Here is a 72,089-nt window from a genome sequence, read left to right on the forward strand (position 1 = left end):
TATTTCTCTAAGTAAAAATAAAGTGGAACTAAAATCCAAACAGAGAAGAAAATAAATAAAGAAAAGAGAACACAAAAACAGAAAACAAAAGAATTAAAACAGAAACCCCTCCCCCCATGGGCCAGTCGGCCCAGCTGTTAGCCAGGCCGGCCCAACCGGCATTGCCCACTCCCTTATCCCCTCTCGCCCGAAACCCTAACCCCCCCATGACTCCCACTCGCCCCCACTCCCTCCCCCTCATCCCACTCCTCCTCTACCCCCGATCTGGATCGAGGGAAACGTCGCCCCGACCCCATTGCCGCGACCCTTCACCGTCCTCGTCGTCGATCGCCGCCGCCCGAGGACCGCCCTCGCCGCCTCGACCTCGTCTCCTCCACGCCGGCCTGCCTCCCCTGCGTCGCCTCGTCTCTGTACCTCCCCAACCCCCCCCCCCCCCCCCCCCCCCGCGCGCCCCCGTGAGCGCCCCTCTCCTTCCCTCTTCACCCGCGCTCGCGTCGCCCCGCTCACACGCGCCCGTCCACCTGTAACGCACGCTCGCGGCGACCGCGCCCCGCCTGCGCCTCGCTGTAGTCGTCCGCGCCCCCGTACGCGCACGCTGCATCCGCGTCTTCGCGCGCCCCGGCCTCCTCGCGGTGCTGCACATGGCCCCGCTCGCGCCCAACACCACCCTGCTCACGCCCGCGCTGTGCTCCCCTTGCCCACTCCGGCCGCCTCCTCCCGCAACCATCACGCCCACAGCCGCGCACTTCCCTGTCCCTACCTGCCGCTCCCCCCCCCATGCTCGGTGCTGCTGCTTCTCCTGCGCGCACGCCTGCTGCTTTGGCCGCCCCGCTCGTGTGCTGCCCCGCGTCCGAGCCGGCATGCTCTCCCGCCCGCTCGCGCCCCACTTACCCCCGACGCCGGCCGCCCCGTGGCCTCGCCATCCCTCGCGGCACCACGCGCGCGAGCCCCTAGCTCGCGACCGCTGCCTCTCGCGCACGTGCGCCCTGCTGCTGCTGCTCGCCGCAGCTGCCCTGCTCCGCCACCTCCCCCCATGTCCCGATTCGCCTACAGCCGCCGCTTGCGCCGGCCCGCCCTGCCCCACGCACCCCTGCTCCTCTGCGCCACGACGTCCGCCGTCGCCGGCCACCGTGAGCCCACTCCCCCTCGCCGTGCGCTCCTCCCTGTGGCATCCTATCGGGCGCCAGCAACTCCCGCATGCCCCGGCGCCCATAACTACACCGCCCGGGGCCCGCTAAGGCCATATGGGCCTATGGCAAACGAGCCCCACCCAGAACGTTTATATAAAAAAGGAATTTTAAAAATAATAATAAATAAAAATGTTAATTAATTAATTAAATATGTTTAATTAGTTTAATTAACTTAATCTAATTAATCTGTTAATTAAACTAATTAACATGGTTAGTTAGTTAGGAGTGTAGGACAAGTGGGGTCCATCCCCAGAACGTTAAAAAGAAATATATAAATAAAATTAAATATTAATTAATTAATTAACTAAATAATTAACTTAATTAATTCTTTCTGAAATTAACTAATTAAGATTAATTAACCTAATAACTATTTAACCTAATCAATTAGCTAAACTAATCAAACCTGTTTAGTTAGCCTGGGTCTATGACAGGTGGGTCCCACTGGACCCACAGGCCAGGTTTGACTCTGGTCAGCTGGGTTTGACCTGCTGACATCATGGTGATGTCATGCTGACATCACCTTTCACTGTTCTGGATAATGTTCTATTAAAATAATTAATTAAATGCTAAAAATGATTTAAATATTTTAAAGTCAATATAAAATAAACCGTAGCTCGGATGGAAAAACTTTGTACATGAAAGTTGCTCAGAACGACGAGACGAATCTGGATACGCAGCCCGTTCGTCCGCCACACATCCCTAGCATAGCGAACACGCAACTTTCCCCCTCCGGTTCATCTGTCCGAAAACGCGAAACATCGTGGATATTTTCCCGGATGTTCCCCCCCTTCACCGGACCACCACATACCGCGTTAGAGCACCCCTAGCACCGCTACTTGTCATGTCATGCATCACTATGCATCTGTTTGCTTAATATTTATTGTTTCTCCCTCCTATTCTCTCGCTAGACACCGAGACCGACGCTGCTGCTACCCAGTACGACTACGGTGTTGACGACCCCTCTCTCTTTCCAGAGCAACCAGGCAAGCCCCCCTTCACCACCAGATATCGCCTATTCTTCTCTACTGCTTGCATTAGAGTAGTGTAGCATGTTACTGCTTTCTGTTAATCCTATTCTGATGCATAGCCTGTCATTGTTGCTCCAGCTATTGATACCTTACCTACAATCCTAATGCTTAGTATAGGATGCTAGTTTATCATCAGTGGCCCTACATTCTTGTCCATCTGCCATGCTATACTATCGGGTCATGATCACTCGGGAGGTGATCACGAGTATATACTATATACTTTATACATGATACATGTGATGACTAAAGTCGGGTTGGCTCAAGGAGTACCCGCGGTTGATTCACGAATTGGGGGCTGGAAGGACATACTTTCCCGGCGGCCCTCTGTGTTGATCTTTGTGGCGAAGCGACAGGGCAGGTTGAGACCACCTAGGAGAGAGGTGGGCCTGGCCCTGGTCGGCGTTTGCGGTTATTTCAAGATAACACGTTTTACGAAATCTTGGTATTTGATCTGAGTCTGGCCACTGGCCTATACGCACTAACCATCTACGAGGGGACAGTTATGGGCACTCGACGTCGTGGTATCAGCCGAAGCCTTCGTGACGTCAGCGACTGAGCGGCGCGCGCCGGATTGGACCGTAAGCCTGCTCTTGTATTAAGGGGGCTAGTTCTGCTTCCGGCAGCGTTTCCAACGTGTAGGTGTGCAAAGGGCGATGGGCCCAGACCCCTGTGCCATAGGATTTAGACCGGCGTGCTGACCTCTCTGTTGTGCCTAGGTAGGGCTGTGATGTGTTGATCTTCCGAGGCCGGGCATGACCCAGAAAAGTGTGTCCGGACAAAGGGGATCGAGCGTGTTGGGAAATGTGGTGCACCCGTGCAGGGAAGTTAATCTATTCGAATAGCCGTGATCTTCGGTAACAGGACGACTTGGAGTTGTACCTTGACCTTATGACAACTAGAACCAGTTACTTAATAAAACACACATTTTCAAGTGCCAGATACAACCCGGTGATCGCTCTCTAACAGGGCGACGAGGAGAGGATCGCCGGGTATGATTATGCTACACGATGCTGCTTGGTGAACTTACCATCTACTCTCCTCTACATGCTGCAAGATGGAGGTGGCCAAAAGCGTAGTATTCGACAGGACTAGCTATCCCCCTCTTATTCCGGCATTCTGTAGTTCAGTCCACATATGATACCCTTATTCCATTTGATACCAATGCATACATATGTAGTGTAGCTCCTTGCTTGCGAGTACTTTGGATGAGTACTCACGCTTGCTTTGCTCCATCTTTTCCCCCTTTCTATACCCGATTGCTGCGACCATAAGTTGGAGTCCAGGAGCCAGACGCCTCTGTTGATGATGACTGCTATTACTCGGGACGTGCCTACTACTACGTGCAGCCCGCTCACGACGACCAGGAGTAGTTTAGGAGGATCCCAGGCAGGAGGCTTGCGCCTCTTTTGATCTGTATCCCAGTTTGTGCTAGCCTTCTTAAGGCAAACTTGTTTAACTTATGTCTGTACTCAGATATTGTTGCTTCCGCTGACTCGTCTATGATCGAGCTCTTGTATTCGAGCCCTCGAGGCCCTTGCCTTGTAATATGATGCTTGTATGACTTATTTTATTTGTAGAGTTGTATTGTGATATCTTCCCATGAGTCCCTGATCTTGGTCGTACACGTTTGCGTGTATGATTAGTATACGGTCAAATTGGGGGCGTCACACCATGATAACTCCATCACACCCTATAGTTTCAATCATCATCAAGCCCTTCTACATCGCTATAGCCTCTGATGTGTTTGCATCATGGACATTGTTCAGTAGCCAAGACCCACCGGTGACTGGCTCTCCCAAGTGGTTGCGGAGAACTGCAGCTACTGCACCCGATCCATCTTGGAAGTAAGATGCATCCACATTCATCTTGTAGCTACCAGCTGGTGGTTTTTCCCATGATATCTTTTGTGGCTGCACGGTACCCTCCGCTGCTTTGAAGTTTGAGGTGATAGCATAGATCGCAAACGCAGTTCTTGCCGGTGGTGCAACAGAATTTCCTTTCACAAATTCTCTCCTCTGCCACCATATGTACCATGCTCCTACCACTATCGATTCTGCAACACCGAGGTTTGATAAGGTCGGTCTTACTCTCACATTATTGCGGACGATTTCATCCAGGACTACACTGCCCGACCGATCTACTGACAATGCTTCGTCTATGATCTCTGATATGTCTCCGTCGTATCTACTTTTCCAAACACTTTTGTCCTTGTTTTGGACTCTAACTTGCGTGATTTGAATGGAACTAACCCGGGCTGATGCTGTTTCCAGCAGAATTGCCATGGTGTTATTTTTGTGCAGAAATAAAAGTTCTCGGAATGACCTGAAAATCAACGGAGAATTATTTTGAAATATATAAAAAATACTGGAAGGAAGATCCACGTCAGGGGGGCCTCCACCTCTCCACGAGGGTGGGGGCGCGCCCCCTGCCTTGTGGGCCCCCTGACGCTCCACCGACCTCAACCCTGACTCCATATATTCACTTTCGGGGAGAAAAAATACCAGAGAGAAAGATTCATTGCGTTTTATAAAATGGAGCCGCCGCCAAGCCCTAAACTCTCTCGAGAGGGCTGATCTGGAGTCCGTTCGGGGCTCCAGAGAGGGTAATCCGTCGCCATCGTCATCATCAACCATCCTCCATCACCAATTCCATGATGCTCACCGCCGTGCGTGAGTAATTCCATCATAGGCTTGCTGGACGGTGACGGGTTGGATGAGATTTATCATGTAATCGAGTTAGTTTTGTTAGGGTTTGACCCCTAGTATCCACTATGTTCTGAGATTGATGTTGCTATGACTTTGCTATGCTTAATGCTTGTCACTAGGGCCCGAGTGCCATGATTTCAGATCTGAACCTATTATGTTTTCATGAATATATGTGAGTTCTTGATCCTATCTTGCAAGTCTATAGTCACCTACTATGTGTTATGATCCGGCAATGCCGAAGTGACAATAATTGGGACCACTCCCGGTGATGACCGTAGTTTGAGGAGTTCATGTATTCACTATGTGTTAATGCTTTGGTCCGGTACTCTATTAAAAGGAGGCCTTAATATCCCTTAGTTTCCAATAGGACCCCGCTGCCACGGGAGGGTAGGACAAAAGATGTCATGCAAGTTCTTTTCCTTAAGAACATATGACTATATTCGGAATACATGCCTACATTACATTGATGAACTGGAGCTAGTTCTGTGTCACCCTAGGTTATGGCGTTACGTGATCGATCGCATCCCGCATAATTCTCTAACACCGATCCATTGCCTACGAGCTTTCCATATATTGTTCTTCGCTTATTTAGTTTTCTGTTGCTATTGTTACAATCACTATAAAACACCAAAAATATTACTTTTGCTATCGTTACCACTGCTATCGTATTACTTTGCTACTAAATACCTTGCTGCAGATATTAAGTTTTTAGGTGTGGTTGAATTGACAATCCAGCTGCTAACACTTGAGAATATTCTTTGGCTCCCCTTGTGTCGAATCAATAAATTTGGGTTGAATACTCTACCTCGAAAACTGTTGCAATCCCCTATACTTGTGGGTTATCAAGACTATTTTCTGGCGCCGTTGCCGGGGAGCATAGCTCTATTCTTTGAGTCACTTGGGATTTATATCTGCTTATCATTATGAAGAACTTAAAAGATCCAAGAACCAAGATTTATCCCTCAACTACGAGGGGAGGTAAGGAACTACCATCTAGCTCTGCACTTGATTCACCTTCTATTTTGAGTAAGCTTGCGACAACTAGACCTGCTTCTGCTATTAATTCTGATATGTCACATGTTATTGATGATGCCACTTCTGCTATGCATGATACTTATGATGAAACTACTTCTATGCTTGATACTACTATGCCACTTGGTGAATTTCTTGATGAACAACTTGCTAGGGCTAAAGAGAATGAAATTATTAAAACTGATAATATTGATGAAAATGATGATGAAGATTCTCCCCCTAGATATGAATTACCTGTTGTGCTTGAGGGCTATGTTATGGATGAAGTAACTGCTAGAGATTTTCTTGCTTGCAATGATATGAGTGATCTTAAGAAACTATTAGCTAAGCTGAAACAAAAAACTTTGAATGCTAGGATGAAATATGATCCTGCTTATGCTACTTCACCTATCTTTGTTAGTGATAAGGATTATGATTTCTCTGTTGATCCTGAGATAATTACTTTAGTTGAATCTGATCCTTTCTATGGCTATGAATCTGAAACTGTTGTAGCATATCTTACTAAATTAAATGATATAGCCACCCTGTTCACTAATGATGAGAAAACTCGCTATTATTATATCCTTCAATAATTCCGTTCTCATTAAAGGGTGATGCTAAGACATGGTTTAATTCTCTTGATCCTGGTTGTGTGTGTAGTCCCCACGATATGACTTATTACTTCTCTGCTAAATATTTCCCCGCTCATAAGAAACAAGCTGCTTTAAGGGAAATATATAATTTTGTGCAAATTGAAGAAGAGAGTCTCCCACAAGCTTGGGGGAGGCTTCTCCGATTACTTAATGCTTTGCCTGATCATCCTCTCAAGAAAAATGAAATACTTGATATCTTTTATAATGGACTAACCGATGCTTCCAGAGACCACCTGGATAGTTGTGCTGGTTGTGTTTTCAGGGAAAGAACACCAGATGAAGCTGAAATTCTATTGAATAATATGTTGACTAATGAAAATAATTGGACACTTCCTGATCCAATCCCTGATCCAACTCCGAAGAAAAGTGGTATTCTATTTCTCAGCCTTGAAGATATGCAAGAGGCAAAGAAATCTATGAAAGAAAAGGTATTAAAGCTGAAGATGTTAAGAATTTACCTCCTGTTAAAGAAATACATGGTATTGATCCATCTCCTATTAAAGAAACACATGGTCTTGATAACCCAACACAGGTAAATTCTCTCTATAGATATGATAAAGCTGAAATCCCTCCTACTAAGTTTGCTAGCCAATGCTTAGATGAGTTTGATAACTTTATGGTTAAGCAAGAAGATTTTAATACTTATGTTGGTAGACAATTGAAACATAATTCTTATATGATTGAACACTTGAGTGATTATATGGCTAATGTTAAAGGTGAACTTAAACTCATTTGCAAACATGCTTCTATGGTTACCACTCAAGTAGAACAAGTACTTAAAGCTCAGAATGATTTTCTCAATAATTGAATAGTAAAAATAATGATTTTGCTGTTAGAGTGGCTACTAGAACTGGTAAAAAGACTCAGGAACCTTTGTATCCTGAAGGCCATCCTGAGAGAATTGAGTAGGATTCTCAGAGAAATAATGTAGATGCACCTAGTCCTTCTAAGAAGAAGAAAAAGAAAAATGATAGGACTTTGCATGCTTCTAGTGAACCTGTTGTAGACACACCTGAGAATCCCAATGATATTTCTATTTCTGATGCTAAAACACAATCTGGTAATGAACATGAACCTAGTGATAATGTTAATGATGATGTTCATGTCGATGCTCAACCTAGCAATGATAATGATGTAGAAAATGAACCTATTGTTGATCTTGATAACCCAGAATCAAAGAATCGGCGTCATGATAAGAGAGACTTTGTTGCTAGGAAGCACGGTAAAGAAAGAAAACCATGGGTTCAGAAACCCATGCCTTTTCCTCCCAAACCATCCAAGAAAAAGGATGATGAGGATTTTGAGCGCTTTGCTGAAATGATTAGACCTATCTTTTTGCGTATGCGATTAACTGATATGCTTAAAATGAATCCTTATGCTAAGTACATGAAAGATATTGTTACTAATAAAAGAAAGATACCGGAAGCTGAAATTTCCACCATGCTTGCTAATTATACTTTTAAGGGTGGAATACCTAAGAAACTAGGAGATCCCAGAGTACAAACTATACCATGCTCCATTAAAAGAAACTATGTTAAAACTGCTTTATGTGATCTTGGAGCCGGTGTTAGTGTTATGCCTCTCTATTTATATCATAGACTTGATTTGAATAAGTTGACACCTACTGAAATATCTTTGCAAATGGCTGACAAATCAACTGCTATACCTGTCGGTATTTGTGAGGATGTGCCTGTTGTGGTTGCAAACGTTACTATTTTAACAGACTTTGTTATTCTTGATATTCCCGAGGACGATAATATGTCTATTATTCTTGGAAGACCCTTTTTGAATACTGCAGGGGATGTTATTGATTGCACCAAAGGCAATGTCACTTTTCATGTTAATGGTAATGAGCATACAATACACTTTCTGAGGAAACAACCTCAAGTCCACAGTATCAACTCTATTGGAAAAATTCCATCGATTATTTTTGGAGGTTTTGAATTTCCTCTTCCTACTGTCAAGAAGAAATATGATATTCTTGTTGTTGGGGATGTGCATATCCCCGTTGAGGTAACCTAGTGTTATTCGAAAATCCTCCGGTTCCATGTTACTCGGAATGAGTTTGTTAACAAGACCTGATCAACCTTGTTAGTGGATTCCTTTTGATGAGCATGAGATTGATGAATTTAGAAAACACAACTCTCTGTGCCCTCTTTTTACTTTCTGTTATTTATATTAAATGAAGCAAATATAGTAATTTTTGTCTATTTTCTGAATTATCCATGCAATAAAAATACCCTGAAAATAAAAGTTCTCCAAATGCCCTGAAATTTAAATATGATTTTTTTCTGGAATATTTGAGAATATATGGCACTGAAAACACAGCAGGGGGAGCAAGCACCTGGCCACGAGGGTGGAGGGCGCGCCCTACCCCCCTGGGCGCGCCCCCTGCCTTGTGGGCCCATGGTGGCCCCCTCCACTTATTCTAGCTATCACACACTCCTTCTTCCTCCCACAAAAATCACCAACTAGCTCAAACCCGACTCCAAGCTCATTTTGCTGCCATTTTCGATCTCCTTGCTCAAAGCTCCATTCAAAAAACTCCTTTGAGGGATTGTTCCTTGGTATGTGACTCCTCCAATGGTCCAATTAGTTTTTGTTCTAGTGTTTTATTCATTGCATATTTTTGCTGCTTAGGTGACCCTGTTCTTGAACTTGCATGTCAAATTTATATGGTCAAAAGTAGTTTTGGTGCATGACATTGCCTCTAGGCACTTGTAGGAGTAGTTGCTATCAATTTTGTTAAGTTTGGTTCACTTTTATTTTGAAGTTACTAAAAATTTCAGATATTTTCAGAAAAAGATGAAGATATTTTTAGGGGCTCATCGAGCCGAAGCTCAAAGGATAAGCAAAGTGAGGAGCATAAGAGGCCCAAATATAATCTTACTCACACCGCAGAGGTTCGGCCATGTGAATGGCCTTGTGATGATTTCTTGAGAGCAGCCGGGATTTATAATGATTTCTATGAATTGGCTGAGAATGCAGGCCTCACCGCCTTCCTCCACGACCAACACGGACAGTATCTCTTACTCACCAATATCTTTGTGCAACACTTTCATTTCCATGCTAGGAGCTCACCACCTACGGTGGAATTTTATTTATATGATGAGCATAAGGAGATGTCACTTCGTGATTTTTGTCGGGTTTGTTTGATAGCTTTTGAGGGCAGTGTAGAGGAACCACATCGTGACGATGTGGATGGGTTTATTGATACCATTGCCATAGGGGAAACGAGGAAGGTTTCCGACACACGAATTACTAGCATACATTTTCCTATTTTATGTTACTTCACAATATTTGCTAGTAGATGCTTAATTGGTTGCGGAAACTGTGGCAACCTTAGTGCCCCTGATATTGTTATTTTGTGCCATGCCTTTTTCCATGATGACACATTCATTTATTATGGGCTCTATTGTTGCAAAGCGGTTAAATCTTAACCGTACTAAGGGCCCCGTCCTTGGAGGGATCTTCGCCTCGCACCTCGCTGCACACTTTAGCATACCTATTAGGCATTATGAGAAGGAAGAGAAGTTGCTGCCTCCTGTTTTTCTAGATTATAAGAGTATGGTAGCACATGATTTTATTGTTAAGAATAGGGAAAAGGCGCTTAAGTACAAATTAATATTTGTGAAAAATCATCCTGAGACTATTAGCTTGCCTGCTCCTTCTTTCTTTGATTTATCTGCAGGCAAGTACCTTGTTCCATTGGAGGCCATTCACGCCTACCGGAACCCTACATCAGCTACGGAGCCAGAGCCGAAACCACAATTTGATCCTCCACGACAGTCTGATTACCAGTGGGATCCAGAGGTGATTGCCAACCAGTGGAAATCCAAGGCTTCCTCGGAGTATGACCCCAACTATTACTTTGGATATCCGTCAGGCCAGCCGTGGCCATAGACCAACTTAGGCCAAAAGCCTAGGCTTGGGGGAGTACGTATTTCTCACCGACATTACATTTATGTTCACACACTCATTGCTAGTTGTCGGTGCTCATACCTTTTTCATTGTATCATCCATGCTAGTATATTTTCCTTTTTATGCTTTCTTCTTGTGTGTTTAATAAACCTTAAGAAAAACAAAAAAAATTAGTTGTAAGCTTTTAATTAGTTTACTTCCCATGCTTGTAGTAGTAATTAAAAAGAAAACCCAAAAAGATTTCTCGTTCTTCTTTTGCTTGTTGGGAGTTTTCCCGTGTAAATAGCTTTATTTCTTTTTTTTCTTTGGGGGTCGATAGGAGAAGACCATAATGAAAATGTTGAGTGGCTCTCAAATGCATTATTGTTGATCTAACAAAGAGCCCATATTACCTTGTCTTCTCTCTTGAATTGAATGCTTGCAGATTCCAGCTTAGTCCAATGCACGTGCACTATTATTACTATTCACACTATTTGGTCGTGCAAGTGAAAGGCAATAATGATGATTATATGATGAACTTATTGAGATGAGAAAATCTGGTATGAACTCGACCTCTCTTGTTTTTGTAAATATGATTAGTCCATCGTTCCTGATTCAGCCTATTATGAATAAACATGTTTGCAATGATAATTAGAGATTATAGTTGCTTATGCCATGCTTAATTAGCTAGGAGCTTATAATGGTTTACCTTGCGTGCCAACATGCTATTAAAATGGTTGTGATGTGGTATGATAGGGTGGTACCCTCTTTTGAACGATTCGAGTGGCTTGACTTGGCACATGTTCACGCATGTAGTTGAAACAAAATCAACATAGCCTCTACGATATTTATGTTCATGGTGCATTATATCCTACTCATGCTTGCATTCGGTGTTGATTAATTTTAATGCATGTTCATGACTATTGTCGCTCTCTAACTGGTCGATTCCCACTTTTTTGCTAGTCTTCACTTGTACTAAGCGGAAATACTGCTTGTGCATCCAATTCCATAAACCCCAAAGTTGTTCCATATGAGTCCACCATAGCTACCTATATACGGTATCTACCTGCCGTTCCAAGTAAATTCGTATGTGCCAAACTCTAAACCTTCAAATAAACATTCTGTTTTGTATGCTCGAATAGCTCATGTATCAACTAGGGTTGTCCGTATCTTCCATGTTAGGCGGGTTATTCTTAAGAGGAGTGGACTCCGCTCCTCACTCACGAGAAAATGGCTGGTCACCGGGATGGCCAGTCCCATGCTTTAAGCAAATCAAATCAAAATAATTGCAAACAAAACTCCCCCGGGACTGTTGTTAGTTGGAGGCACTCGTTGTTTCGAGCAAGCCATGGATTGATGCTTGTTGGTGGAGGGGGAGTATAAACTTTAACATTCTGTTTGGGAACCGCCTATAATGTGTGTAGCATGGAATATATCGCCATCTCTCGGTTGTTATGTTGACAATGAAAGTATACCGCTCAAAATATTATTAATCTCTGTTTCAAAACCGAGCTCTGGAATCTCTACAAATCCCTGCTTCCCTTTGCGAAGGGCCTATCCATTTACTTTTATGTTGAGTCATCACCCTCTTATTAAAGAGCACCAGTTAGAGAGCACCACTATCATTTGCACTCAAAATATTATTCATCTCTGTTTCAAAACCGAGCTTTGGCACCTCTACAAATCTCTGCTTCCCTTTGCGAAGGGCCTATCCATTTACTTTTATGTTGAATCATCACCCTCTTATTAAAGAGCACCAGTTGGAGAGCACCACTGTCATTTGCATCCATTACTGTTAGTTTACATTGAGTATGACTTGACAGGATCTCTTTTACCATGAATTACAATGTCTAGTCGGTCCTTGATCTTTAAAGGTGCTCTGCATTTATGTTTTGCGGTCTCAGAAAAGGCTAGCGAGATACCATCTTGATATCTCGTATCATGATTGTTTTGAGAAAGTGTTGTCATCTGAGATTTATTATTATTGCTCGCTAGTTGATTATGTCATTGATATGAGTAAACATGATACCTAAATGTTATCGTGAATATGGTTAGTTCATAATATTTGCCGAAAACTTGAATGTTGGCTTTACATATTTACAACAACAAGAGCAAACAAAGTTTGTAAAAGTTTTTCTTTATCACTTTCAGTTTATCAACTAAATTGCTTGAGGACAAGCAAAGGTTTAAGCTTGGGGGAGTTGATACGTCTCCGTCGTATCTACTTTTTCAAACACTTTTGCCCTTGTTTTGGACTCTAACTTGCATGATTTGAATGGAACTAACCCGGACTGACGCTGTATTCAACAGAATTGCCATGGTGTTATTTTTGTGCAGAAATAAAAGTTCTCGGAATGACCTGAAAATCAACAGAGAATTATTTTGAAATATATAAAAAATACTGGAAGGAAGATCCATGTCAGGGGGGGCCTCCACCTGTCCACGAGGGTGGGGGCGTGCCCCCTGCCTCGTGAGCCCCCTGACGCTCCACCGACCTCAACCCTGACTCCATATATTCACTTTCGGGGAGAAAAAAACCAGAGAGAAAGATTCATCGTGTTTTACGATACTGAGCCGCCGCCAAGCCCTAAACTCTCTCAGGAGGGCTGATCTGGAGTCTGTTCTGGGCTCCGGAGAGGGGAATCCGTCGCCATCATCATCATCAACCATCCTCCATCACCAATTTCACGATTCTCACCGCGGTGCGTGAGTAATTGCATCGTAGGCTTGCTGAACGGTGATGGGTTGGATGAGATTTATCATGTAATTGAGTTAGTTTTGTTAGGGTTTGATCCCTAGTATCCACTATATTCTGAGATTGATGTTGCTATGACTTTGCTATGCTTAATGCTTGTCACTAGGTCCCAAGTGCCATGATTTCAGATCTGAACCTATTATGTTTTCATGAATATATGTGAGTTCTTGATCCTATCTTGCAAGTCTATAGTCACCTACTACGTGTTATGATCCGACAACCCCGAAGTGACAATAATCGGGACCACTCCCGGTGATGACCGTAGTTTGAGGAGTTCATGTATTCACTATGTGTTAATGCTTTGGTCCGGTACTCTATTAAAAGGAGGCCTTAATATCCCTTAGTTTCCAATAGGACCCCGCTGCCACGGGAGGGTAGGACAAAAGATGTCATGCAAGTTTTTTCCATATGCACGTATGACTATATTCGGAATACATGCCTACATTACATTGATGAACTGGAGCTAGTTTTGTGTCACCCTAGGTAATGACTGTTACATGATCGACAGCATCCCGCATAATTCTCTATCACCGATCCATTGCCTACGAGCTTTCCATATATTGTTCTTCGCTTATTTACTTTTCTGTTGCTATTGTTACAATCACTATAAAACACCAAAAATATTACTTTTGCTATCGTTGCCACTGCTATCATATTACTTTGCTACTAAATACCTTGCTGCAGATATTAAGTTACCAGGTGTGGTTGAATTGAGAACTCAGCTGCTAATACTTGAGAATATTCTTTGGCTCCCCTTGTGTCGAATCAATAAATTTGGGTTGAATACTCTACCCTCGAAAACTGTTGCGATCCCCTATACTCGTGGGTTATCAATCTCCGTCAGACCCATTGCTCGCCATACTTAGCACATTGGCAAGTGAAAATGAAGTGTCGAATATCCTCTGCCCCGTCCGGGCATAGCGGGCAGTTAGGGGACACCTTTATGTGTCTGTTCGCTAGGACAGAGCGAGTCGCGACTGTGCCATGCAATACCTTCCAAGCAAAAATCTTAACCTTTGATGGTACTCTTAATTTCGAGAGAGTTTCCCATACTAGATTAATCATTGAGCTGCCCTGCCCATCGGACCTTCTGATTTGTGTGTTCTGTTTGTGGTGCCACTCAACATAATATGCTGACCGAACTGTAAATGAATATGATTTCGTGAAGTTCCATGCCACAAAGTTCTCCATCAGCTGGACATTCAAAGGAATCCGCAAGATCCTGTCAACATCTACCGGAGAGAAAATGCTTCTGATAAGAGCTTCGTCCCGCTCCCCTGAGTATGGGTCGATTAATTTTTCCATTCTAGAAAGTAGGCAGGTACCTTTCGGGGTCAGGATCTTCCTGTTTGGGCTGTTCAGCACCCAGCAATCGGTCCAAATGTTGATGTTTGAGCCTGTACCGACACGCCAAATATGACCTCTCATGAATGTTTGTATACCCGAAACAATAGATTGCCATGTAAATGAGGAGCCTCTCTTATTTCCAGCCTTCAGGATATTGCCATCAGGGTAATATTTTGCACGAAGAACTCTTGCACATAAAGTATTAGGTTTGGAAATCAGTCTCCAACACTGTTTTGCAAGTAATGCCAAGTTGAAAGCATGGAGATCACGAAATCCCATTCCACCCTCATTTTTTGGAAAGCACATGTGCCACCATACCCACCAGTGCATCCTCCTTTGATCATCCTCATCACCCCACCAAAAGCTTGCAATGGCATCGTGATTTCCTTACACACTTTTTTCGGAATCTTAAAGACACCCGTAGCAAAAACAGGGAGGGATTGAATAACTGCTTTGAGAAACAACATAGTCATTGTTGTTGCAGTGACACTGTCCCAAAACTTCGACTTCATCGCATCATGGTGAGAAACAACATAGACACACTGAAACAACTGCTTGAAAGGATAAGTCCCGACCTAGCACTGCTCACAAGCCTTGTCGTTGCCACACATCACAACGTCACAAACACGAACAAAACCGCCATCCACTGGTTTCTTCAGCCTGCCAGCTTCAAAGACAAAGTCTTCAAGGAGGGGAACGACACAAGAGACATCGCCATCTTCTGTTCTAGGAGTATGGATCTGAGGTTTCCCTTGGAGCACACATGGGAGGCGAGGCACACAAACACAACAACGCCTTCATGAATGACACAACATCTGTAGATGTTGTTGTTGCCGGCTTCTGTCATGGACCAGACGCAATGAGGCATGGCTCTCTCCTGTTGGTGCGCACTCCACCGCCCGGAACTGGCTAACCACCGAGCCTCCACCAATGTGTTGTGATCAATCGCTAAGTATGTTGTGAAGCCACTGGAGACCCAGTCTGCCACCACAGGGGGCCATCCCCACCTCGCCACATGCCAGTCACCGACGCCGCCGAACAAGGAACCACCAAACGCGGAACTACCGGCCAAGACTAGCTCTGCCATCATGTTCAAGTCCCCACAAGGAACACCCCCACCTCCGTCATAGTGCTGCAAGCCTCACCGTCATAGCTGCCAGACACGAAAGGTCGGATCCCGCCATCTCCCACCCCTTGCCACCGCTGCAGGGATCATGGCTTGGGTTGCCGAGCCTTCTACACTGTGTGCTAAATCTTTCGCAGAGTGTTTGCATGTTGCTACACCTTAAATCGTCAAATCAAAAATATAATACCATGCCGCACTTTTCTAGGCCAAAAGTGTGGCGGACAATTTGTGTGTCACACTTGTGGCAAGTCGTAGCTTAGCCATCCAGTCATACACGCACACGCACACACACACGCGCGTGCCCCCGGCACACACAGGAGCAATTTTAGCAAAGCCATCTGAACCGTAAAAAAATATGAAGCTTCCTTTATGTCGACCCTCTCAATCGTCATATTTGACGTCTCGGAGCTGCCTTTTGAAGCGCCTTTCATAAACTTCAGGTGGCTCCCCATCTCACGTGGGATCACGGGGAGGTTGTAGAAAAATAGATGTTTCATCATTGAGTGGATCCCACAATTATGAAGATGACACATATAGAGACTCGGAGTTTGAGTGCTGCCTCTCCAGACTCTATGATATTTTGAAGTGCACTCCGTAATAATAATTATGAAGACCGTCCTTTTGACAACTCCGCTGGAATTATTCTTAGTTCCACACACACACACACACACACACACACACACACACACACACACACCACACACACACACACACACACACACACACACGAATGCCTTGTCTTTGAGGGCGAACGTTTCCTGTGCGATTCCAGCTAATAACTGTATTCACCCGAACCCGCAAGGCCGGTGGACGGTGGTGCTCGACCTCCCTCCATCGACTTTGCCTCCCAGCAGCCTGCAGGCATCGCCATCTGAGCAAAGACAAGCGAAACAAACAATGCCCAAAACGAATATAATACTCCAGCTTACTACAGAATTGCAAAAACGTTACAAAGATTTCAGACAAAATGTAAGTGAACCTGCAGAGGTAGTTTTTGTGTGCGGGGGTAACTGACAAGAAACGTATTGATTAACTCGCATTGGGTATTGCAGCTCCTTCCACCCCTGGAACATATGGGGATGCAGTCTCCTATCTCCAATTGTTCACAGCAGAACCAAAGCGGTAAAAGTCAGAAAACTTCCTAGGGAAATTAACAACAAGGGTAACGCCGATGGGCCGGGTTCTTTGCGGTTTATCGAAAGGGTTAACCATGGTTCATAGATACTAGTACAAAATTGACAGCAACTGACGGGTCTAATTGTAGAGTTCCATAGCACTCGCTGTTTCAATTCAACCTGTTCAACACCCGCAAAAAAAGACATGACCGCACCCGCAAAAAAAAAATATATTCAACCTGTTCAAAAAAGACTCCAGCAAAGTAACAGATGTGGAAACATGGCATAGGATGAGCAGGAAGTGAGCCGGGAGTGTTACAAGATCACTCGCGTGAGCTTATTGGGCCAGGAAACTGCATGCTCGAGTTATACGATTCACTGGAGAACTAACTAACAACCCAGCCAGTACAGTTCGTTACATGTACACGTTGCACGCTCAGTATTTTCACAATTCCTACTTATTTATTTATTATATATTCCGATTCTTACTAATTAAATATATTTTAAATTAAATAAATTAATATCAAATCGAAAATATGATAGTATAAGCACTGCAAAAAAAATGTTAATATATTCCCCAAAACGGTCAGTCCCATGCTTAAAAAACTGTTCCCATTTATAAATGAATTTTTTTGTGTTAAAAAAGAAATCATTTATTGTGAAATATATTTACGTACTTAGGAAAAATTACTCATGCACAATTGTATGTTCATATACTTCAACAAATATGTTTCCAAAACAAATATACATATATTAAATAAAGATAGAAAAATAACAAAACCAATTATTTTTAAAGGAAACAGAACAAAATGGAGAGAACAATAGGGACGATCAGAGCAACTAAGGAGGCAATTGCACTCCTTCATCTACCACGCAAGGCAGCTTCGGTCCTGCCTGGATACGGGTGGCATCCTCCTGATGATGGTATTGTTAAAATCACCAAGGACGGCGCCCTAAACTTTGCCGGGACAGGGGTAGTGCAGGTGGCATCGCCCGCTCCTCTTCGGCTTTGCTTAGCTCATGGTGCAAGCCATACTTGAGGATCTCTGACCCCTTGATCATGGAGGCTTTCTCTATGAGATGGGGTTCGTTTTGCTACTCTTCAAGGGTTATTGCATGTGATAATGAAAGTTGATTGCATGGAGTTGATGACACTTTAGAACACTTGCCACAATTCTCGTTCATTTGTGGCTCCAATTCTGTTAGAAATAGGAGAGCTCAGTAATAATTTTTCTTCTTTTATTATTCAGCATGTAAACAAGTCAGCAAACCTTCCGACACATCTTTGTGCGAAGCACGCTAGCACTCTGAATACGACCGAGAGCTAGCTTGATGAAACACCTAGCTTTCTAGTGACTAGCCTGTTGGCTGATTGTCCTAGGAATGCTTTCATATGAATAAGCTCTTTGATTTGCCCGTAAAAAAATAGAAACAAAAAAAGAGGAAATCATAATAATTAAGGAGAGCACGAACATGGGCTGGCCATGTATAGCCATCCTTGTGTAATATAACGACAATTCAAAGTAAGGAGCGATGAATAGGATTTACCACTTACGGGAGCTCATCGCTGAAGTGCATCAACTACCCTCTATATGGGCTGGACATGATACCAACCATTTAGTTTGATATTTTCTATTTTTAAGAAATAATATTTCATTTAAAATATTTTAAAAAAATATTACAGAAAATAAGTAAAATATAAAAACCATATAATGCAATTTCGCAAAAGAAAAAAATGTGTGCTCAACAAAAAATTGCATGTATATAAAATTAAATATTCATCTCGTGTTTTAAAAATATTCATGCATACAAATGTTTCATATTCATGTATTTAAAAAAGTGCGTGCATTTTGTAAACATGTTCATGCATCTGGATATATGCTCATACACTTTGAAAAATTTGAGTCCAAAAGGATAAGTAGAAAACAAAAAAAACAAATATAAGTAAAACTAGGAAAAGAACTAAAGAAGGAAGCCTAAACAAATAAGAGAAAATAAAATAAAAAGTAAAAAAACATAGCAGAAAGGTAAAATATATACCTGATAACTATGTTGGAAAAGACAGTGCTTAGGAGGCGCTTAGGCACGCCTAGGCGCTAGGCAATGGCCAAATGCATCACCTGGGGCATAAATGAAGGTCTAAGCAGGGCAAGCAAGGAATTTCCTATCCAAGCAAGAAATCATGCCACATACTACACTGATATGTCAAACGGGTTATATTCCAATGGCAATAGATGGCAATTAACTTATTTATATGCCCTAAACTAATGTCAACATCCATATAATAATCACAAATACACTACGAGTGAAAACTATATTACCGCCTAGGCCGCACCTAGCGCGCTTAGGCACCACCTAGGCACTAGGCGAAGGCCAACCGCCTCGCTTACGCCTACCGCTTTTTCCAACCTTGCCTGATAATAAGAGTACGCCATGGAAATTGCCGCCAAAGTTACAAAATATTATCCACCAATGCTATATATACATGATAAAAAAAACTTTTTGCACAAGGGAATTCCCCGCCTGGGTCGGCCCATGCTGTAGGGACCTTCCTTATACTGCGCTCTGCATGCAGGGAGAAGACGCAGTTTCACCCATTTGGGCCGGCCCATGTCTGGGCAACTTGTTTTTCAAAATTCGTTTTTATTTATTTTTATTTTCCTTTTTTCTACTTTAAATAATTTGGAACTTCAAAAATGTTCTGAAAATTAAAGAAAATGAGAATTTTGAATTAAAATCTATATCTATACCTTACCTACTAATAAAGAGGCTAATGATTCTTGCTCCTAAATTTCGTCCGTGATTTATTTGTGCGTGAAAGTTCCATCCGTCGTTCCATCTATGCGTGAGTAAAAAAAAAAGGGAAGTGTACGGTTTCCTTTTTCTCTCCGTCTGTCCTCTTCGTGTGTCTGCTGCTGGGCCAAGCTGTGCCTGGGCCTGGTGCATGTTATTTTCTGTCTATTGGGAAGCAACTGGGCCGAGCTGGGCCTCGTGCGTATATTTTTTTGGTTGACTATGTGCTAAAAAGAGGGCAAAATCACTAGTTAAGGAGTACTCGTTGCAAAGAACACTTCACTTTCCCAGGTCGCGACAAGTGGCGCACATGCAGTACGCCACTTGTCGCAACCTGGGAGTTTTCCCTTTTTTCGTAGATCCGTTTATTCAAAACATTTTATCTCTTAAACCGTCCGTGCAAATCTCGAACCATTTTCACCATTGAATTCCTCGCGTCGAGATCTTCAAAACTAGATCCCATGTTGATAGGTTTCGATGAACTTTTTTTTCACGAAAAAAACCGGACGAAAAAAACCAAACCGGGAGCACGGTTTTTTTCCCTTTTCGAAAGAGGCACGCCCGTGCCTCTCGCGAAATCACAACCGTGCCTCTTGTGGAAGTAAAACCGTGACTCTCGTGGAAGGAAAAAAACAGAAAACACATTCTTTTTTCGTTTTCGAGAGGCACGCCCGTGACTCTCGCGAAAGCACAACCGTGCCTCTCGCGGAAGCAAAATCGTGACTCTCGTGAAAGAAAAAAAACAGAAAACGCGTATTTTTTCCCTTTTCGAGAGGCACGGCCATGACTTTCGCGTAAGCACAACCATACCTCTCGCGGAAGCAAAACCGTGACTCTCACGAAAAAAAACAGAAAACGCGTTTTGTTTTTCCCTTTCCGAGAGGCACGGCCGTGACTCTCGCAAAAGCATAACCGTGCCTCTCGCGGAAGAAAAACCGTGACTCTCGCAAAAGAAAAAAAAACAAAAAACGCGTTTTTTTTCGTTTCCGAAAGGCACGGCCGTGGCTCTCGATAAAGCACAACCGTGCCTCTCACGTAAGAAAAACTGTGACTTTTGCGAAAGGAAAAAAAACGCGTTTTTTCGCGCAATTTTTTTTGAAATTCTTTTTGATCGAAAAGGTAAGAAAAACCGGGGGAAAACCAAAACGTCAAAAAAAAACTGGAAAAAAAACTTTTAAAAAGCCGAAAATGTGTGTGGAAAAATAAAAAAATAAAATCCGAAGGGAGCGTCCAGAGCGCGACACGTGGCTAATGGCTGAGAACGCGCCAAGTGGCGCTGATCATCACGAGACTCCCGAAGGAGCGCTCATTAACTAATTGCTCCCAAAAGAGGGTTTGGTTCACTATTACATAATCCCAGCTCGCTACATTAAACTCAAATAAACCAATTTAAATATGGCTGCAAGTTCAAATGAATAAGCCGATTGGGATCAATAAGGAAGAGTGGACAAAGGAATTAAAACTGATAAAGAAGATGGATGGATGATGACCCAATGAAGAAAAAGACATGCCGTGCTGGTGGACACCATGGGTGCGGGGCTGTGGACGTCATGGCCTGGTCTGGCAAGCTTGTCGCTGTTACCATCAGGATTCAACAACTTTATGTGTGCAGACGATGATTATGTTTTGTGATGCGTCTGCTTAAACTTAGCTTGTCGTTGTTACCCTCAGGATTCAACCACTGTATGTGTGCAGACGATGATTATGTTATGTGATGCGTGTGGATTGTGCTATCCACCACGGATCTGAAACTCTAGGGCCGAAAAGTTCGGTATGGAATTGGAGTTCTTTAGGACCATGGGGTGTGGGCTTCAGTTATTTTTTTACACTGCACCTCCTGTTCTTTATTCGGGAGAGGCTCGATGCCTTTGGATTCTTGCTTAAGCTGTTTTCTACATATACATGACATGAGTTGTTCAAGTCCTTTTCCTTTTTCGATTGAGGGGGACTACTTGCGCCAGGCCACTTAATAATTAAAATTAAAACTGAATAATTTTTTGAATATTCAAAATGTCCCAAAGAACAGCGATAAGTATAGCTGAACGGACCTTTTGTCCTAATATTATGCGATATTTCATTTTCTTCTTTAAAACTCCATCATGTATTTCACTGATTTGGTTTTGCATAGATTTACACAAATATTTGCTATTGAGCATCATGTGTGCAGAGGTTATTCTCCAATTGGAAGCAAGTTTCTTTCCTTTTTAGAAACCAAGGAAGTTTATTTTGATCCAAATTCAACAATAAAATTCTGAACACTCTTGGTGCATCTATGGAGTGCCATATATTTGATCGATAATAAAACTTTATAAGACAAATGTTAGATATTTGAATAGTATCCTTTTCTGTTTTCAGGAATTAATGTCGCAACCCTACGACTTCACACCAAATAGAAGATAAGGGAGTCGGAAGCAAACTTATTGGGAGCTACGGCAGGTAAACTGTCGAATACGACGCAAACTCAAATTTATTTTATAATGTCAATTGCAACACACAGTCTATTTTGCTCATAGAATTTTCATGAACAGTGCAAATGTATGAGCATCTCTAGAAGATCACCTATTCTAAAAGTGCAAAACGTATCACTTATCTTATTTCTTATAATTTTTAAGGGATCATACATTTTTTCATATAGTAAATCCCTTAATACTCCTATCGAGTTTCCTTCATCAAGCAAATTTCTTTAAATGTGTTGTGATTCGTTAATACATTTGTCTTGTGATGTTCGGATTGACTATACTTTCTAACTACATGCTGCACTAGACAGCGAGGAACATGCCAATGATGCTGCAGTGTGAAACTGTTCCTTTGAAAGACCTAACGATCAGTGGATCTAGTTAATGGATGCCAAGTAAATGTACTATGATGTACTATTGTCTGCGTGATATCAACAGATATTTGGCCCGACAAATTGTAGATACAGGAATACTTTTTATGAATTTGTTCTTGCCAGGTTTGATGTCCAGCAGGTAGACTCCAATGATTTCTTTCATAATCGGGACAGAGTTGCAGGTGTTATTAGGTAGCCGACTGAAATATGTTTTTCTTTTGTAGGGAAGGACACTGAAACATGTAAGTAGGAGAGTAACTTACAGGCCTAAGCTTTGGAAACAACCAGTGATCAAATAAGAGTTGACAGAAAACTTGTGTGCTTGTGTTTACATGGTGATACTCCATCGAGCATATGTCTGGTTTCTGTAATAAAGTATCTAGTTCACTGATTTATTCTCTCCATGGCAATCTACTTGTTTGAGCTGGCTACGAGCCATGTAACGTAAGCGAGGAATACGAGGCTGTATGTTCCACATGGCTGGGTACGTAGCTCTCTCCACATCTAAAGCACGCAATGGCTGACTAGCTCGTAAATTACTTACATATTCCGCTTTCGGGTTGAGTTGACATGTCTCGCCAGAGCATGCAGACGCTTCCCCAAAGGCCAGGTCTCGACATTAGCTGCGCTGTACCACAGGAGAGAAAGGCACTTTCTCCTGCTCCCGACTAGGGCTGAAAAAAAAGCTCGAAACTCGTGAGCTAAACGAGTAGTTCGTGACTTGGCTCGAATCGACTCAAATTTGAAGAATAACGAGTCGAGCCGAGCTTTAGTTTAAGATCGTTTATAGACCAAGTTAACCGAGCCAATCTTACGAGTACTCGTGTAACTCGTTAGGCTCGGTACAAAAGATCAGCCACTTCCAATATAAAAAAAGATCAGCCACTCAGCATCCTATGTCCCAAGCGCACAACACAAGGCCTAACCATTGAAGGCCCAATCGCCTAAAAGACTCATGGGTTACAAAGAAATTACTATTGTTTAGGGATATATATGTAATATATATATATAATAATTTTTATAATATTTAAGGGTTTTATATTCATATCTTTAACGAGCTTAACAAGCTAAACAAGCCAGTTCGCGAATTATACGAGTCGAGCCAATCTTGTATTTGAGCTCGTTAATAATAACGAGTCGAGTCGAGCTAGCTCGTTAATGAAACAAACTCTAGCGAGTCGAGTCGAGCTGACTCGACTCGCCTCGAATTCCAGCCCTACTCCCGACTCTCACCGGCGAGGAAGATGCTCCTGTCCTCCGTCCAGGCCATGCTCTGGATGATCTGTCACCGCCACACCAAGAGTCAAAACTTATTTTTCCTTTTGGGGTCGACATCCATGCTAGTGGACTCCGAAGTCTGAACAGCAGCAAGCAAGCAGAGGTGGCATTGGTCAAATCACGAGGTAAAAAACACCCCGAGAGGGACGGATCGTCTCGCCGGCCCTTTGGACTATCGTTGGGGTCACCAATCATTCATGGCTGGGCAGGAGAAAGGTGAACCGCTCTGTTGGGGTGGAAGGGACTCTACGCCCAGAGATCACAATCTCCACACCCCGAACTTGGGCGAGGGTCAATGGGACGGCACGAGCGCAGCTGCTGGGCACGTCTTTTCCCATTGTTTCCCCGGCCGGTTGGCTGGCTCTCGTCGTCGCCTCGCGCGCGTGCTGTTTCCGGTGTCCTGTGGGCTGTGGCGCCGATTGATTGATCGCTCTCGATCCCATGCATGCATGCCCATGCTCCCTCTCTTTGCGCAAAAAGCTCGTCGTGCTGTGTTCTTCCTCCGGGTGAAAGGGGCTCGTCAGACACGCATTTCCTGGCTGACGTGGATCCGATGATGGTTTAACAATCCCCTCGTTAGAGCATCTCCAACAACGACGCCAAAAGACGCACGCGCAGTAAACTTTCACTTTAGCACGCGCAGGACGTTTTGGCGCGCTCCAGCGGCGGTAGGAAACTAGCGCGCGGGGAAAGGCGGCAGCGCTGCTTCGAGCACGCCTATAAATTGCCGCGCTCGCCACGCGGCCTCCACACTACGCGCACTCTCCTCGCTACTCTGCCGCTTCCTCGCTCCCGCCACCACCGCACCACCATGCCGCCGCGCCGCCGTGGATCGTCTGGCTACCGCGACGTCCTCGAGCGCCCCGGCGGCACCTACTATGCCGAGATCCGGTCCGGCGATGTCCGGCTTGGCCTCGGCACGTTCGGGGCCGCGCACGAGGCCGCCCGCGCGTACGACGGGGCGGCGTGGTGCCTAGAGGGGCCGACGGCGCAGATGAACTTCATCGACGTCTTCACGCGCGAGCAGGCGCGGGACGTCGCCCCTCCGCCTCGTCTTATCACGGACCAGAATCGTGCGGAGCATCGGCGGCGGCGGCGCCGCCTCCTCGTCGCCGAGGAGGACGAGCGAGCCATGGCGGAGTGGCGCCGGCGCCACCCGGAGGACGTCACGGCGGAGCACGCCTTCTGGGTGGAAAGGACGGCAAAGCGCCGCGCGGTGCAGTTGGAGAGGCGTCGGCGAAAGGCACTGGCGATATCGCAGTGTGATATCGTTGAGGCAGGTGGGGTGTGGTTGATCCTCGTTGGGAGGACATGTTGATCAATACCTCAGACAACACCAGTCCGGATGAGGACAAAGACGACTCAGAGTAGGGTGTAGTTGCACCATAGTTCATCTAGTTGCACCATAGTTCATGTAGTTGCACTGTAGTTTTATGTATCTATGTATTGTTTATCAATCTATGCTATGAACTATGTAAAATATCTATATTTTTATTATCTATGTAAAATATGTATGCAATGTTTCGTGAGATAGCACGTGCGCTGCATTTTAGCATGCCTGCTGAAGATACAAGCGCGCTAAATTTTAGCGTGCCGGCTGGAGCCAGCACTGTCCGCCGCGTTTTTCCAGACGATAGACGCGCTGCAAAGTAGTTTTTAGCGTGCCGCGCGTTCGGCGGCTGTTGAAGATGCTCTTAACCATTGGAAATCCCTTATTCTCAAAAAAATATGGAAAACCATTTATGAGTGCTCCGTTTTATAATGCAACACATATTGACTTTTTAAAGAATCAACCTATACAAATTTTCTTTAAGCTTATAGAAAAAATAGCTATATCTAGAATACTAATTACATATGATAAAGTATATCATGAGAAGTATTTTTTTTTGAACCGGGCATAACCACTTTCTATTACTGCAACATAACGGAAATACAGCAAGGTCCACAGAATGAGACAGGAGAGGGGAGAGCGAGTTCAAGCACCGCCGGGAAACCTACTGCGAGCACCCGCCATCGAGATAACTCACTGTAGGGCAAAAACCCGGCGACACCAAATCACTACGAAGTTCATATGGGGCAACCCCCCTAAACAGCTCACAGGCGAGCAGCATAACGGCGAACCCATAAAAGGGATAGACTTCAGGAACGAGAACATAAACCAATGCAAAAGACAACCATCACGAGCATGCCTCCATCTTCGCTGACGCACCACCACTTTTTTCCTCGGCAAATTTCCAGCGGAACTTCTCAGTCTTCGTTCGCAGCGCAGATGCGCATCAGCCTCGTCGTACTGCTCTTCAGCATGTCCACTCCTGCACGCAAATCGACCGCATCCTCTTGCTTCAGCAGTCCTGCCCAATAACCAAGGAAAGCGCACATGGAAAAACAACATTCAAAAGGCGTTTTCAAACATTTAGATTCAATGGTAACACCATTACGACATGTCCAGATAGCCCAGCAAAGCGCAGCGATGCCAACTGTGTAGAAAATCTCCCCATTTGGGAAGTAAACATGACACCAGGAGTAAGCCTGCCATAGGCTGTTCGGACACAGCTCAGTGCCGAGCATGCAGGCAACACTTCTCCAAGTCACTTTAGCTACAGGGCAGGCAAAGAAGAGATGTTGTGAGGTCTCATTCTCCCCACAAAAAGAGCATTTCGGATTTCCTTTCCACCCCCTTTTTTTCATCACATCCCGAGTAAGGATAGCATCCTGGAACAACTGCCACATAAAAATTTTGATCTTTAAAGGAATGCCAGCTCTCCAAACCCACGCAAAACTACATCCTGTGATATTTCTTTTCAGGAAAGAATAAACCGATTTGGTCGTAAAGACCTTTTTATGACCCAGGCCCCACTCAATGTCATCTGATTCATCGGATATACAACTCCCCCTAGCAGCAACAACCACCTGTTGCCATTGCTCCATGAGCTCACTGTTTAATCTTCTCCGAAAAAAGGATAAAGGATCCGCCTCCCAACACTTATTCATAGTGCATTCAGGGGAGTTGCAGATCGAAAATAACCGAGGAAACTAATCCTTAAATGGCATCCGATCACCAATAGGATCAATCCATATCCTTGCTATATTCCCAGATCGAATAACGATTTTTCTACCAGCCATATAAAGGTCTTTCACCTTCATAATATCTTTCCAGCACGGTGAGTCATTCACCTTTGTCTTGACAGAGGCTACCGTGTCTCTGCCAAGATATTTAGCTTTAATGATCTCCTGCCAAAGGCCAGTTTTAGTCTCCAGTTTCCACCACCACTTAGCAAGGAGGCTTAAGTTTTGCTTATGTAAATCTTTCACACCCAAACCACCCTTCTCCTTAGATCTACAGATACGAGCCCATCGCACTAGATAGTAGCGCTTCCTCTTTTTGGACACCTGCCAAAAAAACTTTCTCCGATGTTTGTCCAACCTGTCTATAATGGTCTTCGACAGAAGGAACATAGACATGTAATAATAAGCGATACTGGATATATTAGCATTAAGTAGCGTCAGTCTACCCCCCGAGGAGGCATTACTGCCCAAACCAGAATCACACCTACTAATATACTTAGCTTCCAGAAAATCCCAATCAACCCCTCTAATGGATGAATAACTGACTGGGACCCCCAAATATTTCATAGGGAAGTGGCCAATCTGACAGTTGAAAATGTCAGCATAAGTTTGCAATATGTTGTCATCCCCCCCAACACAAAGAATCTCACTCTTCTGGTAGTTAATTTTCAAACCTGACATGAGTTCGAACATATACAGAAGAAGCTTAAGATTCACAGCTTTATCTGGATCGTGTTCAATACAAAGAACAGTATCGTCTGCATATTGCAGAATTGCTACCCCATTCTCCACCAGATCCGCAGCCAACCCAACAAACAGATTGTTTTTCTGTGCTTGCAGCACCATTTTGCATAAGCACTCAGCTGCGATATTAAACAGGAACGGGGATATAGGATCTCCCTGTCTGACCCCTTTATAACTTTGGAAGTAAGGTCCCATAGTATTGTTCAACTTGACACAAACTGTGCCATTATGCAGGATTTTTCTCATCCACTCACACCATGTTTTCCCAAACCCTCTATTATCAAGGCACTTCAAAAGGAAATCCCAATTAACCTTGTCATATGCTTTCTCGAAGCCGAGTTTAATGACAATCCCACATTTTTTCTTAACATAAGTATGGTGAAGAATTTCATGCAAAGATAAGACCCCATCCATGATATTCCTGTTTTTGATAAAGGCATTTTGATGTTTCCTAAACAAAGTGTCAGCAAAAAAGGCCACTCTATTATCTAAGACCTTGGTAATCAGTTTATAGGGACATCTCAACAAACATATAGGCCTGAATTGTTGGATCTTATCTGCTCCAGAGATCTTGGGCAGGAGAGTGATAATGTCGTAGTTCAACCTATACACGTCCAAGCTTCCATCATGGAAGGCATGGAACAGACCCATAATATCTTTTTTCACTATATCCCAACAGTGTTGGTAAAACTCGGACGGAATGCTATCTGACCCAGGAACCCTATTACTGTTCATAGAAAACAAGGCTTTTCTAACTTCCTCTTCAGAGAAGGGTCTAGTTAGCATCATATTATCAACCTCACTAATCTTCTCCCTCTCTTCCCACACATCAGGATCCATTTGGAATAAGTTTCCAGGGGCAGGTCCAAATAGCTCTTTGTAAAATTCAGTTGCATGATTAAGAAGGTTCTCAGTCCCTTCAATGACCCGATCTCCAACATTCAGAGAATGAATGGTGTCTTTTCTCTTATTACCATTAGCGATCTTCTGGTAATAAGCTGTGTTACTATCTCCTTTAAGCAGCCATCTTTCTTTAGATTGTTGCAGTAAGTAAAGCTCCTCATTGACAAGGATGTCATTGAGCTCCACCAACAGACTTTGTTTATTACATAGCAACTCAGGGTCGATATCGCCATCTTCTTCCATCTCCTCAATCTTCTCCAATTCCTCCTTAATTTTTTTCTTTCTGATCCTCTCATTTCCAAATTTATTAGATCCCCATCCTTTGAAGAATTTTTTCACTCTTTTCAGCTTGATGTTCAAGACATCGACAGGGTCAGATGTATTGACATTCTTAGTCCAAATCTTTTCAACCAGAGGAAGGAACTCTTCAGACTTGAGCCAACTTAACTCGAATCTGAACTCTCTTGTGTGCGGAACTCGTACAACATGATTGTCCGAGGACACCAAGAGAGCATTATGGTCTGACATATCCCTGACCAACTTTCTAACATTAACAAGAGGGAACAGATCCTCCCAATCATTACTCATCAACACACGGTCTAATTTTTCTAGGGTCGGGTGAGCTTGGTTATTAGTCCACGTGTACATCCCCCCACACATATGGATCTCGTTCAGGCACATAGAATTTATAACCGAGTTAAACAAATCAGTATAAATGGAGTGGTACCAATTCTTGTTCTTCTCCCCACTATGTCTGAGGATATTAAAGTCTCCCCCAATAAGGAAAGGTGTTTGAGTGTGGCTACAAAACTCTGCCAGCTCCACTACAAAATCATTTTTGTCACAATCATGTGCAGGACCATAAACTGTACATAAGGTCCAGACTTTCTGAATGTCGACATCAAGGAAACAAACTTGTAGAATAAATCTCCCTTTTTCTCCAGGAGATAACTTCGAACTTCTCTTTTTTCACTCCACAGAGGATGCCTCCTGATTTCCCAATAGCTGGGATCCAGTCCCAGTCAAAAGCATTATGAGGATCTATCTTCCTGAAGTAGCTCTCCAGAAAGTTTTTCTTATGGGTCTCTTGCAGGCAAACAAAGTCCAGGGAATGATCTCTGATCATATGGGATAGGCAGGAACTCATTCCCTTTTTTCCTGCCCCCCTACAATTCCAAAAAATTCCTATCATTTACAATGACTTTTCCTCCCTCTCCCCCCTCTGGTGGCCCTGTAATGATGGACAGGACTGCCAGTTTTGGTATTATCTTTGCCCATATTAGGTTTTTGACTTCTAGTAACAGGTCTAGATATAGCAATTTTAACCTTTGGGCTTTTTTCCTCCTGGATTTTACTAAAATAAAATTGGCCTCAGGGTCATCCCCCTCATCCCCCCATTCAGTGCTAACTGAAGTTTGATCACCCTTTTCATTAGTGATATACATCACACAGTCCCCATCCTGATTGTCAGAGGAGGGGGCATGTACATCACTATTATTTCCCCTCATTTTCTCTAATTCTCCAAGGATATCCACACTAGAGAAATTAGAGTCAGGTATAATCACGCCCATATTAGATGCCCTAAGCATAAGATCATTATTCGTGAGCACGTCAAAAGAATTGTGACATGAGGGAGTACCTTCTAAATTTCTCTTCTTAGATAAAGTCACAGCCATGTCCTGCATTTTGCCAGCCATGTTCTGCAAATTCCTCATGCTGAATCTTATCACATCTTCAGATATAAGTGGAGGAGTAGGTATCACCTCCCCCATATCATCAGGTGAGGCAGGGTACTGTACCATATACTCCACTTTTTCCCGCATCTTGTCTTCTAGGTCACCTTCAATCTCTTCAACCTGGACACATGAGTTGTCCACCTCCGTATGAGACAATTTTTCAACTTGGATGTCAACATCAGCATGAAATGAACTATCAATGCATACCTGGATCTCATCAGCAGATATCCTGTTGTTATCAACAACCAGGAGTGCATGAGATCGCATTTCCTCTTCCTTGTTATATGCCTCTTCAGCAATAGTCTCAATAAGCAGGGTATTATCCTCCTCTGACTCATCTGATTCCTCATGCTCTCCATCAATAACATCTGTAGGAGTAGTTTTCCCAGACATGTCACACTTGCTGGACTCCCAACCTCTCTCTTTTTCTGAGACCTTGGGATCAGCTTTGTTTAGAGTCTGTTTTCCCATAGGTATGTTTTTTTGGCAGTATCCACTTGGGATGTGCCCGTCTGTCTTTCAGGATTTCGAACCAAGATCTTTTCTATCTCATAAAAGAAATCAAAAAAATGTGTTCCAAGCACAGCTTCAGCCACTTCAGGGAGTTCATCAATGTTGCGACAACCAAGCCGGACCCGTACATATTCAGGCTTATGTAGGGTGGCCATGTCGATTTCCAAAGGAACACCAACCAATGAGGAAACATAAGCCAGGTTTCTCTCATTCCTTCTCTCCAGAGGCACATTGATAACTTTAACCCAAGCAGTTTCCATCACACCCTTGGCCCCAATATTGGTCGTCCATGGAACAATTTTCACTACCACACCGCAAGATTTAAGCGTCATTTTGTCATTGTAACAAGCTTTCTTAACGTCTCTCTGATTCGGAAAGCGCATCACGTAGGTCTGGGGGCCAATGGGATGAGCAGTACAATGCCATTTGGTTCCTATGTAATCAGAGAAAGCATCTTCTAACTCCTTAACAGTAGCACTTCCTTCAATCACAGTAATGACCACACTAGTAGCTCTCTCTTTGAGCTGCTTAGCTGTGCACGAATCAGGAATCTAAAAGAAGCCCTGCCCTTTGGCTTGGAAAGCACACATGGGTGCCACACACTCCCAAGGTAAAAAAGTAGTGCAAACTAATGCTAAATGACCCATCTTACTGCATCTCTCGCAAAAAGCTTGCGGACAACTAACAGGGGCATGAGTTGAAGTTTTGCAGATCATGCAAGGTTCATGAGCATTGGTTGGGGTCACCTGAACAGAAGAACAAACGCACTGATCGTTGGGGACGACTTGATTTTTTCTGAAATTCGTCGCCTCGGATCCAGTGGGATTAGGGTTTTTCTCCACCCAAACCCCTCTCCCCAGATCTGGCCCGCTTGGCTCGATCCGCCGCATCGTCCCAGCGCTCGGTGTCGTCCGTCGCCGACGCCACTTGCTTGTTGGTGGAGTGGTCGTCGCCGTCCGCCTCCCTGGACCAGGAAAAGCGACCTCTCCCGCGCCCTCGGTCGAAGCGACCCGCGCCGCGCCCCATCCATCCAGATCCGAAGCCCTCGCGCCGATTCCTACGGAATCCGCGGCCGCCGTGTTCCTCCATCGCCGGAGATCTTGGTGAAGAAGCTACCACCTCCACGAACAATCTGTGGTCACCTCCAATCTTCCCCTCCCACCACTGGAAGGAGGACGAGATTTTTGATCTAGGGTTTCGTGGCGCCGCCCAGAGATGAGAGAGGGCGGCTTCTAGGTCAAGAATGGGGCGAGCCGCACGGGATCGGAGTTTTGTACCCCTCGCATCGTTGGTCTCCCCGCCATGGATCCCTTGATCTCCATCCACGTGTCTCTCATCCGCGGGGGGCGGCGGCACCACACCCGGGCGCGGACCCAGGATGCCTGGGGCCCAGGAACTCCGACCCGCATCGTGACGATCCGGCGCGTACGCTCCGCCCCCACCGGAACGAGCCGCATCCCCGTGTACCGCCGGGGCGTTCGCCGGAATCCGATCGTGAACCCTCGCGAAATGACACGGGAAAGACACGACCTGCCCGATGTCGGGGCATTCGCCCTCACGAAGGAAGCGTGCATCCACCGTGACCCCCCTCTGGTCGATCAACACGAGCCGGAGGGCCCCCCGTCGAAGAAGGATCTCCCCGTCGGCGAAGTTGACAGTGCGTGCCGCGGCGAGGTCCGGTGCGAAGGAGACACGCCAGCGCACGTCGCACTCAGCGGACATAGTCGCACGTTCATATCATGAGAAGTATGATTGTAGATATTAGTAGTTCTATCTATAAGCTTGGTCAAAAATTATAAAGTTTGCCTTCTCTAAAAAAATCTATATGCCCACTTCATTATGAAACGGAGGAAGTACCATTTTGTCGTCAAATCTTGAAATCCCTTTTGTGACGCCGTGTTGCTCGGATTTAGCGGGGAGCTTAGCCCATCTGTTCGGAAAACGCATAACATCTTTGCTAGGGGTTACAGGCTCTTAACCCCACGGCCGGTGGGATCGTTGATATGAATGCGGAACACAAAATAACTGGCGGGGACGATGTTCTTATTATGATATATTTGGTTTAGAATAGTTATCATTACCTGCGGCGACATGAAAAACCCCTAGAAACTCTTTTTCTACAAGTCGATTATTTGGCGTTGCTTCTTAATTATTTCACTTTTAAAGCACAATAGAATATAGATCCTCATATATGTGCACTCACACTTACCCCTATGAACGCACCTACGAATATCCTTTCAACAGTTGACGATGCAATGTTGATAGGGAAGGACGTTGGCGGATTTAGAAGCTCAAAGTAGTGCTATAAGACGGACAGACGGGCGCTAGGACCTACCGCGGCGACAAATTTCTCGTGGCAATCGACCAGGCATGGAAAACAAAGTCAGCCAAGGCAATTACGGAGATAGGGGTCAATTCATCTCTGCTTGGGCATCACCAAGACCTCTCGCGCCTCATGTTCTACCCCGTTGATCCTCGGCACCATCACACGGCCCTCTCTATGCTACAGTACAACTGCGGTCGTTCGGAGTTGACTGTCATTCACCCCACATGCATTGGCGCGGTGAAGGACAACATGTTCGACTAGTCCGTCGGGCTGTGCCTTTGCCTGTATGCATTGTCGTTCCCGTCCGCACGGTGATGATGTCATAGTGGAAGGAAGAAGGGCGATCGAGAGGACATGTGTGGTGGGGGTATGATGACGGAGAGAGGAAGGAAGGGAGAGATGAAGTTTTTCCCATTTTTTTTACCTTTCCCCATTTCTTCCCTTTGGAAGAGATGAGTCCCACATGCAAGTGACCTACTCCCTCCGTTCCGAATTGCTTGTCTTGAATTTGTCTAGATACGGATGTATCTAGACTCATTTTAGTGCTAGATACCTTCGTATCTAGACAAATCCAAGACAAGTAATTCGGAATGGAGGGAGTAGTATATAGAGGGAGCCTATCCGCCGGCTACTTACGGATATTTTGAACAAAGAAATTGGTGAAACGCCATTGACCATGCAGAAATGGAGTGAAAGTGCATTTCCATAGCACCACCAAACAGAATAGAAGTAAAACTGGAGTTTTTCAAAAACTTGGAATGATCCTTAGTAGTGGAAAGAGCAATGCTATGGGGACGACAAAGTTTGGACGACTCATGCACGACGATTAAATCGAGCTGAGGAATCTCGAGCACAGCTGAGCAGTGGCCGCTGGATCTTTTGGTCGTGCACTTATCGTACACACAGTGTCGTGTGTGGAGCAGTTCCGTAATGGAAACCAACTAGGATAAAAAGTAATTATTTTTTATTTAACCAATTGTAGCTCGTTTGATGCCGATATTTAGCATACCAATGTATTGGCAAATCTAAACATTGGATACCAATTGGTTGGCTACCAATTATTTGACCATTTAAAAAAACATTCCAACTTTGGCAACATTTGGTTTTTACAAAATATGGGGTTGTCGAATGTATTATTTTACCCCAAAAGACATATTAGATTTGATAATTATCAAAGAAAACGGTCAGTAAAAAGTAAAATAACATTAAAAATTATACTGATCATTTTTTCCTTCGATTATAGGTACGTACTGAACCAAGTAGTAAGCCTTAATTGTACATGCATGTGAATCGTGGCCACGTAGTGTCAACCGTACAACATGATGCCCACAAGGCTCCGGCGGTCGGGGGCGCGTGGGGCATGGACGGAAACCCCGCTCCTGCCCATGCCGTGCACGCACAACCAGATAACACGCGGAGAGATGCGTAGGACATGCATAGGTACATAGGCAGAGAGTACATAAAGGTACATTACAATTACATAGAGAGCTATCAAACTGCAGAGCCTACCAGTCTGCAAGTACTTCTAGATCTTGTTTACTAGTCGTAATTAGGAGCAGCTCGTGAACTGTTAACATGCCAATGCCTAGCTACCTACGTACAGCTCTGCTGCTGCTGCCGCCGCCGCTGCTCCTCCTCCTCCTCCTCACGCTCGATCGTCTCGACGATACGGTGGACGGCCGCCGCGATGTCGTCCACCGACGAGAGCCGGCAGTCGTCTTCCACCTGCGGCCATCATGCATGGCATCATCAACCAGACACAGAGCGGCTCACATGAATTCATTTGCTACGTACTACGAGGCTACGACACAAAGAAATGGACGTTCGATGATCCTGCAGTCGTACTACGGCAGTCAATCCATGCAGCCCTTCATCTAGCGTCAAAACAATAATGCAGCTTCATCTTTGCGGTGAAACACGCGGAGGTGTGATGTTTTGGAGGAGCCGTCCCGGACAAGGGCGCGGAAAACGAGGCAAGTTAGTTGTTTCGGCGTCACGCGCGCGCTGCCAAGCGAGCGAACGGTCTCGAAAAAGAAACGGCTACAGCTAGCTAGCATGGGGAGTCTGTGGTACGTACGTACCTTGAGGCTGAGGCAGTAGAGTGCCATGTGGCCGGCGCTGGTGGCGTTGAGGTGCAGCACGGCGAGCCGGTGGCCCTGCAGCCCCGCCACGATCCTCAGCAGCTGCCTAGGCCGCCGCCGCGACAGCACCTTCAGGCTCGCGTGGCTCTCCACGATGGTCACCTCGATGTCCGCCACGGCCGACTGCTTCGAGCCCGACGTCCCGTCGTTGTCGGCATTGCCGCCGCTGCCGTCCGCAGAGGCGTCTGCTGCTGGTGTGGCCGGGGCGTGGCGGACGCTCATCGTGTACTGCGGGAAGGTGAAGAAGTCTACAAAGGGCACTGCGGCGGCGGAATCGACGTCGCCGCTGACGGGGCAGTCGTCGCGTAGGCGGGCGTGCCGGTGCGCCTCCAGGGATTGAACTAGCTGCTCCAGCTCCTTGACGTAGTTGATCGCGCCGCCAATTATGGATGCCTGGTCGCCCTGTTCGTAATCACAATAGATACTATGTGCTCTGACTTTGGATCGATCAAGTTCGAAATAAGTACTCCCTGAAAATTACATCCAAATTTTCAAAAATGAGCTAAGGAATACGTACCCTGTGCACATAGGAAGCCGGCATGAGGGACCGGAGCACGCCAAGGTACTCGTTCATCTGCTTGCGGCGGTTGCGCTCGACGGCGATGTGGGTCATCCGCTGGCTCTCCGCCTCCTCAATGTTCTTTACGCTCCTGGCTCTTCGCCGCTTCCTCCTCCCTGCCGCACCTGACGCCGACGCCGCGCCCACGGCACCGTCGTCCGCGTCTCCACGGTCACCGCCGTGCCCCGGCGGCGGCAGCGCCAGCAAGGAGGAACTGCCTTCCGGGACTTCGGCGCTCGGGATCATCACGGAGGTGCTCGCAACCGCGGCGCCGCAGTGGGCGTTGCTTCCGTCCAACTCCACGCCACCGCCGTGCCCGTGCTCATTCCCGCCCCAAACTCCACCGCCTCCTCCTACTCCTTCGGCAGCCATGGCGCAGCGCCCAAAGAACCCTTTCGAGAACACCACGGCCTCCAACGCCATACGCGCGCGGCGCGGCTCGGCTTGATCAAGGAATTGACGAAGATGGAGATGTGCACGGGGAAGAGAGATGTCTCACTACCTAGCTTCTAGCTCTCAGTCCATGGCTCCATTGCCAGAATAATTTATACCCGCAGCACCACTGGAGCGGCCAGGGCGCGGGCTTACGTGGTTTGCGGTGTGATTAGGCTATGATTTGGTCGGACTGCTGGCACTGCACGGCACGGCGTCGTGCCATGGCAGGGACAGAGAGAGAAAAGAGGATGACGGGACGGTATGCGAGTCATCCGGAAATGCAACATTGGCTTTGCCAAGAAAAACACGCCCAAGAAAAACGCAAGACACGTCGCGTAGTTTTTCCTTTTCTTTTGGAGACCGGCTTCACGGTCCACCCCGTGCGTACCGGGTAGTATGAATTTTCAAATGTACAAAAAAGAGTATGGTACTCCCTCCGTCCCAAAATACCCGTCAGAGAAATGAATAAAAATAGATATATCTAAAACTTAAACACATCTAGGTACATCCATCTTTGCAACAAATATTTTCGGATGGAGGGAGTAATTTTTTCAACATAGTACAGACACAAATACTCATACGCACATGCATCCATTCCTATGAATAAACGCGTGCACACACACTCTACCACTTATGAGCGCCTCAGAGAGAGACTGAGTCGACACATCAACATGAGATTGATGAAGTCGTCATAGATGCCTTCAACAACGCCGGAAGGCCTGAAATAAATTTAAAAAATGTGACCACCAACGCTAAGTATATGACTTGAACCCCGATGGGTTGGTTCCACCACATGCAACCTAACTTCAAAAATAAATAATCTATTTTAATCCGTTTGTGAGAAAGCATGAAAGAGACAGGAGACTTGAATTTTGGACCTCAACGATAAGAATCCGCATGGTTAAGGCGCCTTACCAAATCGTCCCTTTTTCTTTGGATTGAATGGTTCGTATGCTTTTTAAGTCTTGAATTTCGAACACATCTTGTTTTCGGCCAGATTGGTTGGCACTTCCAAAATCCCTTAGGACAGACTCCAAATCAAAGGTTGGTTTTGGGGAGTCAGGACGTCCACTACGCAGGTTTCCGACAATCTGATCCCACCCAAAACCCTGGTCGGTTCTAGAAACCTCGCCGCATTCACATAGGTTCACCAGCCACTCACTTACCCAAATTAAATCATGTTGGTACGACATGCCACCTGAGAAACCTACTCCAGCTTCAAAGTTGGCCGGCCTCCCCCAAACCCTATGCCCATCCACTTTTCCCCTCTCCCAAAGTTGTCGCACAACATACCTTCATGGTGTTTCGTCCTCGTAGAGGCTTGGGACTTCGACGGTCCAAGTCAATCAAAGAGACGGACACTTGCTGCCAGCCGAACGGGCAGCTCCTCTACGTCGGGTTGGCCGAGTCCGAGCACGAGATCTACCTTCAAGTCGAGGAGAGGCAGACGAGCTTCTGCGCCACGAGCGCGATGTGCGACCGGGGATGGATGCCACCACGGTTGGAGTCCGCTTCCTTAATTGGCGTTGCGACAAACAATGACAACATAGGCGGCGACAATGACGATGGTGCCGTCGGTCTCGGAGGCCATGCCTATGAGGTCATGGTCTAGTACTTAACTTAGGTTTTCATTTAGTTTAGCTAAATTTAGATTAGTTTGGATCAAACTTTTTAATTTTTATCAAATATGCATGTAATATGTCATATTAGATTAAATTCCGTCCTTAATGTGCGTTTGAACTGTTTGAAATGAGGAGTCATTTGAGGGACATGTTGGATGGTTGGTGTTCACGGACAAGCTGGCCTGGACGTGTTCACAGGACATTTGATAGTGTTCATTTGGTGATTGCAACTGGATAAGCCCTTATTTCATCTCTAATAGATGCCCTAATAGTTATATTTGGGATTTTTTTTTGAGGAATTAAGTCCTCGCTAGCAAACACCTCAAACCAATAATCCCTCAAAAATTGATTTTCATCCTTCAAAACATAGTTATCCCTACTAAATTTAGTCCAAAGCGGTAAATTGTCAATAAAATAGTCAGTCGTCCCACCTTCCTCTCGGCACCGACCCACTGCCCTCATCACCGCCATCCAACCCCCTGTGAGGGAACCTTTTCATGCGACCATTTGACAATCCCCATCCTCTCTCACAGCTTCTACTCGCTTGCCGGTGCTGGAATCAGCTTTTTCATCGCTGACGAGCCCGCTGCCAAGTAGCTCCGCTCGGTGGTCGTGGAGGTCTGTTTTTGCGAGGAATTGAACCAGCCAAACCTGGAGATGGCGTAGGAAACACCTACATAGCCGACATGTATGGACTGGCGACGGAGACTGTTGTCGCCACCTTGTCGCCTCCCCGATATTCCAGCCATGTTCGTTGCATCCATGCCTATGAATTGTCTCTGCAAACTGCTAGACAGCACTGCCTATGTCCTCCACCACTGTCCGGCCTTAGCCTAGCTACATCTCCGGCCACCGTGTCTTTGACCTTATCCGCCCACAAGGTATTTGTCAAAATGGCTATACGATTGTTTTCCTATTTTGATCAAATAAAGGACTCGAATTGTGTAGATGAAGATATTATGGGAGATGATCTTCGACGATTCATCATGGGAGGAGGAAGAAGAATATGATGACTTTGAGTTGGAGGTTGTTGTGGTTTCTATTCAGGAGGATTTTCTATGGCGAAGGCTCGATTCTCGGTTTGGTCGAAGGACGTTACTTTGAGATAGAATCATGGGTCATGATGGTCTAGTGAGGGATCACTTTGCACCGAATGCAATATAGGTTTCGTATTTTCAACGCAGATTTCGGATGCACGAAGATCTTTTTAAGACCATTGCAAAAGTTGTGGAGAAACATGATCCTTGGTTTCAACTGAGAAGGAATGCAGCAGGAGCAGCGAGTGCAAGTACATTATTGAAGATTAATGCATTCATTCGAGTACTTCATTGTGGATGTCCGTCCGATGTCATTGATGACTATGCTCGCATTAGGGAAGATCTCATCCTGGAGTGTGTGAGACAATTTTGTGATGTTGTGATCAAAATTCATGGAGCAGAGTTCTTGAGGGCTCCTAGTGATGAAGGTATCGAGAGGCCCATGGTAGAGAAATGAATAGAGAGGTTAGACCGAGATGTGTGGATCAATTGATTGTATGCATTGGACATGGAAGAATTGCCCTGTTGCATGGCAAGGTCAGTACAGAGGGTATTGTCATGATCCAACCATTATTTTTGAGGCATTGGCTATCTGGATTTCACACACATACTTCGGGATGCCTAGTTCTCATAGTGATACCAATGTGCTTTCTCGATCTCCTCTTTTTGCACGGCTTGTTATCGAGGACATTCCACCTTGCAACTATGTTGTCAATGGCAATGAATACAACATGGGATACTACATAGGTGACGACATCTGTCCTCCATGAGCCACATTTGTGAAGACAATCCATCGTCCTAAAGGCAACAAGAAATCTCACTTTGCAATTATGCAAGAATCTTCTAGAAAGGATGTTGAGAAAGCTTTTGGTGCGCTTCAGCGACGCTCTGTGGCCCTGCTGAGTATTGGAACCCAGAGACGTTGTGGAAGATCATGACAACATGTGTTACCTTGCACTACATGATCATCGAGGATGAGGGGGAGAGAGAGGACCCACATGACTTTCAGTATATCTTCAATGGGCACCGGTGGAGCCAGAACATAAACCAAACAGGATTGAAGCCTTCCTCCAACCACACTGAAAGATCGAGGTCCGTCAAGCTCACAACCGACTTCAAGAAGATCTCATTGAGCACCATTGGTGCCTTCATAGCACTTGATTGTTGTTCCTTTATCGTCTTTATTTGGATTCTTAGTTCATTTGGACCATATATTGTGTTTGAATTTCCATGGTTATGTTTGAGAATATTATATTGGGTTAATTGGATATATGCCACTACAACTTTCACGAGTTGAAAAAATGCCATTACAATTCTGCACATTGGAAAAATACCATTACAACTCTTTCATTCTCCTCTATATGCCATTATGTTAAATTTGAGACACCAATACCCTTGTCTTTCTCCTTTCACCCTCCTTTCATATTCTCTTCTAACAAACCGACAACCATGCCATTAACAGCGTTCAGCAGACTGGAGCTCGTCGTCGCCATGTTGGCGCCGCCACCGTTGCCACTAGCAACAGCGTAACCCCTGGCCCCTTCTTCCGCGTCCCAACCCACGCCTCTAGCCTCTTCCTTGATCTCGTCATCACCACCGGACACAATGGTCGCCATGGGTTCGAGCTCAGCGAGATCTTGTTGGCCCAGCCCGCATGCTCCTTGGTCACGCCCCATGGCGCGCTGCACGCCGCATGCACCTACGCCCGCGCAGGCCTAGCCCAACGTCCGTCTGGTGAGCTCTGGCGTCGTCTACACGTGCAGAACAAGCATGATTCGGCCATGTTCGGTGCACACATGAGGTGGCACTACTAGGAAAATGCTTATAGGTAGAAGTTTACCAGTAGCGCCTATTTTTGACCCCATGCTACTGGTATTTACCAGTAGCGCCGGGTAGAAAACACGCTACTACTATTAAATAACAGCAGCGTTTGTTAGCTTGGGCCGCGCTGCTGTTACATGGGCCGCAGGGCAAATACAATAGCCTACTTACCTGTAGCGTTTGTTTCGAACGGGCGCTACAGCTGGTGGGCTTAGCAGTAGCGCCGGCCTCTACCCAACGCTACTACTAGGGGAAAAGAAAACCTGCCCGAGCGCCCCCACACCCCTCACTCTCACAATCGATCCCCTCCGAAGACGCCGCCGCGGTTAGGGTTCCTCCCCGGCCGCCTCACTCCCGTCGACGGTGCCGTGCGCCGCCACCACACGCGGTCCGCCTCTCGCCTCCTCCGACGCTCCAGCCCCGTAAGTCCCCCTCTCGATCTCCTCCTCCCTGCGCGCGCCACCACTAGCTAGGCTCCAATCGATTCGCCGCGGCGGCTCGCCATGTTTTGGGATTTCGCGTGGGGAAAAGGGATTTAGGGATTGCACGGTGACTCCGCGGTTCGATGCGACGTGTTCCAGGCTTGTTTCCTTGCGTGATTGGGGAGAGAGTAGAGAGAGAGAGGGGTTAGGTGAGACAAGTAGAGGCTTTTTGTTGCTCATCGAAACTTGGGTTTGAATTCTTGATTAGCAGTTTAGCAAATATAATTGAAACTTGGGTTTCAATTCTTGGCTGCTGTCCCTTGAGCAGTGGCGGCGGCGGCAGTGCCTAGTGTTCTAGGGTTTAGAGAGGGGTTCTTTCCTGACACTAGGGTTATATCGTGAATGCTCCTCCTTTCATCTGAATGATGTTGATTGTGCCAGTTCTTCTTAAAGGTCTAAATGTTTGTATCCTCGTGATGAGCTACCCTATGTGTGAATTTGATCCACTAGCTTCAGGTTGAAGAGAGTGTTTGTATGTGGTGATGCTCAAATTGTCAAGTTATTATGGTGCGCATTTGAATATATGCTAACGCCCGTTTCAAAAAAAATGCTAACTGACCTGTCTCATATCTCTGTTTTCTTGAATGAGAAAACTGACTTTGCTGTGTTAATTAGGACATGTTGATGCTATCTTTTGTCTCTGTGTGTGATTGTTCTTCCCTTGTATTACCTCTTAGTCTGGTGCTTATATTTTGTAGTAGAAAATGTTGGCTACATTTTCACCCACTTGTGAATTCTATACTAGGCTCTATTTGGGTTATTAGGCTCTGTTTGGGTTACATGATCTCTATTAGGTTATTGTCTGAACTGAACTACAATTTAGTTGTTATTTTGCTTGCCATGTGAACCTCATGTGTATTCTCTATGATGTGTATATTATTCAAAACCTGATGTGTGTATTGAAAACTTTATATTTAATTTTTGGATCGTTAATCCTCTAATCATATTGCTTTAGGGAAATGACGCCACCACCACCACCACCATGCCGACGGTGCAAGTCAAGGTGCACCAGCAGCCTTGCAACTGGCACGCTGTTCGGCATCTACTACCAGTGGATTTTTCTTCATGCGGCGGTAATAAATTATATGAAACTAGTAACCACTATTTTGTTTTTAGTGTTATTGGCATTAATGCATCGTGTATATATCATTTTGCTTTTGCACACAGATCGTCCCATGCAATGTGAGGTCAGAATTCAACAAGCTGGCCGGAGACTCTGTGACCTTTGAGGCTCCTGGGGCCCCCCACACTATGGAGGTCGAGAAAGGATGAAATATGACGCAGGTGGGAGAAGATGGATGGGTCCGTTTCATCGCCCACATGCGTATCACCGGTGGTGAGTTGATCAGCTTCTCCTTCAGAGCAGAAAGACCCAAGTTGGCCGTGATTTATGTCAACAAAGCAGAAGATGATGAAGATGATGATGATGAGGACGATGACGACCCACTTGGTGAAGCCATCGTTGCTCAAAGAATGAGGTTGAGCAAGGAGGAGGTGTGCAACCTATGGGACATCATTCCGCCACGTGCTGACTTCGTCGGGGTGCCATTCGTGACCCGCCTGACAAGTACCATGGTTGATCGGCATATCATGGTATGTTGCACTTACTGTAGTAATTTGTTGATATGCTTTATTGTTATACTTAGTGTAGAGTCCGATGATATATATGCTTAGTGAATCTTATATACTCAGTAAATCCGATGACCTATATGCTTAGTGAATCCGATGATATATATGCTTAGTGAATCTTATATGCTTAGTGAATCAAATGATATATATGCTTTATTGTTATACTTAGTGTAGAAATGTAGTACTGTCTTTTGATAGTGTAATGTGTGAGACTACTTATTAATTGATATGTTTTTCTTATTCAGAAATTGCCAAAGAGCCTATCTGAGAGTTTTGGTATCAAGCCTGATGAAGAAGGCTCTGCTGGAATACGCCTTGCCGCGAGGGGCTCCATCACCACTTGTGCGTACGGCGTGGACACGGACGGTCGCACACACTTCAGCTCGATTGGGTGGAAGAGCTTCCTCGTCGGCAAGAATCTTCATGTTGGACAGGCAATCCTAATTACTATCAGGAACACCCACCGCCTAGGCTTGAGGATGATGGTCGTCATCGTATCATCTAGAACTACATATGCTTGTGAGATCTATCCATGCATGCGTGTGGATGTTGAACCATATATATGCTAGTATGACTACCTAGTAGACTTATCAACCATATATGATCTATCCATGCATTGTTGACTACTATATATGAGTTTGTGAGATTGTGTGGTTATATTAAATGTGGTATTTGTCGTTAATGCTTGTGAGATGGTTCTGTGAACTTAGTTTATTTGCACTGGACTTGTCTTGATTTCAATGAATATTGCCTCTGACTCTTTTTATTTTTAATTTCTATTTACCTAGTTGTAGCGCGGGGAGAAAATAGGGCGCTACTACTATGTGATCATAGTAGTAGCGTTGATAGAGAAAGAGACGCTACTACTAAGTATTTTAGCTACAGCGCTTGTTTAGAAATGCGCTACTGCTAAATAATAGCTGTAGCGCCCTACCAGTAGCGCTGGTGCCCGCGCTACTGGTAGCTCAAAACCAACGCTACTGGCAAGCATTTTCCTAATAGTGTGGAGCTCCAGCCTCTTCAACGTTGTTGTATCCAAGAGCTCCGAGGATCCCGAGCACACGCGCACAAGGGCCGCAGACCTCCTCCCCGCAGCTCCGCATGGTCTGCAGCGGCCTCGACATTTTGTCGAGCACCCTGCATGCGTTCACCTGTGTGAACCAGCTGAGCCACAGCGGGATGGCTCTGACGAGTGCGGCTCTTGGAGCCTTGGAGGTACAATGCTAGCGAGGTGCAGAGCAAGGGTGGCGGGGCATGGAGGTCCATCACGTCCCAAGGCTGCGACTGGACGTAGTACGTCCTCACGGACGATGACTAGTCCGCGTAGAGCATCACCGGGTCGAGCGGTCGTAACATGTCGTTGCTCTCCGGCGGCCCGAACATGTTGGACCTCGTGCTTGTTGGCAAGGAAGAGTAGAACGTGGGAGACGGATCAACCCACTTGAAACTCGAGGCCCCGCCGCCTCCAATGCACTCCTCTCCCTCGTTGGAGTCCGTTGTTGGAAATATGCCCTAGAGGCAATAATAAATTGATTATTATTATATTTCCTTGTTCATGATAATCGTTTATTATCCATGCTATAATTGTATTGATAGGAAACTCGGATACATGTGTGGATACATAGACAACACCATGTCCCTAGTGAGCCTCTAGTTGACTAGCTCGTTGATCAATAGATGGTTATGGTTTCCTAACCATGGACATTGGATGTCGTTGATAACGGGATCACATCATTAGGAGAATGATGTGATGGACAAGACCCAATCCTAAGCATAGCACTAGATCGTGTAGTTCGTATGCTGAAGCTTTTCTAATGTCAAGTATCATTTCCTTAGACCATGAGATTGTGCAACTCCCGGATACCGTAGGAGTGCTTTGGGTGTGCCAAACGTCACAACGTAACTGGGTGGCTATAAAGGTACACTACGGGTATCTCCGAAAGTGTCTGTTGGGTTGGCACGAATCGAGACTGGGATTTGTCACTCCGTGTGACGGAGAGGTATCTCTGGGCCCACTCGGTAGGACATCATCATAATGTGCACAATGTGATCAAGGAGTTGATCACGGGATGATGTGTTACGGAACGAGTAAAGAGACTTGCCGGTAACGAGGTTGAACAAGGTATCGGGATACCGACGATCGAATCTCGGGCAAGTATCGTACCGATAGACAAAGGGAATTGTATACGGGATTGATCAAGTCCTTGACATCGTGGTTCATCCGATGAGATCATCGTGGAACATGTGGGAGCCAACATGGGTATCCAGATCCCGCTGTTGGTTATTGACCGGAGAACGTCTCGGTCATGTCTGCATGTCTCCCGAACCCGTAGGGTCTACACACTTAAGGTTCGATGACGCTAGGGTTATAAAGGAAGTTTGTATGTGGTTACCGAATGTTGTTCGGAGTCCCGGATGAGATCCCGGACGTCACGAGGAGTTCCGGAATAGTCCGGAGGTAAAGATTTATATATGGGAAGTCCTGTTTTGGTCACCGGAAGAGTTTCGGGGTTTATCGGTAATGTACCGGGACCACCGGGAGGGTCCCGGGGGTCCACCAAGTGGGGCCACCTGCCCCGGAGGGGCACATGGGCTGTAGGGAGTGCTCCTTGGCCTACATGGGCTAAGGGCACCAGCCCCACTAAGGCCCATGCGCCTAGAAGAGGAGAGGGGGCAAACCCTAAGGGCAGATGGGCCCTAAGGCCCATACACCCTGCGCCTCCCTCTCCTCCCCCCTCTTGGCCGCCACCCCTTGGCCATCTAGGGCTGCCGCCCCCCCTAGGGGTGGGAACCCTAGAGGGGGCGCAGCCCCTCCCCTTCCCTATATATATTGAGGCATTGGGCTGCCCATAAGACACGTGATTCTATCTCTCGTTGGTGCAACCCTGCATCTCTCTCTCCCTCCTCTTCTGTGGTGCTTGGCGAAGCCCTGCAGGATTGCCACGCTCCTCCATCACCACCACGCCGTTGTGCTGCTGCTGGATGGAGTCTTCCTCAACCTCTCCCTCTCTCCTTGCTGGATCAAGGCGTGGGAGACGTCACCGGGCTGCACGTGTGTTGAACGCGGAGGTGCCGTGCGTTCGGCACTTGGTCATCGGTGATTTGAATCATGACGAGTACGACTCCATCAACCCCGTTCACTTGAACGCTTCCGCTTAGCGATCTACAAGGGTATGTAGATGCACTCTCCTTCCCCTCGTTGCTGGTATCTCCATAGATAGATCTTGGTGACACGTAGGAAAATTTTGAATTTCTGCTACGTTCCCCAACAGTGGCATCATGAGCTAGGTCTATTGCGTAGATTCTATGCACGAGTAGAACACAAAGTAGTTGTGGGCATTGATTTTGTTCAATATGCTTGCCGTTACTAGTCTTATCTTGATTCGGCGGCATCGTGGGATGAAGCGGCCCGGACCAACCTTACACGTACTCTTACGTGAGACCGGTTCCACCGACAAACATGCACTAGTTGCATAAGGTGGCTGGCGGGTGTCTGTCTCTCCCACTTTAGTCGGATCGGATTCGATGAAAAGGGTCCTTATGAAGGGTAAATAGCAATTGGCATATCACGTTGTGGTCTTTGCGTAGGTAAGAAACGTTCTTGCTAGAAACCCATAGCAGCCACGTAAAACATGCAAACAACAATTAGAGGACGTCTAACTTGTTTTTGCAGGGTATGCTATGTGATGTGATATGGCCAAAGGATGTGATGAATGATATATGTGATGTATGAGTTTGATCATGTTCTTGTAATAGGAATCACGACTTGCATGTCGATGAGTATGACAACCGGCAGGAGCCATAGGAGTTATCTTAATTTATTCATGACCTGCGTGTCAACATAAACGTCATGTAATTACTTTACTAACCGTTAGCTGTATAGATGACGTAACAACTTCATGGAGACACGATGATGGAGATCATGATGATGGAGATCATGGTGTCATGCCGGTGACAAGATGATCATGGAGCCCCAAGATGGAGATCAAAGGAGCTATATGATATTGGCCATATCATGTCACTATTATTTGATTGCATATGATGTTTATCATGTTTATACATCTTATTTTCTTAGAACGACGGTGGTAAAATAAGATGATCCCTCATTAAAATTTCAATAAGTGTTCTCCCCTAACTGTGCACCGTTGCTACAGTTCGTCGTTTCTAAGCATGCCGTGATGATCGGGTGTGATGGATCCTTACGTTCACATACAACGGGTGTTGACGAGCCTAGCATGTACAGACATGGCCTCGGAACACATGCAAAACACTTAGGGTTAACTTGACGAGCCTAGCATGTACAGACATGGCCTCGGAACACAGAAGACCGAAAGGTCGAGCATGAGTCGTATAGAAGATACGATCAACATGAAGATGTTCACCGACGTTGACTAGTCCGTCTCACGTGATGATCGGACACGGCCTAGTTGACTCGAATCATGTAATCGCTTAGATGACTAGAGGGATGTCTATCTGAGTGTGAGTTCATAAGATGAACTTAATTATCCTGAACATAGTCAAAAGGAATTCGCAAATTATGTCGTAGCTCGCGTTATAGTTCTACTGTTTAGATATGTTCCTAGAGAAAAATTAGTTGAAAGTTGATAGTAGCAATTATGCGGACTAGGTCCGTAAACTGAGGATTGTCCTCATTGCTTCTTAGAAGGCTTATGTCCTTAATGCACCGCTTAGTGTGCTGAACCTCGAACGTGGTCTGTGGATGTTGCGAACATCTGACATACACGTTTTGATAACTACGTGATAGTTCGGTTAAACGGTTTAGAGTTGAGGCACCGAAGACGTTTTTGAAACGTCGCGAAACATATGAGATGTTTCGAGGGCTGAAATTGGGATTTCAGGCTCGTGCCCACGTCAAGAGGTATAAGACCTCCGACGATTTTCTTAGCCTGCAAACTAAGGGAGAAAAGCTCAATTGTTGAGCTTGTGCTCAGATTGTCTGAGTACAACAATCACTTGAATCAAGTGGGAGTTAATCTTCCAGATGAGATAGTGATGTTTCTCCGAAGTCATTACCACCAAGCTGCTAGAGCTTCGTGATGAACTATAATATGTCAGGGACATATATGATGATCCTTGAGATATTCGCGATGTTTGACACCGCGAAAGTAGAAATCAAGAAGGAGCATCAATTGTTGATGGTTGGTGAAACCACTAGTTTCAAGAAGGGTAAGGGCAAGAAGGGATACTTCATGAAACGGCAATTCAGCTGCTGCTCTAGTGAAGAAACCCAAGGTTGAACCCAAACCCGAGACTAAGTGCTTCTGTAATAAGGGGAATAGCCACTAGAGCAGTATTACCCTAGATACTTGGTAGATGAGAAGGCTGTCGATAGAAGTATATTGGATATACATTATGTTAATGTGTACTTTACTAGTACTCCTAGTAGCACCAGGGTATTAGATACCGGTTCGGTTGCTAAGTGTTAGTGACTCGAAACAAAAGGCTACGGAATAAACGGAGACTAGCTAAAGGTGAGCTGACGATATGTGTTGGAAGTGTTCTCAATGTTGATATGATCAAGCATCGCACGCTCCCTCTACCATCGAGATTGGTGTTTGCGTTGAGCATAGACATGATTGGATTATGTCTATCGCAATACGGTTATTCATTTAAAGAGAATAATGGTTACTCTGTTTATTTGAATAATACCTTCAATGGTCTTACACCTGAAATGAATGGTTTATTGAATCTCGATCGTAGTGATACACATGTTCATGCCAAAAGATAGTAATGATAGTACCACCTACTTGTGGCACTGCCACGTAAGTCATATCGGTATAAAACGCATGAAGAAGCTCCATGTTGATGGATCTTTGGGCTCACTCGTTTTTGAAAAGTTTGAGACATGCGAACCATGTCTATTGGTGTATATGCATGAAGAAACTTCATGAAAATGGACCGTTTGGACTCACTTGATTTTGAATCACTTGAGGCATGCAAATCATACCACATGGGCAAGATGACTGAAAGCCTCGGTTTCAGTAAAATGGAACTAGAAAGCAACTTGTTGGAAGTAATACATTTTGATGTGTGGTCCAATGAGGGCTGAGGTGTGTAGTGGATATCGTTATGTTCTTACTTCACAGTTGATTTGAGTAGATGTTGAGTACATTTACTTGATGAATCACGAGTCTGAATTATTGAAAGGTTCAAGTAATTTCAGTGTGAAGTTGAAAGATCGTCGTGACAAGAGGATAAAAGATCTATGATATGATCATAGAGATGAATATCTGAATTACGAGTTTGGCACAAAATTAAGACATTGTGGAAATCGTTTCACAACTAATACAGCCTGGAACACCATAGTGTGATGGTGTGTCCGAACATCATAACTGCACCCTATTGGATATGATGCATACCATGATGTCTCTTATCGAATTACCACAATAGTTTATGGGTTAAGCATTAGAGACAACCACATTCACTTTAAATAGGGCACCACGTAATTCCGATGAGAAGACACCGTATGAACTATGGTTTAGAGAAACCTAAGCTGTCATTTCTTAAAAGTTTGGGGTTGCGACGCTTATGTGAAAAAGTTTCAGGCTGATAAGCTCTAACCCAAAGCGGATAAATGCATCTTCATAGGACACCCAAAACAGTTGGGTATACCTCCTGTCTCAGATCCGAAAGCAATAAGGGATTGTTTCTAGAATCGGGTCCTTTCTCGAGGAAAAGTTTCTCTCGAAAGAATTGAGTGGGAGGATGGTGAAGACTTGATGAGGTTATTGAACCGTCTCTTCAACTAGTGTGTGGCAGGGCACAGGAAGTTGTTCCTGTGGCACCTACACCAATTGAAGTGGAAGTTTATGATAGTGATCATGAAACTTCAGATCAAGTCACTACCAAACCTCGTAGGATGACAAGGATGCGTACTACTTCAGAGTGGTGCGTAATCCTGTCTTGGAAGTCATGTTGCTAGACAACAATGAACCTACGAGCTATGGAGAAGCGATGGTGGGCCTGGATTCCGATAAATGGCTCGAGGCCATAAAATCCGAGAGAGGATCCATGTATGAAAACAAAGTGTAGACTTTGGAAGAACTAATTGATGGTCGTAAGGCTGTTGAGTGTAGATGGATTTTAAAAGGAAGACGGACAATGATGGTAAATGTCACCATTAAGAAAGCTCGACTTGTCGTTAAGATGTTTTCTGACAAGTTCAAGGAGTTGACTACGGTGAGATATTCTCACTCGTAGCGATGCTAAGAGTATGTTGGAATTATATTAGCAGTCACTTCATTATTTATGAAATCTTGCAGATAGGATGTCAAGACATTGTTTCCTCGACGATTTTCTCGAGGAAAGGTTGTATGTGATACAACCGGAAGGTCTTGTCAATCCTGAAAGATGCTAATAACTATGCAAAGCTCCAGCAATCCTTCTAAGGACTGGAGTAAGCATCTCGGAGTTGGAATGTACACTTTGATGAGATGATCAAAGATTTTGGGTTTATACAAAGTTTATGAGAAACTTGTATTTCCAAAGAAGTGAGTGGGAGCACTATAGAATTTCTGATGAGTATATGTTTTAACATATTGTTAATCGGAAATGACGTAGAATTTCTGGAAAGCATATAGGGTTATTTGGAAAGTGTTTTCAATGGAAAACCTGGATTAAGCTACTTGAGCATTGAGCGTCAAGATCTATAAGGATAGATCAAAACGCTTAATGGTACTTTCAAATGAGCACATACCTTGACATGATCTTGAAGGTGTTCAAGATGGATCAGTCAAAGAAGGAGTTCTTGCCTGAGTTGTAAGGTATGAAGTTAAGACTTAAAGCTCGACCACGGCAGAATAGAGAGAAAGGACGAAGGTCGTCCCCTATGCTTAAGACATAGGCTCTACAGTATGCTATGCCGTGTGCTGCACCTGAAGTGTGCCTTGCCATGAGTCAGTCAAGGGGTACAAGAGTGATCCAAGAACGGATCACAGGACAGTGGTCAAAGTTATCCTTAGTAACTAGTGGACTAAGGAATTTTCTCGATTATGGAGGTGGTAAAAGAGTTCGTCGTAAAGGGTTACGCCGATGCAAACTTTGACAATAATCCAGATTATTCTGAGTAGTAAACTGGATTCGTATAGTAGAACAGTTATTTGGAATAGCTCCAAATAGAACGTGGTAGCTGCATCTAGGAGATGACATAGAGATTTGTGAAGCACACACGGATCTGAAAGGTTCAGACCCATTGACTAAAACCTCTCTCACAAGCAACATAATCAAACCCAGAACTCTTTGGGTGTTAGTCACATGGCGATGTGACCTGTGAGTGTTAATCACATGGCGATGTGAACTAGATTATTGACTCTAGTGCAAGTGGGAGACTGTTGGAAATATGCCATAGAGGCAATAATAAATTGATTATTATTATATTTCCTTGTTCATGATAATCGTTTATTATCCATGCTATAATTGTATTGATAGGAAACTCAGATACATGTGTGGATACATAGACAACACCATGTCCCTAGTGAGCCTCTAGTTGACTAGCTCGTTGATCAATAGATGGTTATGGTTTCCTAACCATGGACATTGGATGTCGTTGATAACGGGATCACATCATTAGGAGAATGATGTGATGGACAAGACCCAATCCTAAGCATAGCACTAGATCGTGTAGTTCGTATGCTGAAGCTTTTCTAATGTCAAGTATCATTTCCTTAGACCATGAGATTGTGCAACTCCCGGATACCGTAGGAGTGCTTTGGGTGTGCCAAACGTCACAACGTAACTGGGTGGCTATAAAGGTACACTACGGGTATCTCCGAAAGTGTCTGTTGGGTTGGCACGAATCGAGACTGGGATTTGTCACTCCGTGTGACGGAGAGGTATCTCTGGGCCCACTCGGTAGGACATCATCATAATGTGCACAATGTGATCAAGGAGTTGATCACGGGATGATGTGTTACGGAACGAGTAAAGAGACTTGCCGGTAACGAGGTTGAACAAGGTATCGGGATACCGACGATCGAATCTCGGGCAAGTATCGTACCGATAGACAAAGGGAATTGTATACGGGATTGATCAAGTCCTTGACATCGTGGTTCATCCGATGAGATCATCGTGGAACATGTGGGAGCCAACATGGGTATCCAGATCCCGCTGTTGGTTATTGACCGGAGAACGTCTCGGTCATGTCTGCATGTCTCCCGAACCCGTAGGGTCTACACACTTAAGGTTCGATGACGCTAGGGTTATAAAGGAAGTTTGTATGTGGTTACCGAATGTTGTTCGGAGTCCCGGATGAGATCTCGGACGTCACGAGGAGTTCCGGAATAGTCCGGAGGTAAAGATTTATATATGGGAAGTCATGTTTTGGTCACCGGAAGAGTTTCGGGGTTTATCGGTAATGTACCGGGACCACCGGGAGGGTCCCGGGGGTCCACCAAGTGGGGCCACCTGCCCCGGGGGGGCACATGGGCTGTAGGGAGTGCTCCTTGGCCTACATGGGCCAAGGGCACCAGCCCCACTAAGGCCCATGCGCCTAGAAGAGGAGAGGGGGCAAACCCTAAGGGCAGATGGGCCCTAAGGCCCATACACCCTGCGCCTCCCTCTCCTCCCCCCTCTTGGCCGCCACCCCTTGGCCATCTAGGGCTGCCGCCCCCCCTAGGGGTGGGAACCCTAGAGGGGGCGCAGCCCCTCCCCTTCCCTATATATATTGAGGCATTGGGCTGCCCATAAGACACGTGATTCTATCTCTCGTTGGTGCAGCCCTGCATCTCTCTCTCCCTCCTCTTCTGTGGTGCTTGGCGAAGCCCTGCAGGATTGCCACGCTCCTCCATCACCACCACGCCGTTGTGCTGCTGCTGGATGGAGTCTTCCTCAACCTCTCCCTCTCTCCTTGCTGGATCAAGGCGTGGGAGACGTCACCGGGCTGCACGTGTGTTGAACGCGGAGGTGCCGTGCGTTCGGCACTTGGTCATCGGTGATTTGAATCATGACGAGTACGACTCCATCAACCCCGTTCACTTGAACGCTTCCGCTTAGCGATCTACAAGGGTATGTAGATGCACTCTCCTTCCCCTCGTTGCTGGTATCTCCATAGATAGATCTTGGTGACACGTAGGAAAATTTTGAATTTCTGCTACGTTCCCCAACATCCGTGACATGTCCATCGCTGGTGGACGTGAGGTCGACGATGAACGTGGACAGGGCGGCTCGCTCCTTGTGCGACCGGCGACAATGAAAGTTCGTTGGCAAGGCTCTTGTCCGTGATCGTCGGCGCCACCTCCGTGTCTTGCTGCGCCTCCGCATCGGGTTGCACATTGACTGCGTTGCAGGGGCGGCATGAGCGTGCGCGACCTCGTAGAGCGCCCGCTCCTCGGCGATGGAGTTGGGGTTCACCACGACCATGGTTGCCACAGCTTTCTGGCTCTCATGCTCATTGTAGATTTGGCCTTCTGCAAGCCGGTGCTGCTCAAGGAGAAAGAGGTTGTACCTCTGATCCTCCCTGAGCCTGCCGGAATACTGATATAGGCGGCAACACCGGCTGCTTCTCCGCCATGGCGGCATTGAAGTGCGTCTATGCCTGCTTGATGGTGAAGCCGGCATGGACTAGCGCCCGGTTGTTGTCGGAGACCTCTGCCGGCCTCTATTCGCATGGCATGACAGATCTGCCAAGTGGCTGCAAGGGCGGCCACCCCGTGCTTTTGCTTCGTCGAAAAGCTTTCCAGCTTGCGATCATGGTGGATGTAGTGCACGGGAGGAGGATGTGGAACGGACTTAGTGTGGTGTGGATTGAGCCGGGAGTGGCTGCCTTTAAATAGTGGATGCCAGTGAGCTCAAACGTGTGGGTGTGTCAATGTGCGGGTGCCAAAGTTGGTTTGTAGGCCGATGTGTCTGTTTAATGGCGCAAACGGACAAACGGGCAATCTGTTTGAATGTGGTAGATACTCATCTCGTCCCGTCTTCCAGGCACTAAACAAGCGCAGACACTGGGGATGCGGTGCGGACAGCGCTCTCGGCTGGCGAGCCGCTTCAATGCTGGCGCCAGTGAGAGGTTACGTTCGTTCTGGGCTGGCGTCAATGCTGCTCTAGAGCGGCATGAATGCAGATAACCGCTTCGGTTGGGAAAATGCACGAGCGAGGGAGAGGGTTGTCGAATGGTGCGTTGCAGTTGTTCGAACACCCACAAGCAGCCCCCATCCCCCCTCCTCAGTTTGCTTCCGGTTTACATGAAAAAGAACATTCGGACCGGCCAACAAACTTATACAAGACCACGTTACATGACAAAAGAACCATGCGATCCGATGCCGGCGGTTAGAGCATCTCCAACAGGCACGCTAGATATGGTGCGCGCAGGAAAAAGACATTTTTTTGCTCGCGCGAGCCGGTTTGGCGCGCTCCAGCGGGTGCAGGAAAGTTCGGCACACAAAAGAAAACGGCGTGCGCGCGAAAAAGTGGCAACGCACGTGGAAGTTTTGGCGCGCGGCGTCCAGCGCGCTCTATAAAAACCGCGTGCGGGCGCCCGCCAACCGCCATCTCCGTCACCTCTCTTTCCCTACTTCCTCGCCTCTGCCGGTGCCCCGCCGCCGCCGCGCCCTTCTTCCTCGCCTCCAGCGCCCCACCGCCGCCATGCTGACGCGCACCCGAAGCAGCTCCGGCTACTACGGCGTCCGCGCACGCCCCTCCGGCGTGTATTACGCAGAGATCCGCTCCGGTGATACACACCTCAGGCTCGGGACGTTCGAGACCACCCATGAGGCCGCCCGACCACGCGGCGACGTGGCGCCTCGGGAGGCCACGGGCGCATATGAACTTCTCGGATGCGCGGACGCGCAAGCAGGCGCAGGACCTCGCGCCTCCCCCGGGGCTAGTCACCGTGGAGGACCGCCACATCCAGAGGAGGCGCGCCTCCTCATCACCGGTGCGGATGAGCACGCCATGACGGTGTGGCGTGAGCGCTTCCCGGAGGATGTCGCCGCCGAGAACGAGTTTTGGGCGCAGAGGAGGGCCATGCGAGCCGCGGAACGGGCGAAGAGGCGTGAGCGGAAGGCACTTGCGGAAGCCCAGGGCGAACTCGGACCTGCGTCAACCTGGGACGACAATGATCCTCGGTGGGAGGATGCGTTTCTGTCGTCGGACTACACCACCAAGGAGGAAGACAACGAGGAGTAGTTTATCTAGTTTATCGTCGACGTAAAATCTACTATATTTGCATCGTAGTATCGTTTTTATCTAGATTTATTTGTATCGTATTGACTAGATTGTGGTGTTGGGCTTGAACTATGTATCATATTTATCTGTATCGTTTTAATCTATATGTTGTTTCATATTTTTCATATGTGTTGCATCCTAGCACCGGCTGCTCGCGCGCGCTGAATTTTGCAGTGCCTGCTGGAGTTATAGCGCCCCGCCTTATTTTGCAGCGCCTCTTGAAGCAAGAGCCCTCATACGCGCTAAAAATAACTATTTCAGGGCTGTAAAAATAATTTAACGTGCTGCGCGGCGCGTGTTAGAGATGCTCTTAGAGGGTTTGCGCTCGAGATGCCCTAAACTCCCGAATCTGCGTCCCTGTTCTTGGCTGTTGCGTGTGGTACCTGCATTCCTACTCTCTCTGCTGCTGCTGCTGCGTGCGTACAGTTGCGCAGGTAGGCGTTCAGGCACAAACTAGCCGCACTCCTATGCCCTCGATGCATGATCTACGCAGGCTCAGCTACAGGGGATTCGCGTGCAGATCCTACACATACGAACACACGCTCATCCCTACGCACTGCAGGATGATCGGAATTATTCGGAGGTCACGAGAACCGTGTGATTGAGCATGCAGGTTGTATTGGTCTGCAGACTGGGTGATATGTGTATGCAGCATGCATGTCACGTCTACGCCTTTGGCGCCCTACCTGGCTCTAGCGTGTGTGCTGCCAACGCGTAGTATTGGCTCGTGCTGTCGTCTATCTGTCAAAGGACCAGTGGGCGATGATGATTGATGACAATAATCACTCGATTAATGGTACGCAATCAAAAGAATAGCTGTTAGGGCAAGATTGATGATGATGATGATGAATTCGATACATGTGAGAAGAAATAGACAACTGAGCTAATCATAGCATGCGAATGTAAATGGTTTTTATAATGGGCCTTAATGGTTCCTAAAAAAAATCAGCTCCTTAAGAAAAATGGGCCTCCATTTGTTTGTATGGGCTGGACGATGACTTCCAGCCGAAAATATATATGCAGTTAATGGGGATGACTGATAGATGAGACGTAAAGGGATGAAGTCATGAGTTAAGCGATAACCTTTGCAAATGTCACTCTCATTTAATCGAGAAGTGATGCATCATATGTGCGCCATTAGTCGCAACATGAGAATTTAGATGACTTTTTCTCTCACATGCAGAAGGAATTGGTGAGTTTGTTTCTACTTTTTCGTAGATCCATCCTTTCAAAACGATATATCTCTTGAATCGTGTGTCCAAATAACAAATTTGTTTTCATGGCTGAGTTTCTCGAGTCAATTCTTTTGAAACTAGATCCAATGTTAATGGGTTTCGACGAACCTTTTTTAGGCATTTTTAGGCAGAGAATGTGCATGCAAAGTGAACTAGCATGTGCTTCCAAGTTCCAAAATGTACTGTTTCATTCTCTCAAATGAAACTAATTTGTGCTCCTGCAGGGTTGGATTTTCCCAACGAGGAAGCATGTATACATATTCTCCTGAAAAAAAGCACCCGCAAAACAGTGAAAAAGAAATTAAAAAAGCTGAAAAATGAGAAAACCAGAAAAAAAAATCAAAGAAAACTAGGGGAAATGGGGAGGGGCAGGGAGGGAGCGTCCAATGTGTGACACGTGACGGTACTGGGACACATTATATGAAGGCTCTCACAAGTGACCTTTGAGAAGTCCACCTAGAGAGTATCCTTTAATTATTAGCTCTCATAAAGGGGACAAAGAAGCAACATGGAATAGACAACCTCCTACAACGAATGAACTCTAAGAGGCCATGTCATGGCCCTACTCGCGAACCTTTCTCCGACGAGACCAAAGAGGAACACGCCGAAGGAAAGTTTTGGGACTATCCCAAATGGGAAGGGCGTGGTCTGTAAGGCGAATTAGCCATCAAAAGATATGAAAGCTTGAAAATCAAAAACCAAAAGAAAAAGCATGCGCGAGAGACTCGGTGCCCCGCACCCGTGTGTCCCAAATTCTCTCGCCCCATTCTGCGGTGGTTGCCAATATGACGACTCCGTTAAAGTTGCTCTAAGCAGCATAGACTTTGTAGATATGTTCCAATATGCAATTTTGTAAGTTCCAGTATAAGCAAGTAAATGGATTTCCCAATTCGGAATTGCTTATACCATTGAAAAAAGGATTGCGACCACAAGAAATCCTCACACAATAAATGACCTTTGACACCGCGCGTCCCCTTCTAGTCACTAGAGTACTCCCTCCGTTTTTATTTAGTCTGCATATTAGGTTTGACCAAAGTTAAACTTTGCAAAGTTTGACCAAGTTTATAGAAAAATATATAAACATTACCACAACAAATCTATATGATGTGAAAGTACATTCAATAATGAATCTAGTGGTATTGATTTTTTATTGTATATGTTAATATTTTTATTTATGAACTTAGTCAAAGTTCACAAAGCTTGACTTTGACCAAAGCTAATATGCGGACTAAATAAAAACGGAGGGAGTATCTAAGCACCCTGGAATGTGAGATCTGTGAGCGCTCGGGCTGCGAGGGTCAAATGGACAACGCAAGTTAGTGAGTTGTGGTACTGTTTGCCGTTTGGGTCAACCATCCAATTACAATCTAATTACATGTGTCCGATACTTCGTGGGTTATGCATCACTTATTTTTTGTGAGAAAAAAAGTTACGTGTAGATAATGTACATTTGATAGGGAAAGAATAGGATACCTCTCGGGAAAGTATATGGTTGAACCCATGGATATATGAACCCACTATAAAAAAACTCATTTGTAAATGCCAAAAAATCTGAAAGAAAAATCACGCGCACGTATTCACATTCTACGGGCGCGCAAAAAGTTTCATGAAAAAACAACTCTTTCTTTGACCTGTACAAAAAGACAAAATAGTACGGTGAAACGACATTTAGAAGCACTGAAATTTGTCTTCTCGCAGAGGCAAACCAAAAAAACTTTTTACAAAATTTTGTGCTGCGCACACATGTTGCGAAGATGTATGCATGAAATTTTGTTTCGGAATTTTTAACATTGTAAAACAATGCATATTTACAAAGCGGGTTCATATGCCCATGAGTCCAGGACATCCTCATTCCTACCTGTTGCTCATGTACATTTTGTATAAGGGAAATTAGTGATGTGGCTGACTATCCATGCATGTCAAAATGATAGAACACCGCACGGGCGCCGTCAGCCTGACCCATCACCGCCTCCTCGGCATTGCCAGTCCAGCATCGCGCCGCATGCCCCGCCCATCTCACCATCGTTCTCCCCTTCTCTCGTGGCGGCAATTAACGTCAAGCAATGGTGATGCGCGGGGCATGGAAGAGCAAGCGGTGAGGTAGGCCGGCATGGCTAGCAGCGGCGCTCAACAGGGACGACCCTGTATTCAGGACTTGCTCGCCTTCTTCAACACGCCATGGTCCACAAGATATGTGTCACAACTCCTGGCCTCTCCTCCATCTCCCTCTTTCATCATTTCTTTATCAACCTGATTCAAATTCATTCTGGCTTGAGGCCGAAAAAGCAGCGGATTCTTTCAGAATTTTATCTCACCATGCAAGGTTTAAAAAGAACACAACATGCCCATAAAATGAACAACAACGCCCGTCCGATAAATAGAGCAACAAAGAATCTATATGTGAATTAACAAGCAAACAAATAAACGACGGAAAAGTAGATGGCGCAGCAAACCGCGCGTATGCTTCTAGTATGAATCTATACTGCTCCTTTCTTTTGGCGATTCGGAGTATATAGTATGTGATGATAGCCTAGTGAAAAATGATGTTCGGATGTCTTGTTTCTCACTCAAGTTAACAAAAATGCAAGTGTAACCTCCTTCCGTGCATGATGCATCACATTTGGGCCATGGATGATGGAACCATGTGCAGTGCAAGACAACTTTACATTGACATGCCATCTACTCTAGGCATCTACACGCTCAACTCAATGCACAAATGCTCCATGGAGAGATCCATCAATCGATCGAACTACCAAGGCAGGATCGTCGATCGACGACTGTACAACCATCTCGTCTAGGAGAACGCGACGCCTCGGCGGTGCCAGTCCGGCCGCGGCGGCGACTGTCGTCCGGGCCAACTCGGTGTCAGCGAGCGCCGGCTGCAAGCTCTCGAGCTCGAACAGGTCGGAGCTGGACTCGCTACTCTCCTTTGCCCGCTCCCTCTCCTCCGCCACGCTCAGCGCGCGCAGCAGTTCCTCCACCCTCCGCTCAGCATCAGCAGCCGCCGACGACTCCGTCCCGCCCCCGCTAGCGTCGCCGAGCCTCCCCGTCGTCCTGGCTCCATGTCCGTGCTCCTCCTCGTCCACCACGACCTCCACCGCCGGAGAGAACCTCACGGCCCGCCTCCCCGGAGTCAGAAACCCGCCAGCGGCGGCCGCCGAGTCTCGCCGGGAAGCGCGAGAAGACAGAATCGACCTCGCTGACGCCGGCTCTGCCGCAACTGTCGGCGGCAGAGCCGTCATCGCCGTCGCGTCAACAGACGACGACCTGGCCGGCGGCTTCCTGTTGCAAAGCAGAGCGTTCAGAAGGCACGCGAACGTCGCCGACTTGCTTCTCTTCTTCCTCCTGATCTTCCTATTCTCCTTGCTTTCCACGGCTGGCGGCGCTGGCATCGATGTCGGCGGCGGCGGCGGCAAGAGAAGCGACGGGGCTTGCGGGTGGGGCAGGACGCGGCATGGCCGCGGCGGCTTTGGAGGCCGAGGTGACCGTGCAGAGGACACGGACGTCGACGAGGCGGTGGAAGGACGGCGGTGGCGGCTAGGAGGCGGCGACGGCATCTCGAACGGGGACACGTTGGCCCGGCGGAGCTCCCCGGCGGGCGCGCAGGCGTCGGCGTCGAGCGAGTGGTAGATGGCGTCGAGCAGCGCCGCGGAGAAGGACGGGTGGTGCTCCCGCTTCCTGCTCGGCGGCGGGACGCGGCCGGCGCAGCGTCGCGGAGACATCGTGCCCGGCCGGCGGGCGCGCGCGCGGTGGACTGGCGGGAGGCAAATGGCAATCAGTGCGAGCGGAGTGGAGGGCTCGATCGCGGGGAGGGAATGATGGCTGCAAGATACTAGTACGTGGTGCATTCGTGCGGAGGTGTCCGGTGGCTTGATTTGAAAAGAAAAACATGGCGCCGCACACAGCACAAGTGCACAACACAAAGCAGAGGCCAGCGGGCGCGGTTGACTAGCGTGGCAGGATGCGATGGTGGGCCGGTGAGCAAAGGAGCGTGACGAGCCGACGTACGGCCGTGGAATTGTGTGACAGCGATCGCTGTCGCTCCGTGCACGGAATTAGTGGTGGATTTGTTTTTCATCAAGGGTACCATCAGGCGGCGCTAAAGGTGTGCCCCGGGCCGGAGAAAGGCGCCGGCGTAGCTTTTTGTTCCACGGGTGCAATGGACCGCCGCTTTCTTTCCTTGTAAGATACCCAAAGATCGCGCTTTTGTAACCGCGGTTCATGATAGTGTTGGCCAGTGCCGACACCCGCGCGCAGAATAGAAGCAATAAGGCTACACCTACAAACTATTAATTCTCACCCATGCTGACAAATACTACTATATATATATATAGTGTTACTATTCATCATCCAGGATGCAGAATAAGTTATTCTTCACCCGAGGTAATCTTACAATCATTTCATAATTAAATTACGTTTGAAATTCAAATAGTTACATTTCTAATGATTCACTACGTAAAGTTTGACATAAGAAAATAAAAATATAGGTCATAAGAGAAGAAAATTTGCAGTTTATGTATATTTTAGACTATGTTTTTATGTTTGTAATTTTACATAACATAAAATATTTTTTACGGCGATTATATATTTTCTTACGGTCTCTTTTTGCGTCCAAAATAAGACAAAACTTACGAAACGTAAAATTACGGTGCATTGATGGTAAAATAGAGGGGGGTGAAGAATAACTATTCCTCACACAGGGTGACGAATAGCGCGAATAAGTTATTCTTCACCCAAGGTAATCTTACGATCATTTCATAATTAAATTACGTTTCGAATTCAAATATTTACATTCCTATTGATTCACTACGTAAAATTTGATATAAAAAAATAAAAATATATGTCATAAGACAAGAAATTTTGCAGTTTATGTGTATTTTAGACTATGTTTTTACGTTTGTAATTTTACATAACATAAAATATTTTTTACGGCGATTATATATTTTCTTACGGTCTCTTTTTGCGTCAGAAAAAAGACAAAACTTACGGAATGTAAAATTACGGTGCATTGATGGTAAAATAGAGGGGGGTGAAGAATAACTATTCCCCACCCAGAATAACCTATGATTATATATATAGTGTTACTATTCATCACCCAGTGTGCAGAATAAATTATTCTTCACCCGAAGTAATCTTACGATCGCTTTCTAAATAAATTATGTTTAGAATATAAATAGTTACATGCATATTGATTCAATATGTAACATTTGGTATAAAAAAGCAAAAATATAGGTTATAAAATCAGAAAAATCACATTTTATGTATGTTTTATACTATGTTTTTACATTCATAATTTTACGTAACATAAAATATTTTTTACGGCGAGTACATATTTTTTTACGTTCTCTTTTTATGTACGAAATAAGACAAATTTTACAAAACATAAAAATACGGTGCCTTGATGTCAAAATATATATATATATATATATATATATATATATATATATATATATATATATATATATATATATATATATATATATAATTTTACGTTCCGACCATCACGCGCACCAACAAATTAAACTAAACCGTCACACGATGCATACATAAAAGCAACCACTTCATTCATAGTAAAAGTGAAGCAATGCGTCGTAAACCAACCACCACGTAGTATATTTCTTTCTGGTCGATGTTATCTTCTATATCTAAATAGGGGCACCCCACTAGCTGATTTTCCTGCCTCCTCATGAGTGGAAAATACCGATTCGTTCTTTCGCGCTGTCCCGCTCGCTCGCTGCATATCCCCTCCGACTCGATTCGTTTTAGTTGGGCTGCACACGTCCTCCTCACCAAAATTGTTTGGACATTACAAAGCCCATTCGAAGCCCATAGGTAAAGTCCATTGTTCCCAGTCTCAAGAAAAGATCGTGCCACGACCATCCACACTCCCGGGCAGCCGCCGCCAGGAGCCCTTCCGGCGGGTCTATGCCACGATCCACCCTTGCCTGGCCAGACGCTGCCGTCCCTTGTGCTCTACCAACAGCCACCATCACCCATGCTTGCCCCTAGCCAGCCGTCAGTGCTAACCCTTCCGCCGTCATCGTCGTCCGTCCCCAGTGAGCCACCTATCCAGAGATGTGTGATCCAGTAGCCACCTCTGTGGATTCCGCCACCATGGCTGATGCCCCCCAGCACAACCGCCATGATGGCCTTTGCTCGTGGCCAGCCCGCCGCACCCAACCAGGGCCGGGCCGGCAAAATTGAGGGCCCTGTGCAAAACTAAAAAGTGGGGCCCTATCTCATAAAAAAATGAACTAACAAGGAATTATGATAAAATGTCTTACATAACAATTGGTTATATATATAAAAAATCATACCTATTCATAAGACAGCAGATATCAATTGAAGATTATGTGTCAATATTTAGCAATTAGAAGAACCGTCTAACTCAACTAGTCACGTCTCCTGTGATACTGTGATATTTAACCGAGGAGGCAAGAACCCATCTCTCTAATGATCCCTGCCAAAAGTAATTTGGAAATAGGAATTAGGATAATAGGAATAGAATTAGGAGTACAATGAAGGATGTCCAACGTTAGCGTATAATACAGTATATAAGAAACAATTTATAGGAGTAGAATTAGGAGTACAATGAGGGCTGTCCAACGTATATACAGTGTATAAGAAACAATTTTGCTCCCTGAGAACCCGAATCACCATAACTAGGTATATACCGTATTGATAACACAATAGATAGCTAGAATCACAATAGGTATATCATCGCATCACAGTAACTAGAATGATAGAATCAAAATAGCTAGCTAGCAGATAACACTAGATACTCTCTCAATACAATGTAGAAGGGGCGTCAAAATACAGCCAACAAGTATATGATCGAAAATTCCTCTCTGAGAAGCCGAGATCAGGAGACTACGAGAGGAATAATCGATGGATCATGGATTCGAACCAATGAGGGCTGTAATTCCTGTACCTGTTGCCGCGTCGCCCATCGCGGCGTCGCCGGATCTTGATGCGAACCAAGATCCCGCGCTGTTCAGTTTCCTCTGGATGCGATCGATCCTTCCTCTGGTTCGCCGTTCGGTTTCCTTTCCCATTGAGTCAGAACCCGCGTCCTGCGATCGAGGCATCGAGGCGAGGGCATAACCGATCGAGCAGGCGGCCTGGGACGGGAGACGGTCGAGGCTTGACGCCGAGGGCCCAATGCCCATGCCAGGGAAAATAAATACATAGGCCTATAAAAATTTTGGGCCCCCAAATTCTATGGGCCCTGTGCGGGCCGCACAGTTTGTACAACTATGGACCCGGCCCTGCACCCAACACGGCATTAACTCCATCAAATTCGTTCATCTTCCCACAGCCGCTTTTATGGCGCACATGAAACGGCCTCGCACCACTCAATCGACGGAAACGGATGGATTCATGTGAAAAGAAGAAACTGATGGATTTATGACTCCCTCCTCATGAAGGGTAATCGACCTAGTGGCTCTCCCTTTTAAGCACTGGAGTTGATCCCTTCCCGTCACTCGCCTGCCCGGGTTCTCATCACAGTCTTCTCCTCGAGGCGTCCGCTGATTCCGCCCCGCTTGCTAGAGGTCTGGTTCTAAATCCTAGGACCGCATCATGTAATTTTCTTGCTTTGGCTGTGCTATTCGTATCTTGAAATTCCATGTCTTGGCTGATGCAAAGTTCATGGGACGCTCTTAAATGGCCAAAGCAAAGGTTGATGCGATCTGGCTGTTGTACTGAAAGTCTGAAACAGAACAAAATTTTACTCATAATTTTTCCATTTTTTGATATACCACCATGTCAGTTGATTTTCCCTGTATGTTTCATTGTTTCTATGATAAGTTGTCATTGGTTTCCTCCATAGTTTTAAATAGCCGGCTATAGCCCCGCTATAGCTCTGCTATAGCTGTTTGAGGGTGTTGCCGCTAAATAATTTCATGTACAATTTGCTGCTATAGCTCCGCTATAGCCCAGCTGTAGCTGTTTTTTAGGGTCGCTGCTAAATGCCATAGCCCGCTATTTAAAACATTGGTTTCCTCCTATATCTATGGATTTAAAGTTTTTCTATATAATATTTGTCTCACATGCAATTCAAGTGCTATATATATAGAGAGAGATCAGTAATCTCTTTGTTGAGCCAAGTTACACAGCTGAGAACAAATTAAAGATGCGGCTCATTCAAGCTGTAGACTAGCAGTTTGTTTTCATGTCGGGCGAACATTAGGAACTTTGTGAACCATAATTTGGGAGACAAAGAGGAATTTGGAAGACAAAAAGGAATTGATATTCCTATTGACATACCATCAGATATAACTACATACAAGAAATAGACATGTGAATGTTCTACTAGCCTGAAAGACTGTATATACATCTTGGAAACAATACACACTTGACATGTCTACATGTCTCCTTGATTCAAGCTTTGTCTCTAACAATATGAATTATCCATGTGGTATATAGTTTACTGAAAATGTTAGATAAGTGAATTGATAAAAAATTTAAAGATGTGTAAAGTAGGGAAAAGAGATACAACCATAGATTTTGCAGGGGGGTAACTAGGCTTAACTCGCATGGCTCATAGATCTTTTTTTACCTTTCGCAGACATATACACTCACCTTTATCAGTGTAACAATGAAATGTGACAATAGCAGTATTAAAGCAGAAAGATGTGTTCGGTGCCTGATGCCATGTTCGCTAGCATGGGAAAAGAAAATAATTAATCAATGGAATCAGTCCCCTTAATTTTGTTTGTCTGGTGTATTAAAACTTCTCATACTTCCTATTCTGTCATTAGCTTAGTCTACTGAAAAACAGACTTGACTTAGCAAACGAGATTATGTATTTTCAGTACTACCATTTGTTTGAACATCTTAATTATTCTGGCATCATCACATACATGAAGCAGCAAAGGAGATTGTGTATTTTTAGTACTACTGATTGAACATATTTCTTAATTTATTCTGGCAGTATCACCATATTCTTTTTTTGTGTATTTATTAAACTGTTCCTCTCAGTCGTATAGAAAATCATGGATGTACATCATATGTTTAGTTTGTAGGAGCTACCAGCAAAGTAAGACTGCATTTTATTTAGCTTCGTTTGGTAAGCAGCAAGAGTGCATTTTATTTATCCTCACATGGTAATCAGCAAAACAACTTACTACTGCAACACACACATCTATATAACATCATCCAGTTGCATTTTCAGCTTACCCCTTGTCTTCTCAACCACGAGTTGGCAGCCAGTACAAATGGACGACCGAAGCAACAGGTACTCCTACTGAAATTAGTTTGCTATATATTTTCATTCCACTGCTTACGCTGACTAACAATGTGCTCCATCTTCTCAAGAACGCCGCCTAATTATGGAAAAAATAATCCGCCATGTTCTACCGCCGTTTCAAGAAGAGAAGCTCAGAAGAAATACAAGGATGCAATTGCAAAGATGAAGGGCACAAAAGACCCGACGTTTATAACTTTCAAACAGGTGTCCAAGCCTCAACACATCGCTAACCAACTGTCTGGTCACCATCCATTATCATCTATGGGATATATCGTGGAGTATGAAAAGAATGGGATACCATATATTCAGGTTGTAGTAACTCAAGAAGGCCCACAACAAATATATTGAGTAAGAATATGGTACATGCTATCATACAGCATATGGTTCATGCTACAAATAGCAGGCTTTATCCTCCAATACATACCAGCAATAAATTTTAGTCATTGTATGTACGAGAAATCTATCAATTATTGACTGAAATTATTTTCTTCTTTGAGATGTTGATGTTACTTTGAAAATCCACAACAAATTTCCGCAGCAACGCGCGGGGCATCATCTAGTTTCCATAAACTTCCAAACCTCCCCCAGAGGCTAAAAGAACTGCACTGCTAGCAAAACTACCTGAATGTTAGCAGAAAAAATTGCATGCCCTTTTTCGGTACTGTTTGCGATGAAATATGTAAACCGCTCATTGGAACGAGGCGTGTAATATACCATTGGAAAGCTATGGATTGGGTGCAACTCTGCACGTTGAATAGTTTTTGTCACGGTTTAAGAGCAGTTTCAAAAATGGTGCGGCCCCGACGAGTGGCAGCGAACGTATTTTCACTTTTTTTTTCAAAAAGCCTGTTGGAATGATGCAAATCATACGCCATTGGAAAGATATCGTAGAGGCGCAACTTTTTGTTATAGAGCAGTTTCAAATTTACCGAAACACGAAAACTCTGTTTTTCAAGTTTTGCAATTTTTGGCACGCTTTTCGTTCCAGTTTTTTAACAGTTTGTCAAAACAAGGCTTGTGATACGACGTTCGAAAGCTATGGAATAGGGACAACTTTCAAATCTAGGATATTGTTTGATATTCCTTGTGGTTTTAAATGAATTTTGAAAATGGTGCGGCATCCGACGAGTGGCAACAACCGATTCTTTTGTGTTTTTTTACAAACCGCTCGTGAGAATGATGCAAATGATATGCCAATGGAAATATATCGACGAGGCAAAAAAATTTCATATATAATACTCTCTCTAATTTATTACGGCTTAAGAGGAGTTTTCAAATTACCGAAATGCGGACACTCTGTTTTTCGCAACACCAAAATCGACGAAGTGACTGCATCGAACAGAAGAACGCAGTGCTTCAGACGGAAAAGCGCACTGCATTAGACGGGCAAGCGAACTGCGTGATTTCTTTTATTGAGACGTAAAGTTTCCGAGGCGAGGAAGTGGACCGTGCTTCATATCGAACATAAGTAAACCGCAACGCTATCGAGAAATGAACCACATTACTTTTTTTGTCGTTTCCGTAACAATTTTTTGCACTTCACCTTTCGGGATGAAGTGAACTGCGACACTACCTAAAGTGAACCCCGACACTACCGAAAGTGAACCGCGTGAGTTTTATTGTCTTTTTCATACTTTTTCTTGTGCGCGTAGACCTGTCGAGTGCACAACATGGACTGAGTGAGCGAACCACACTGCATCGAGAAGTGAACTGAATTACGCTTTTGTTGTTTTCCTAATATTTTTTGCATTTCACGTTGGACACAAGTGAACAACATCACTCCTGAAAGTGAACCACGGGGTAGAAACTAGTAAACTGCATCTAAAAAGAAGTGAACTTCCTCTGCTGTTTTTCATTTTCCCCGTTTTACAAAGTGAACTACAGAAGATGTATACAGTGAACCGCATCCCAAGTAATTTTTTTGTCAATATGGACAACATCCCACCAAGTTTGAATTTTTTTTGTACTACAGACATTGTTCGGGAATTCGGTAACTGGTAACTGCTCGGTCGACTACTGATTAGCGATTGATCGGTTAATCGGCCATTTAACTGAATTAATTGGTCGATCATTAATCTGCTGCACATGAGAATATATTGGCAACATGTAAATAGATTTTCACGTATTGTACCACATAATCCAATGCTCATAGCTACGTAGTATACATTTATACTAAAATATAATGTCGTGGGCATATAAAAAGCATGGATAAGAGGTAGAATTGTTACCTGGACGGTTTGGTCATGATGCATCCAAACCGGAAGGCAACAAACCTACAGAATTGATGATAGATATGCATTTGTATATGCTCTAAACTTGTCAAGATAAATGAGTAAATGACAGCCATACATGTGACAACAAGAAGCCACACATGAGACATGATAAGATAAATTAAAATGACAGCCACACAACTTGGCAATATGCAGCCACACATAACAAGATTAATGGATGCCGCTTCAGTTACCTGACCCATCACTGATTAATCGGTTTGACAACCAGTTAATCGTCTGACAATCGATTAAATGCCAGATAATCGGCTTGACCATTTAATGAACTGAGTATGTGCTATTCGCCTCAGTTAAGCACCGAGTAGCGATTAAATGGCCATTTAAATGGTAACTCGGCCGAGTTCTTGAACAGTGACTACAGATGACAACTGCATTTTGAGCAATGAGCAATGAACCGTTGTGGTTTCCCAAATTCTTTTTTCTTGTTTTATCGATGTGAACCACATAGTTCTGGCAAACGAACCAAAGTTGTGTTTTCTATTAGTCGGCATGGAATCTAAATGAACCGCATCAGTTTATTTTGTCTTTTTTATAAAAAAAAGTACAAACATATATGGACCTCATGGTCAAACTTAGTGAACCGCAATTGTTTTTCTTGATTATGTACTATGGGGATCATTTCTATTTTTCAATTTAGTATTTTATATAGATTAGAAAATGAACTACAATGCTTCTTTTTTCTCATGGATGTAAACTGTAAAAATGGACATAAAACAAATAATCAAGATTACAATCTGGTCCTTTTGGACATGCCTTGGATGTGACTACTCGTCACCATCCTCAGCCGCCATCCTGGCCGATCACCATCCCCCCAACTAGACGTCTTAGCGCCCGGAAGTGTAGTGTGTCATGTCAGGATTCGAGCTGCAACTGTGTTGAATATAGAGCTCGCTACAAACCAAGCCATTGTTTGTCATTGTCGCTTAGTGTGCCCACCAACTTCATAGAGGCGCACACTGAACCACCTCTCAAGCCCCCACTCCACCAGCATTTACGAACTGCATGCCACATGAATGCCATCATCATGCAAATGGAACTGCACTCAAAATAAGAAGCACACTATACGAAACATTGCACAAATTAAAAATAGCGAACTGAAAAAAATAGGTTTTTGGGAAAAGGTGAAGCACGAACTACACCTGGCGTCCCTGTGCACTACAAGTCTGAGATGCCTTGACTGCAAGGGGGGGAGGGCAGCTCATCGAGTCGTACTGCATGGGAGCACGGTGATGATCAGCGAACTGCACGTGGCGCGCCGTTGACCTGCATAACAAAAAAAGGGATGGAGATCAGCAGGATGGGGCGCTCTGTTGGGGAACGTTACATGGGAAACAAAAATTTTCCTACGCTCACCAATATCAACCTAGGAGATGAACATCAACGAGAGGAGAGATTGCACCTACATACCCTTGTAGATCGCTAAGTAGAAGCGTTAAGAAACGCGGTTGATGTAGTCGAACGTCTTCGCGATCCAATCACGATCCGTCTCGCGATCTCCCAATCCAAGTGTCGAACAGACGACACCTCCGCGTTCAGCACACGTACGGCTCAATGATGTCTCCTCCTTCTTGATCCAGCAAGCAAGGAAGGAGAAGTAGATGGGATCTCAATCAGCACGACGGCGTGGTGGAGATGGTGGTGGCGCAATCCCAGCAGGGCTTCGCCAAGCGCTACCGTAGATGCGATATGAGGAGAAAATAGAGTAATGGGAGAGGTAGGGCTACCTCTAGGGCGTGGGAATTGGTGTGCCCAGCTCCCCACGCCCCTCTCCACTATATATAGGGGTGTGGGAGGCCCGGGGGTGCAGCCCTAGCTCCTCCTCCAAGGAGGGGGGCGTCCAAGGGGGATCAGTGCCCTCCAAGTCAAGTGGAGGGCCCTCCCCCTTAGGGTTTCCCTTCCCCTAGGCGCATGGGCCTCTTTGGGGCCAGTGCCCCTGGCCCAATAAGGCTAGGACGCCCCCCTATAGCCCATGCATGCCCTAGGTACTGGAGAGACCCTTCCAGACTCCTCCGGAACCCTCTAGAACCTTCCGGAAGCTTCCCGGTACAATACCGGTAAAACCCAAAACTTTTCCGGTAGCTACAAATGACTTTCCATAGATAAATCTTCACTTTCGGATCATTCCGGAGTTCCTCGTGACGTCTGGGATCTCATCTGGGACTCCGAACAACATTTCGTCACCAACGTGAATATCCCAATACTACTCTAGCGTCACCAAACGTTAAGCATGCGGACCCTACGGGTTCGAGAATCATTTGGACAGGACCGAGACACCTTCCCGATCAATAACCAATAGCGGGACCTGGATGCCCATATTGGTTCCCACATATTCCACGAAGATATTTATCGGTCGAACCATGATGCTAAGGATTCAATCAATCCCGTATGCAGTTCCCACGTATTCCACTAACAACCAAGCCATTGTTTGTCGTCGTCGCTCAGTGTGCCCACCAACTTCATAGAGGCGCACATTGAACCACATCTCAAGCCCTCGCTCCACCAGCATGTACAAACTGCATGTCACATGAATGCCATCTTCGCGCAAATGGAACTGCACTCAAAATAAGCACATTGTACGAAACATTGCACAAATTAAAAATAGCGAACTACAGAAAATAGGTTTTTGGGAAAAGGTGAAGCATGAACTACACCTGGGCGACCCTGTGCACTGCAATCATGGCAGTACAACGGACACCAGAAAATAGATTTTGGATCCTTTTCGGGAAACTTTCGATCTGTTCATCTCAATCATGGCAATGCAATGGACACCAGAAATAATAAAAATTACATCCAAATCCGTAGACCATCTAGCAGACTTTTTCTGGACCCCAATTTTAAATAGTTAAAACAACAAAAAATGCCATGATATACGTAAAAGAATTTCGTCACGTTCAAAATAATCAGACGTTGTACATCCCTAAATTCAACAACCAAAAAGAATTTGACATGCTAAAAAAGTATATTGTACTGACGTATTCACCTATATATATACACGCGTGCAACTCACGGGAAGGATTCCACGCTTCCTCATAAACCAATCCATCATAGTGTACTTGCAGTCAACGCCCGTCCTTGCCTCTATGTCTCTCTTTTCCTTTTCCTTCGGCTCATCCATCCGTCTCAGCCAAAAAACCGTCCAGATTTCAGGCAACAAAGCGAGGCAAGCCCAAGACCTACCTAAAAGTAGACCAGATTTAGTTTAAAAGTGGTGAGGCTTGTCAAATCTGTTAATCCAGCCGTCTAGGCTAGAATCCATCGATTTAGGCCAAAACTAGGCGAGATTTTGGCAGATTGCCAGGCTCCGGGCCATTTTCTAGGCCATGCACGTGACTTTCTTTACGCCATTTTTCCTGCTTGTTTGTTAGTCCTGACTGCACTGTGCGTGCATGTGGCACACAGAACTAGGAATTTTTTATGCTCCAGTCATATGCATGGATTAGGTAGCTCACACATTTCCCTTCTTAAAAAAACAAATAAAAATAAGCTAGCTTGCACTTAACTTGTACGTAAGTCCCATTTAACTCCCTTTTCCACACAATCTCGTGAGCACGCACTACATGGGCATCTCATGGCCATGTCGTCTTGATGCTCCTGCTGCCATCAAAGGTTCCGGATTATGGCGCCGCCAAGCCCTCATCGGTAGGAGGATCAGTGGGAAGCTTCGGATTATGGCGCCGCCGTCCATAGTCCACGGGCATGTCGAGCTCCACCGTACCGACGGTGAAGCCCGAGGAGGTGGTGCTCTCCTTGATTGAGGAGTAGCAGCAGCAGCCACCCCTCCTCAGGGAGGTCGCGCTGATCGACGACGAGTACTCGCGGTGGCTCGAGCTGCTCCTCACGCGGTCGTTGTTCCACTATGGTCAGGCGCCAGCATCACTGCCGCACGACCTCTGCGTCATGGAGGAGTTGGCCTCCCCATCGCGGCGCCGCGTCAAGATGGAGGGGCCTCGGCGAGAAGGGCGGCAGCTCAAGCTGCTCCTCACGCGGTTCGACCGCCGTCACTGTCACGCGGCCTCTGCGTCAAGGAGGATACGCCACCCCTGTCATGACGCATGTCAAGATGGACATTCCATCCTCGCCACGCAGCCAGCATGAGCGTTTAAACCGTGTCATGGAGGTGGCACCACCATTCCCGCCCCGATGGCGCGTGTCCGCAGTAAAGGAGGGACCATCCCCGATGATCACCAATGCGTGTGGCCGACTCCTTCAGTACCTCGGCTGCAACGTCATCAGCTCCTCGTCCTTGCACACCAAGATGTCGTCCGACAAAGCGACAACCAATGAGCAGCGCCAGGAGCAGCTCAACGTGGCGCACCTTTGGCCTTCGCCAAGTTGTACGTGGCACCGGACTGGTGAGCGCCAACCCGCACTTCGTGCTTGCCAGGGCTGAG

General features: G+C 45.6%; 4 protein-coding genes, 1 long non-coding RNA gene and 1 pseudogene across 6 annotated transcripts; 4 read left to right on the forward strand and 2 right to left on the reverse strand.

The window, feature by feature from the left end:
* The first annotated feature begins 24,542 nt into the window (after positions 1–24,542).
* Positions 24,543–25,102, forward strand: LOC147966204 (uncharacterized; annotated as a pseudogene).
* Positions 25,103–34,460: 9,358 nt separating this feature from the next.
* Positions 34,461–36,510, reverse strand: LOC125512657 (transcription factor bHLH94-like). 2 transcript variants are annotated; one of them, XM_048677756.2, is made up of 3 exons: positions 35,678–36,510; positions 35,101–35,562; positions 34,461–34,744 (listed from the first exon to the last, which is right to left on the reverse strand). In XM_048677756.2, the coding sequence occupies exons 1-3, from the start codon at positions 36,140–36,142 to the stop codon at positions 34,613–34,615; spliced, it is 1,059 nt and encodes a 352-aa protein (XP_048533713.1). In that variant the 5' UTR covers positions 36,143–36,510; the 3' UTR covers positions 34,461–34,612. The 2 variants fall into 2 exon arrangements, with proteins under 2 accessions (XP_048533713.1, XP_087384857.1); XM_087528731.1 differs by lacking the exon at positions 34,461–34,744 and having other exon boundaries at positions 34,751–35,562.
* Positions 36,511–42,391: 5,881 nt separating this feature from the next.
* Positions 42,392–43,314, forward strand: LOC147966205 (uncharacterized). The gene is made up of 2 exons (XM_087530752.1): positions 42,392–42,709; positions 42,991–43,314. Exons 1-2 carry the CDS (start codon positions 42,392–42,394, stop codon positions 43,312–43,314), a joined length of 642 nt encoding a protein of 213 aa, XP_087386878.1.
* Positions 43,315–54,343: 11,029 nt separating this feature from the next.
* LOC147966206 (uncharacterized) lies at positions 54,344–54,886 on the forward strand. Its single transcript, XM_087530753.1, has one exon. The coding sequence runs from the start codon at positions 54,344–54,346 to the stop codon at positions 54,884–54,886; it is 543 nt and encodes a 180-aa protein (XP_087386879.1).
* A 3,118-nt stretch (positions 54,887–58,004) lies between these two features.
* On the reverse strand, positions 58,005–60,087 carry LOC147966207 (uncharacterized). The gene has a single exon (XM_087527151.1). It carries the CDS (start codon positions 60,006–60,008, stop codon positions 58,866–58,868), a length of 1,143 nt encoding a protein of 380 aa, XP_087383277.1. The 5' UTR covers positions 60,009–60,087; the 3' UTR covers positions 58,005–58,865.
* A 3,445-nt stretch (positions 60,088–63,532) lies between these two features.
* On the forward strand, positions 63,533–65,832 carry LOC125512659 (uncharacterized). Its single transcript, XR_007285471.2, has 3 exons — positions 63,533–63,713; positions 65,336–65,398; positions 65,479–65,832. It is a non-coding gene; the product is annotated as an uncharacterized LOC125512659 (long non-coding RNA).
* The last annotated feature ends 6,257 nt before the right edge of the window (positions 65,833–72,089 follow it).

The sequence above is a fragment of the Triticum urartu genome, chromosome 6A (assembly GCF_056163025.1).
Source record: "Triticum urartu cultivar PI428250 chromosome 6A, HENAU_Tu73, whole genome shotgun sequence".
In the NCBI taxonomy this organism is placed as follows: Eukaryota; Viridiplantae; Streptophyta; class Magnoliopsida; order Poales; family Poaceae; genus Triticum; species Triticum urartu.

Excerpts from the sequence above, each read along its gene's own strand:
- LOC147966205 (XM_087530752.1), top strand. The coding sequence starts at position 42,392 with ATGACGCAGGTGGGAGAAGATGGATGGGTCCGTTTCATCGCCCACATG. Across the intron at positions 42,710-42,990 it reads TGGTTGATCGGCATATCATG|AAATTGCCAAAGAGCCTATC; the intron begins GTATGTTGCACT and ends TTTCTTATTCAG.
- LOC147966207 (XM_087527151.1), bottom strand. The coding sequence starts at position 60,008 with ATGCACCACGTACTAGTATCTTGCAGCCATCATTCCCTCCCCGCGATC.
- LOC125512657 (XM_087528731.1), bottom strand. The coding sequence starts at position 36,142 with ATGGCGTTGGAGGCCGTGGTGTTCTCGAAAGGGTTCTTTGGGCGCTGC. Across the intron at positions 35,563-35,677 it reads CGGCTTCCTATGTGCACAGG|GGCGACCAGGCATCCATAAT; the intron begins GTACGTATTCCT and ends GATTACGAACAG.
- LOC147966206 (XM_087530753.1), top strand. The coding sequence starts at position 54,344 with ATGCTGACGCGCACCCGAAGCAGCTCCGGCTACTACGGCGTCCGCGCA.